Genomic DNA, 72,089 nt, shown 5'->3' on the forward strand with positions numbered 1-72,089 from the left:
CAGTGCTATTCCTTTGTGGCTTGTTGATTGATATGTGGGGTTTAACGTCCCAAAACCACCATATGATTATGAGAGACGCCGTAGTGGAGGGCTTTGAAAATTTCGACTACCTGGGGTTCCTTAACGTGCACCCAAATCTGAGCACACGGGCCTACAACATTTCCGCCTCCATCGGAAATGCAGCCGCCGCAGCCAGAATTTGTGGCTTGTTGAATCCAGGATGTCGAGAAATACAGAGAAGCAAGACTTACGCAAAGTCTAACACAACTTCGCCTAGCAAAAACGTTGTGAAGCGGTGGTGTGACGTCATGTATGACGTCATACCACCACTTGTACACTCTCGTTTCGCGTAGTGTTAGCTTTTGTAACATTTGTTCATTGACGCCGACCTACTTTCACCATGTCAACAACAAGTTTATACTATCTACTATAATCATGTCTACGTACTTCAGAGCAAACGTCACAATTTACAAGACGTTATTGATTTATATCTGATGTAACTAGTATTTTGCGTATCATGTACAATGTACTTTTATGGAAGAGAACACGGGAGCACGTGGCCTGCGTGCATCCAGCGGCTGTTGGCAGCACGTTAAAAGTGGGAGATAGAGAAACCGCAGCCTCTCTTTGCGTCATCTTGCACCGAGCAAAACAAGCAGTCATTAATGATATGGAATCAGAGGCAAGATTTCTACCCCCTTCCCCTTCACTGTGATTATCGGCAAGGTGATAATAATAATAATAATAATAATAATAATAATAATAATAATAATAATAATAATAATAATAATAATAATAATAATAATAATAATAATAATAATAATAATAATAATAATAATAATAATAATAATAATAATAATAATATCATTATTAATAATAATAATTAACGAAATATGCGAATACAAAGTAGTCGTTTCGATTTCGCACCTGACTCTAAAACTTTAGCGTAGAAACAAATTGTTTAGGCGTCAAAGCTATGATATTAAAGAAAAGGGGGATAAAACAGGCTCGCTGAAGTCCTTTTCAAAAGATTTGCTTGAGGCCTCTATGAAATCCCTGTCAGTAGGAGCGGAAGGAAAAGTTCGTTGGCACAACAATATTGATTCAATGTTGTGTGGCCTCATTTAACCTCTCGGTGAAATGACCCAAATCTAAAGCGCAAATACATGTCAACACCGATCGAAAATCTAACGCACACATTTGCACTGGGAGGGGAAATATTGAATCACATTCTCTCTTTTGCCGTGTAAGTGTGCGTACCATTCTGATTTTCTTCCAGTATCCTTCCATTGTGTTTATTTTTTCAGAATGGTCATGTTTACTTTATCCTGTAGCCAGAAAAAAAAAGGATGTCTCATTGTAGTGCTCACAGTGCACTGTCGGAATCCTTTCGCACCTTCCGTGCCAGCAAATATTCAAAAAAAAAATCTGGACCAGCGAATGCATATTAACAAACTACACTAAAATTAAACCTGTGATCTTCCTTGTACGGATTACAATTACTTGGCATAACTTAATACCACAGCGTCTCCTAGAGTCATGAGTTGGGCTACTTTACTTCAAGTCAAAGAAGTTTATTATTGCGTTGTAAATCAATGAAATAGGTGTAAACCCCGCCAAGGATTTGATCATTTGTGGTCCATGCTGATTTTCTCGGTCCGCTGGGCAGCCCTGGATCGGGGCTCCAGGTCCCAGCTAGGCAACGCTGATTCCGAGCACGTGCTGAGGGTGTCGCTGCTGGAGGCTCCATCGCTGTTATTGTGTATTATTATACCTGGACATTGCAGTTGTACATGGCTCCAAAGACGCAATGTCTGAAAATATTTCTCAAGAATCTTGCACTGAACGCTATTGAGCAGAGAAACTACTCTGTTACGCCTTTAATGTTCGCACGCATCCCCTCTTCCTTTGCCCGACTTCACCCTTCGACACTTTCTCCCTATTTTCCTTTTTTTCCTTCGACAGCATAGCAGGGTAGAACGAACTTCCCGATGCCAAGCTCTCAACTTTCTTCAGATAAATCACCGACGCTTTTACTCGCTCTAGAGAAACTAGGTTCTGCAAAATTCGTGTGATCTTTCAAGCGCTTATCTCGAAAAATAGAAAGTTCTCGCTTATGGCCATTCAAGGAAGGTATGCCAGTAAAAGTAGGAAATGATAGTTTCAATTCTGCACAAATATCGAGGCTGTCACTGGGATGCCACTGACACTGCAGCATACTTCATTTATTAGTTATTTTTTCAAAATGAAAGCGATATTACACTTTTGAGCCCCAGTGTGATTTGCTCGCTGAAAATTAAATTTGCGAAGCGTTTATATGTTGAAAACCATCTGCTTATTTCAGGTGCGTGCCCGCGAAAAAACACACGTACGCATGCACGAACGCGCGCGCGCGCACGTCCGCAAGACTGAACTCATTTATCTGCACCTCTTCCCGTTCCTTCACTCTTTTTTTTTTCTATCTTTGTTGCTCTAGTTGGTTTTGTATTTGAATTAACAGTTTACCTAACGCAACCTCTCGACATGTCATTATTTCAAATATGGCCACGAAGTAGTGTTAAAAAGCAGTTCTAATATGGCAACACTCCGAACCCACTATCTTCCACGGACGACAGTAGAGAAGCCCTGAGCACCAGAACGTGATTCTCGGAGGAAAGAATTCTATTGCTGGAAGCCTCACTCTTACGTGGGTGTGACGCTAATAAAAGCCGCTCTTGACAGAAAGGATATTAATTCACCACTATAGACCTATATTATTGGCGTACAATAACTTCATACTTTTTTTCATTTTCGCATTATCGTTTTGCGTGTCCCTGGTCGCCGCATCTATCGCGTTTCGGAGGTGTACGTTAAGCGATGACAGATATTACATATTGAATTTCTCGGTCCGCATGCACTTTGGCTAAATGGTCGGACACGTCTGTTTTAGCTTTAACTTCACGCTCACAGCAGAATCTTCATTCTTTCTCTCAGTAATGTTATGCAGATCATCTTTAGATCATCTACATTATTCGGTTTTTTGTATTATTCGAAAAGTTGATTTGCAGAACTAAAGCAGCAAATTGGAATAGTTGGAACATACTCATCACGATAAGCGCTCAAAAAAGCACAAAAACACAAGAAAGTTTACGAAACGAGCACAACGTAGAGCACTTCTCGTGCATTGTGCACTTATCGGGATGAGTTACAGAACATTAACAGTGCACACAGATAGGAAATACACAAGAGAGCGTTATTAGATTGATCTTGCACAGTCCACCGTCTTGTTTACTGTAACAATCAGTTAAAATATTATATTGTGATACGTTGTACGATTAAGAGTGCTTTGTCCTCTTCTCAAACATAATCACTACTGTTTTAATTTGTTGTTTTGTCTCGTAACATAAAATAAAGTAGCATCAAAGATTGAACGATAAAGTAACTATAGAAAGCGTTGATTTCAGAAGGTATGATAACGTAAATCTAAATTAATGTTGCTGCTCTTAGGAGTGCAGTTTTGTGATACTTGATATCGCTCCTAATAGGTGAAAAAAGAAAACGCACTTGCTTAGAATAACTGTGCGTTGGGCGAGTTTGTATTGCCAATCGATAGTCGGCGTCTCTCTGTGCCTTCTCTTCTTTTCTTTGTGCTTTTTGCGCAAAGTGCCATTCAAAATGCAGTAGTTGTTTCAGTTGCAGCAGCGTCAAAACGAAGTGTAGTTATGAGTGGTGGCGTTTCAACTTCGTATGTTACCAGAGAGAAAGAGAGAGAGAGAGAAGAAAAGAGGGGAGGCTTAATAGCTATCGTCTTCTGATGCTGAACAATTAAGAAAGATTCAATTACTGCAATACTGGGACAAATAAAACGATGCCTGTGCACTTCAATCAGGCACACATTTAAATATGGAAGTGCTAAAGCAATAGCGCCAAACTGTCCCTGTCAGCGGCACTCTAGTTCGCACAGCTGAATTCTCCGGCAGCGTCTCATTCTCCGGCAGCGCCTCCTTCTCCGGTAGCGTCTCCGTGCTTGCTCGGGAAACGCTGCACTGCGTTAACGTGGACTCCGAGCCCTGAGCGCGTCCATTCGACGCGGTTGCCCATTGGTTCAACGAACATTCAAAAACAAAAAGTGAGCCTTCGAGCGAGACCGCATAGCAACGCATCGCCAGAGAGAGGGGAACGAGCCGAGATTCGAGCCGGCACCGCAGAGCAACGCACCGCAGAGTGAGCCGAGACGCGAGTGGCGTCGGACGTATCCGATCGAGCTCCTGCACCGAGTCCAGTTTCCTCATACATGTAACCACTGCCGATTCACCTGTAACTTAGCACAATACAGTTTTTCTTAAAATTTGAACCTTGCCTTGACTATATTCATTCGGACATCGCTGACATGGCGCAGCCGACAGGATGTGAATCGACCGAGCTGCATGCGGAGGAGGAAACGACGCCACGAGAAGGAGCGACGCCACGCCGTACATCGTCTCGGGACTCCAAAACGACCATCGTCGAAAGTGTGTTCACGACCCTCGACCACAGCAGGATGGCCAATGTAACGAAAAAGCAACTCGTCGACGAGCTGAGAGCACGAGGTCTACGGTGCTCCGGACGAAAGGACGAGCTCATCGCAAGAATCATCCGCGACAACATCACTCGCCAAGGCCTAGAGCCGACGGACTCGTCAACGAAGGACCAGGCTGCCTACGACGACGAAAGGCAGGCGCACCTGGAGACGCTGTCCGCCGACAACGCGAGGCTTTGCGCTGAACTAAGCAGCCTGCGAGCCCAGCTTAACCGTGCGACCACGAGTGAACGTGAGACATTGCACGAAGCCCATCAGAACGCTTCACTGCCAAAGGAACAGGTGACGACTCCAACCCTCGGGCTGCACCATTCCGTCCCTGCTGACATAACGATGTTCTCGGGTTCGACGCGGCCACCGTCACTGAACAACGGCACCAACCAAGACGCGGCACGACCCACCGCGCCGACCGTTTCAACGCACGAGGGAGAACCTTCCATGGCCCAGATCATCGCCGCGCTCGTGAACACACAAGCCCTGCTCGCCAACACGCTGTCGAGAGGTCCACCGACGACGAGCCCGATCCAGATTCATTCCACAAGCGACACGTCATCCTCAATCCCCTTGTTCGATGGGACGCCGCAACAAAGTGCTCACGAATGGATTACGCAAGTGGAGAGAATCGCAGCGCTCGCCCACTGGACGCCATCGCTGACGTTGGTGACAGCAGCAAGCCGCTTGACGGGATCTGCCAAGGATTGGCACAGCGCCTACGGCTCACAGTATGACACCTGGGAGCAATGGAAGGAAGCGCTCATTCTCCGATTCAAACGAAAGCTGACAATGCAGGAGTTCCTCGAACTGCAGACGAAGCGACGCCTTCAGAGCCACGAGACCATCGTCGAGTACATGTACTCGAAGAACGCCATTCTGAACAAGGCGCCGTACCGTTTAGCAGAGGAAGAGCGTATTTCCCTCATTCTCAGCGGCATCGAGGACGACACATGGGCCAACCCACTCGCAGCGCAGCTGTGTGGCACAGTAACCGAACTCATTGACAGAGCGGCTTTGCTCGACGCGAGGCGTCGCACGACCGTGTGTGCCGAGAATGACAAGAAACCGTCATCGTCTACAGCGAGCCGTGGTCAGGGTTCGAACCAGCGGGTGCCAGCCAGCAGCTCTGCCAACTTGCCGAAGGCCAACCCGCGCAGCGATTTCTCGGGAGCTCCACACCCGCGGCCCATCTCTGCTCGTTCGTGCTTCAACTGCGGCGACATCGGTCACCTGTCCCATGATTGTAGAAAGCCGAAAACGCCAGCAACGATCAGAGCGGACGAGAAACGAGCGAAGAGGGACAATAGCAGCCACGAAACAGGGACTACGTCACCTAGGCAAGCGAACTGTTTTTTGCATTCGACGGGCGGCACATTACCAATAGTGTCCGGTACTGCTAACAACCGACCCGTCCGCGTGTGCATTGACAGTGGCGCCAACTTATCCATCATGAGTGCCAATGCCTTGACGGACGACATTCCCACGCACGCATGGGTACCGCGCGAGAACATTGAAGTTCTCAACCGCAGCATATGCCCAACTCTCGCTGCAACGCTTGATGTGACACTGGGCACCACGAATGTGCGACTCGAAGACGTCGTGGTAACGGAACTGCCCAGCGGCATCGACCTGATTCTGGGATCATACTGGCGACGAGTCGCGAACGTCGACGTAACGTTTCACACGGCAAACGATGTGACTATCGTTCCAGTCGAGCCCTCCGGGAAATTTTCATCGTCCGAAGTGCCACCCCCAAAACAAGGCACACCACACCGCACCGGGGAAACGCTCATTGCGACGTTCTGCCGGCAATCAGACGAGAGTGTTTCCAAAGACGAAGGGTACGTGCGCCTCAACACGAAATGTCCCGCACCCGACGAAGACTTCACGAATCTAGTCGAAGACGCCACACGGAAGATAACAAAGGATGCCACCGAAGCAGAGAGGCAACAACTTCACGCAATGCTGTTAAGGCATCACCAAGCGTTCACTTCCAAAGGCGACACTTCGGGCGTGTGTCCTCACACCGAGCACAGCATCGAACTCAGAGACAATATACCAGTGTCATCGAGGCCGTACAGGTGCTCACCGGCTGATCGCAAGTTTATCCGAGAACAGGTGAATGACTACTTCTCCAAGGACAAATGGCAGAAGGAACTACCCCGAGCAACGCTAGCAATCAACGCCACGAAGCATCATCACAGTGGCCACAGCCCATTTCGACTCATGCACGGCTACGACCCAAAACTGCCAGGAGAGCTCAACCTCGCCTCAGTCGAGGGAGACATCGACGAGTCTCATAGACTACACGACTTGGCAAGGGGACGTGCGGAGACAAGAGAGAGGCTACTGCAGAGTCAGCGCAAAACAACGGTCCGATACGACAAGAAGCGGCGAACTCCCGAGGTTCATAACGGGAGACCTCGTCCTGCTTGAGTTGAGCGCTCGAGGCACATTAGACCCTCGCTATGAAGGTCCATTCGAGATAACGGCCCTCGTCGGAGGAAACAGGGCCGAGATCCAAAGAGTACCCCACACACCGGGCATGATCAACCAAAATATCGTCAACGTGGAGCAGCTTCGTAGATACAAGGAGCCGCTCCTAGAAGTTACGGAACCATCGCCATCTAACGACACGCACGCCTGAGGACAGGCGCAATTTTCGAGAGGGCCGTGTCAGCGGCACTCTAGTTCGCACAGCTGAATTCTCCGGCAGCGTCTCATTCTCCGGCAGCGCCTCCTTCTCCGGTAGCGTCTCCGTGCTTGCTGGGGAAACGCTGCACTGCGTTAACGTGGACTCCGAGCCCTGAGCGCGTCCATTCGACGCGGTTGCCCATTGGTTCAACGAACATTCAAAAACAAAAAGTGAGCCTTCGAGCGAGACCGCATAGCAACGCATCGCCAGAGAGAGGGGAACGAGCCGAGATTCGAGCCGGGACCGCAGAGCAACGCACCGCAGAGCGAGCCGAGACGCGAGTGGCGTCGGACGTATCCGATCGAGCTCCTGCACCGAGTCCAGTTTCCTTATACATGTAACCACTGCTGATTCACCTGTAACTTAGCACAATACAGTTTTTCTTAAAATTTGAACCTTGCCTTGACTACATTCATTCGGACATCGCTGACAGTCCCCTATGGTGTCTCTCACAGATAGAGGAACAAAAAGGTAAAATACAGGAAGGTTAACCAAAGGAGATCTCTGGTTGGCTAGTTCCGCGGTTCTCAAAGCGGGTTCCGCGAATCCCAAGAGTTCCACCGGCCCCTCCACGTGGTTCCACGAACCACTAATAAATTTTCCCTGATTCCACATTTACCCACTCAACTCACTTAGATGGCAATACCGAGATGTGATTGATCTAGGGAACCTCAATTATTCAGGCCAGAGCGCCGATAAGCACATCCAATTGAGTTTTTATTTTTCTTGCGATAGCAATAATACGGTCACTCTCGGCTGGCTTTTTGCAGTCGCCATTTTGTTACGGGCAAATATGCGCTAGCCTCCTCTTTCTGCAGAGGGACCATCGCCTTTCCGACCGGGGACCGTCGGCGCCAGCACTTATCTCGCGAACGAACAAGGGGGGGAGGGGAGGCACTTGGTTGCCGCTCTATCTCGGAAGCGATAAGCGCATGCCCTGTGCCCCGCAGCAGGCGGGATCATCTCAGGGCTGTGCTCTCAACACGATAAAACGGTGCCAAGAGTGTACCTGGAGCGGCCATGTTCTATTACAACGGCGTTTTGTAGAGTTACGTGAGATCGGACATGAATGACTTGACTGCCAGCCTCACTTCGTATAACATTGCAATTAGTTCCTGTCACATTGATTGCTTCACCTTTTCGTTGAAACTGATGTTGTGCAATCATCGCTGCCTTAGTCGCGAACTGCACTTGACAGCATGCGCACGAGTATATATATATCGATACCGAGAAAGCTTCTTAATGATATGTTGGGTTTAGCATCTCAAAACCACCGTATGATTATGAGAAACGCCGTAGTGGACGACTGCGGAAATTTCGACCATCTGGGGTGCTTTAACGTGCACTCAAATCTGAGGAGATGGGCCTACAGCATTTTCGCCTCCATCGAAAAAGCAACCGCCGCAGTCGGTATTGAATCCCGTAACCTACGGGTCAGAGGCCGAGTACCTTAGCCACTAGACCACCGCTGTGGGGCCCGAGAAAGCTTCTTCAGACACAGCTAGGTATCCAGTGGCTTTGCACGTTCGGCAGGTTTTGTACCGTTTATAATAAGTTATTCTCGTTCATCTGTATCTGTGATTACATTTCGTGCGTCATTTGTGCGTGAGAAACGCGGGCACATTTCGACCTGCATGCCATTCTTCGCGTGGCTTTTCACTTTTTGCTATCACGTTCAATGCTTCGTTCTTCCGGCAAAGCTGTAAGTTTTCATTGAAACTAAATATGAAAAAATAAAAAGCTCACCGGTGGAAGGGCGGGGTTCCTTTGCACTTAATGTAGCTAAGCAGGGTTCCCTGGCACCAACATGCTTGAGAACCCCTGGGCTAACTTGTACTTCAAAAATGGAAAGTGGTTGTGAGCGAATGAAAATGAGGATCACTGCTAGCAATACAACAAAGCAACAGCACTCGTTCCTCTGGCGGGTAGTGACTGGCTATCGGTTGTTATATTACAAGGGTTGTTTTGCTACAAGTGCAATGCAACGATTGAGTCGTGTGTCAATGTTTTTGGTGTAGAAGCGAATATATGCCTTGGCTTCATATCTCTGGAGGGTTGCTCTGGGCTGAGCATTTGCGCACCACTTGCGGTCAGGCCACTAACAAGTTCATTCCAAGCCACACGGGAAAGCGCAGCGGGTGGCAAATGATGAAGCCGACAGTCCCAGCCTCCTTTTTACAAAACGAGGTTATAATCCTGCTAGTGCATACCGGTGTATCATAACGCGTTTCAGCTATCAATTGCAGTGAATTTACAGCAGATGCTACTGTCTTCTGCGTGCTCCTTTGCAATGGGCCGATCACCCACGCATGTGACGGTGGGCTTTGAAGGCCCGTTGGGAAAGATGAACGCATGAGGGGGGAAGTCATTCGTTAGACCCTAAAGATAAACACAACGATAAGTTCTTTTTTAGGGAAAGGAAAGATCGAAGGCAACTGAAGGGGAGATTGGAAGAGGGGGAGGGGTGAATACTGATAAATCGGCCCCAGAACTCCATCCACATCTCTGAAGTTACGACTGGGGAGTGAGGGAAACGAAAGGTACGTGGCAGAATGAGCTGCATTTCATTTGTGTTCGTTTTATCGCTCATCAAACATGTTCGCGGCAAATGCGGTGCTGTTGGTATTTTTGCAAGGATCATTTGATAACACGGGAGGGGGAAAACTGAGCTGCCTAGACAGACTGCATACGTAAAAAAGATGACTGGTCTTCTCTAGCGTGCTCAAGAGCGTGCAATTTTTTTTCTGTAGGATAAGCATGGGGAATTCAACATCATGGCCAAAAATGGCCAGACTAAAAACTCAAGGAAGCCATAGACTGGTTTCAAACTTTTCAGCTTTTAATTTTAGTGAGATTGCACAGAGCCACAAACTCCGAATGGCAGCGAGGCGTGCTCACGTCTCCACGTGCGACGTCTGGTGACTTCACCCAAGATCTTTTCACAAAAACTGCGTAAGTTACACTTGTGGCGCTCTTGCTTAACGACTACGCAGCATTAGGCAGGCGAATGCGAAATTTAATTATCAAGGTACCAGCAGGAGTGAAACCCAAGAATTTTGCGTGGCAATGAAGTATTCTACCACAGAGCCATGTAAGATCTCGGAATCCTTCAGAAAAAAAAAAGACTGCAGGCGTAATGTTGGTGAAACGTCAATTCTGGGAGCATTGATAAAGGCGTCACGTCGGGTTAGCTGCAAATGTAGTTAAGCGCCAACCAATGAAGTTGCTCAACGTAGCACTATCCAAGGCTAACAACCTCGCAAACATTTTTATGCTTCCTACTTCTTGTGTTGTTGATACCCGTGTTGCTATTGGCATCATTACGTGACTGCGAACAACTGATTATATAGACGTATGCGTTTTTAAACATTATTGCCAGTGCGTGTAACATTTACACATATTATAACGGCATTTCGTAACCTTTCACTCAACAATAAAATTGCACTAGTATTATTTTCCCTCCACATGCTTCGCATGCCTTGATTTCCATGGTACGTGAGATTTGATAATTTTTTTCTCCGTGACGTTGTCTATCTAAAATATAGGTCACATATAGGTGACGTGCCGCAAGATTAAAGACCACAACAGAATTAAAAGCTGAATGTTTTCGTTTTTCCGGGAGGCAGCTTTGAATGCGGATTTCCGGACTGTTACAAAACGCAATTAGCAAGGTTCCACTCGGTATAATGCAGTCCCCAATTCTTGTAACATTGAGTTTTCTCTCACCAAGTGCTCTCTAATATTTCGACGCCAACTATACATACAGAATATTTTGTTATTTTCTCAACTTCAACTCCGCGTAGTGGTGACGTATTCCAGCGGGAGCTACAGACTACACACTGCTATTATAATTCAGTCAAAAACAAGCAATGAAAATGATCGATGATAATAATAATTATATATTTTATTGTAGAGCTTAAAAGTTTGCGCCGTAAGTCCGTATGATGCATTTATATACGAAGATGTACTGAACTCTTGGGGTGTTGACAAAATAGTCTTAAAAACCAGGTAGATGGGGAACAAATGAAGGACACAGACAGGACAGCTGTCAAAAAGAAATAGTTCGGGAGAGATGGAGAATAGTCGTGAAAAAATCCTAACAAAATCATTAGTGTGGACCTGTGCTAGTACTGTTTCTCTCCGATGCGCGCAAACAGGCACGCCTTATTCACTCTGTCACCTCATACACACGCACACACGCACACATAACTCTTATCGTCCACTCTTTTCTTCGTAGTTTTCTTGGCAATTGTTCACAGATGACCACGTTCACGCGCGCGAAGTGTTCAAGGTAGCACTGATGCTCCTTCGGATTGCGCTTCGTCACCATCACACTCGGTAGGACGCTGGATGAGAATAAAAGGAATGAGTGGGCACGTCCTATCTTCACCTGTCTTGTCTTCTTCTTAGGCACCACCTCATCTCACCATCGCAACTCAGTTATGGCAGCTGTTACGACCGGCCCTGGGGAGCCAAGCAGGAAGAGTTTGGGGGAGAACCGGTTCTTGACCGACGGTGGCGGCCGCCCCCACCTCCCCATTCGGGTTCCTCCTCGCCGGGAGAGCTCCGGGGTCTGCTGTGCGTTCGTGACCATGTTTGGTAACATTTTAGGGCGCCGTGACTATATATGGACCTCGTGTTAGGTTGGGCCACTCCATGTGTTGTGAGGTGTGTTTCCCCCTCTCTCGTGGCCGAGGTGCCGGAGACACCGTATTGGCTGACGATGCGGACGGGGCGCCCAGTGTCAACGGCGCGGCGCTATAAAATGCCGAAGACGTTTTGTATCACACGCACTCTTCTCTCTTTGGGTCAGTTGACCACTTCTCCACATGTAAATAAATCTCTGTTGTTCGTTCGGGCGCTTCTTCTCGCTGAATTGTTGGACGATGGATCCTGCGACGGGGCCAGCTACCGAAAACGAGACCGGCAGGACCCGGAGTCCCAACACAGCCTACACGAAGGCAAGATGCTTTCTTTTATTACCCCATCACCACATCTTCTGGTCGTATTTTGTTTAAAAGATCTCATTTCATGAGGTATCGTGCACCCAGGCAAGCAGCCTAGATGGTTCTTGACTAGTTTGAAGAAGGAATGTGACCTTTATCTTCTGACGACGTCCTCAAAGACAAAATTGCGCTTGAGCCTGGGCGCCGCTCACAACGGCAGTTGTGTTAGATCGTCCTATGTACAGGAAAAGGTCGCAGCGCCGCCAGGGGGGTCGCACTCACTGCAGCGGGACGGTCCTGCACCTTTTCATCTCCAGGCGTAGATGCCACGTGTCGTTCTCGCCCGACGGGATAAAAGAAAGCTCGTGTCACACGTAGTCCACATCCCTGTTCTTCCTTCCGCAGTCCTCTCACGGGTTCGATAACCTGCACTCACGCACTGCTGTCGTCGTCGGCGGGTTCTCCAGGTGTGGCCATACCGCTCTCGCACGCTTTCTTTTTTAATTGTTTTGTCTCAGCACGATCGACACTTTCACGACCATGGGGAGCGTTGAACTGTCTCGCGCTCACCTACGTTGCACCATTGCTGTCACACCGGCGTCGATATCGTGTTGTGGTCGCTTGGCGCTCCTCCTAGGTGCTGAAAATAAAGCCAGAACAATAAACGCTGCTACACTCAATGATTGTCGTAAAAATAAAAGAAAAAGAAAGCCACTGCAGGTGGGCGGTTTGCAGCGCCAACGGTTTTCCTCTTGTTGATGACTCGGCAAGAAAGTAGCTGAACAAGTTTTAGTACCCTCACCAACCATGTCTTAATGAATTACTACTATAGGCTACTTGTGACATATGCCACCTTACTTAAAACGAACACACAGCGACGCCAAGAAAGTTACTATAAGTAATGATAATTTAAGTCTATCTGTTTTGCAGTAATTATCTAAGGACATATTCTAGTGATAATTTAATAATGACTACAATACAATGTGAAGAGCACAATGAACGTCGCCTGCACATTACGCGGCGTGTTTATCTGTTGGTATTTATTGGGGTTGTGTTAACGAAAAAAACGAGCCTTTAAAGCTGACTTTTTTTTTTTTTCAATCCTACCACATATACCAAAACCTGAAGTACGCGGGATGCGAAAATTCCGAGTATCAAGAAGCGTAGTACCGAAAAAGCGATAATGATAATAATAACAATCATATTAATAATAGTAGTAACAATGTCTGAGCAAGCTCAATCCTAGTTCACGACGGGATCACGAGGAACACGACAGTGGAGGCCTACGTAAAGACGGTTACTATAACGCTGTGCATACTTCTATTGTGTCACTCTTTCTCTATCACGAGAATCTATCCCTCGCCTACCCTGACGTTTGGCTGCAGGCTGTTCATGAGCGGCGTGTCCGAGCCGACGGCAGCGCAGGGGTTCTCCTTTTCGGACTGCGGCGGCACGGCGCTGAACAGCACGCCGGCCCGTTGGAAATCGATCTGCGCGTAATCGGTCGGCGGCTCCCGTATGCGCACTGGGTATTTGCTGCGTGGCAGAGACAGCTCCGCATAGCGCACCTCGTTGTCCATCTGCAATCAGTCGAAATTTCAAAGTACTAAATACTTATAGAAAAAAAAGCAAACAGAAAACGAAAAAAAAAAACTTTATTTGAGCATCAAACTGAAATTCAGGGGACCTTAAAATACGTGCTATCGAAGCTCCGCGTATGCGTGCTTGATCTACGAGTTTTCTTTATTTCATTGTTGCTCAATGCTCTCTCGCAGTTTTTGGTTCATCTACGCGGGCAACTGAGCCTACATCTACGTGTTAGCAGTGCAATATTTCGCTTTTTTTACGGGCAACAACGACAATCATGTGTTCTCATCCAGATAATAACACAATGCGGCAGCATAGAAGCACATGTGGCCTTAATAAAAGATCAGATTGTCATATCTGAAACGAGAGATCATGGACAAAGCCATCACCGGCAGAGCATTGTTTATCGGGAAACGGCGCGTGCAAAAACGCACGTGACCGCCGCGTCTTCGAGAACCGCATCAACCGGTTTGTTCCGGCGCTTTCAAGTACGGCAACGCCACCAGCCAAATATAACTCGTGACAAGGATCGTTGGAAAAGCACCACGAAGGACAAACCTTGACAGGTGATGGCCGTCTCAGTGACTGAATGTTCTCGTAGTTGTAGTCGCTGGGAGAGAAGCTGTCGTACGTTCGATGAGCCGGGAACGTCGGGATGCGCCGAACAGCCACGCGCGGGTACTCTGTCTGCTACACGCAGGAACGAAGAACATGTGTGCTAATTATGAAACAAAGGGATAAGCCTGAAAGGCAAATTTACCTGGACATATGTGTACCACATATTTGATGGTAAGGGCTAGAAATGCCTTACTACTGCTTCAAAATTGATCGTTCAGTCCCTTTTGGGTGCATGCAATGTTCACCCATTAACTGTCTCATAGACAAATTATACCACTATTTTATATCATTACGCTTTATAACTAACAAGAAACTTTCAACAGAATCCCGTGAACGTACATTGAACATCTATTTACAGCTATACTAAGAAAGTCCAAAACGTTCAAATGCATCCTCGTAAGATATGTGCACTCGGAATGCCAGAGAAACTACCCGGCATGCCGGCAGTAACAACACTTCAGTCTTATCTTAACAAGCCATTCAAAGAAAACTTTTTGTCACATATACTTCTTTGGGGTGAACTAAACCTAACGCTAAACTAGTGAGAAGATGTGCAAAATTATCGCCTACCTTGCGAATCACTGGTCTTTTGAATTACAGACGGATCTTTGGTGTCAATATCCATAAGGGCTAAGTCATCCACTGCTTTCCTTTGATGGTTTTGGTTCCTAAAAAAGAAAAAGCAAATATAATTTCAAACGTGGGGTCCCTTCTATTTTTTACACAAGCCGTGTAAAGCATAAGAAACGGCGAATGTCGCCTTTTTGGCTGGTGCTCTGTCTATTCTCGGTGGAGGCAGAGTAAAGCCGTGTCGCAGACCATGCAAGAATGTCCGAACTCTAGTGCTGCCATAGAGTTTCAAAAAATATACACTAGAAGGAACGCTGGCGCTAGTGTCTATAGGAGCTTTAACGCATAGCGTTTCAGCGAGCGTTGAAATTATGGGTAGGACATGGGTTTGCCTAGTCTTCGTACTTTACGCTCGTGCTGTCTTCGCTTGGCTTGAAGCTGCTTTGCCATGATACAACAATCAGCAAATGTTCGGCAGCTACGCTTCACCGCCTTAATTCTTTAGGCTTACCTCTTCTAATTGTGTTAAGAAGAGAAAAACTTTTTTTCTTTAGAAATAAAACAAATTTTAGCGAAAGTTGATCAAGACGTCTTGAGGGACTAGCTGGTTGAATACTTTACAGGAAAGACTTGCGCTAATAAAGAAAAAGAATTATCACATTTTTTTCTGTTCAGTTGTAAAAAAAAAAAACATTCTACCGAACCTAAACGCAATAAACGAGAGGTTGATTAAAAAGAACCTAGGAGTTTGAGCCACTTACTTTTCTGAACTCTCCTCAGTAGCACCTGCAAGAAGCAACGAAGAAGGGAAAAAGTACGGAGTAAAAGCGAAAGTATTAGTGAAAAATCTATCCCATTAACTTGGGGATTGGAGGTACACTTTTTTTTTCTCGAAACTACGTTGGTAGGTTTGTGACGAAACTCTAAAATTTCTTGCATTTTGGTCCCGTACATGAAGTCGGAAATATTTGTTGCATATAAGAAACTAGCACAGAAAAGTTAACCACAATTGTTGAAGAAAACTAAAAAACAGTGCTGAACCATGAAATATTCAGCAAAGCGAAGATTTACTATGCAGGTAAACTAGTGTGTTAAAAATTACGATAATCGTCATTTAGTAATCATTTAAATTATCACTTTGAGTTCCCAAAAATCTACAAAAATATGCAAGTCTCTCGGTTAACTAAACTCCATAGGTCTGTCTGGACAAATCATTGCATATTTCTTCAATTACTAACACTTGGTCGCTTTTGTTACCGCTATACTGATCAGATCTTGAATTTAGAACAATGATGTTCTAAACACCGCTTGTAGTGGCATGAGCGAAATCATTGACATAATTAAATGATGTATACAGAACTGACCTGCGTAAAACCTTACTTCTGTGAACAATTTAACTTCTATTTGATACATATTTTGCCCACTGTTTGTTTTAACGTTTTTACTGGCCGCTAGTTCCCACTTGCATTCGGTTTCTAACATCCGTGAAGATCGGCCTGGCTTACGCTCTTTGTGAAAACAGGCCAGACTCGATTTGCTAAGGCGGCTGAATTAAAAAAATTCATTGTTTATAGATAACTTTTTTTCTAAATTAGACAGCTTCTGAAATAGCTAATAACATAATCCTCGTATGAAAAGCAGAGACATTAGTGAAGACTGACCAAGAGAGAAATAATTAAAAGAAAGAGACAGGGAGGTTAACCTAGACGAACTGGTTTGCTACCCTGTACGGGGGTGGGGAAAAGGGTCGGAAAGAGGATAGATATAGAGAGATAAAAAATAAATTAGAAAAAAACACATGCGCACACATTCAGGGAGTTCCAATTACAGTCGTTTGCACAGGCCGGTTGAACGCAAGAAGCGCAGGAGCGCCTTCACAGCCTTCTTCTGTGACATAAAGTCCTGTCTGACCAAAATGTCAATGACAAGCCATACATGACTACAATCAGTGCCGTCATAGTCATGGTCCTTTTTTTCCCATTAAGTGCGATAATTTAGCGCTCGTAGCCCGAATAAAACACTAGGGACCAATCCCGGTACTCACGCTTCTCGCTGTCGTCTCCGCGGAGTCGCATTACGACCACGATAACGATGGCCACCAGCACAAGAGCTCCCACGATGCCGATCAGGACACCAAGCACTGGACTCACTGATGTGATGTCCGTGTTAGCTGCACAAGCGCCATGTTGTAATAGTCATGGCGATCATTTCGTAAACAGTCTCGACTATATGCTTAAGGACAATATCCTTACGGACAAACAGGTTCATTAGTCTCTTCGACAAACTAAATAAACGACAATATATTTATGTAAAAAGTAGTATGCGTCGTTGCTCTATGTTTTCATTTCTAATCAACCAGGCGAAAAATAAACGGCTGTCGGTCGGGCAAACAAAGAACACAGCAGTGCCTTGTAGAGAGATTTAGATCCATGGCTGTTTAGAAGTTTCTGGGTTTACGTGTAGGCGAATCTAAGCTACCTCTACTGATCTGTTTGTCCCTCCCGTTATATATACATCACACGGTAAAAAGGTAGCTAGCGCATCAATATTCTGAGTGCGGAAAAAAATAGTAATAACTGGCCGATCCCACTTCGTTTTTATTCAAAAAACTCTTTCTCTGCTGTCATTCACCAGGTCTCATGGATCGTACGCAACTACTTTATCAGCATCGCCCGTTCACTATTTCCAGGATTGGCTCCAAATAATTGGCCCGCCAACGCTGCTGCCAGCGTACACGAGCTAGTGCAATAGCAAACTTATAAAAAATTTCGGAAGCAGTGTAACACATTTTAATTAAGTAAACTATCATATACCACTGAAAGACATTGAAATTTGGTTCTTTCATTTTTCGTTGCTGCTGTATATGGTCTCCTAGCATGAGAATATGCTTCAGAAAGCAAGTCACCAGATCTTAGCACAATTGAAGTGCTGTTGGCTACGGCATTCTTTCCAACCACTCGTTTCGTGGCGTGGCTGGTGATGAACTCTACATACTGGTCACAATGCAGATACACTTAGGGGAACGAAAAATCAAAATGGGCGGAGCAGAACACACTCTCGTTCTCTTTTCCTTCTTCCAGTTTGTTTATCGTAACACGTAAGAGTAGCATTGATGAGACAACGCTCTTGCCACTTTACCTGTCCTCCTCTCGGGTGAGGGCAGCGTGTTGGTGGATATGGAGATGCTGTTGCTGCGGCCCTTGGAGTTGGAACCGTAGAGTACTAGTATGAAGGCGGTGCCGGGCGGCAGGTCCCGCACCACGAAAGACGCGCCTTCCGAGGAACTGAGGTTGTGCTGCAGGAGCTCCAGGGCCGAGTTGTACACCTCCAGGTGAAAGGTCTGCCGCAGTCCCCCATGGTCACCGGGATCGCACTCGACCGCCAGCGAGACTGAGGTTTGGTTGCTCACACGACAGTTTCGCACAGCCTCGGGTGGCCCTGTCCAACGAGACACTGGCCGCGCTCAGTTATCCACGCTTGTCGTTGGGTTGCATGCGCCGCAAGCAAACGCTTGATATCCTCTAACTCAGGTTTCTGAAACGCACTGCACATAGGTCACACGCACTTTGGGGAGCTTATGCAAGCAGCTAGGTCTACATGTATTTATCTTCACACCATATTTGTAACAAAAAAAAAATAGAGGACGCTGAAGCTTCCCCTTCAGGAGTTGAACGCAATAGCACAATCCTGTTCTCAGTGCGTACATCATGCACTCAGTGCATGAAACCTTTTTCGAATTCGCTATGCACCCACTACGTGGCCCTAAGGTAATAGGCGTAGTAGCTTGTGTGTTTTTTCTAGTGGGTGACGGGCTTGAAATCATGAAGCGATTATCATAATCACATGATATGACTCCCGCTGGCAATGTACGCATATACCACGCATTATTACTGCAATATTTCATGTTGCATTGTGAATCATACATGCATACGGGACGCGTGTGCTTGTAAAGCATGATAGCTACTTTCACTGCATTTTTTTATTATTTGGTAATACTGTCAACCCTCATAGAGGGTCATAACCTAGAGGACATACATATAGAATGTACAATGTTCATAAAGTTTGTTATTACCTTGACAACTTACAATGAAAATTGGTATTTTCTTAATTAACAACTGAACGCTCATATATCAACTCAAGAACAATTCAAAACACACAGTCACTTTTATAATATTTTCTATGAACATGACGTCGCTTACATCTATTGGCACTGAAAAAAATTAAAATAAATTAAATTAAAAAAAATCACAAGCAGAGTAAGTTCTTTTAACTGTATTCACAAGCATACGCGAGACCGTGCGGTAGAACATCCGCTGCACACGCAAACGATCCGGGATCGATCCCCATTCGGACCCAAACGACCCTGATTCGATGCCTACTCTGACCCAGTATTTTATAATTTATTTATTTGAATCGTTCTCAATTTTTCGGTCAAGCATAGGATTATGATTTTTAGCTTACAACCAACGCCGCCGACACCAACACCAGAATTTCTACAAAACAAGCTATGTAACGCTATCACGTTAACAGTGTTTTACACGTGGGTGCACAAAGACTTGAGTGACGTATTTTTGTCAGAGAAATGACGTCAAAAAGCACGCTATCACATCACAGACAAAAGTAAGTCAAGTCTACAGGAGTCGAATTCCTGACCTGTAGGTCTGCAAATACAGATACCGAGCAAACCACCCAGTGTGCCATTGTTTTTTTTTATTTATTCATTGCCTCCACCCACACACAATAGACATCTACGAGAACATAGAAGTCACTACAACAAATTTTGCCTGTCTTACTAGAAAAACACCTATTTTACCATTCAGTGAGCCCTGTCAATTGATCCACCCTCGAAAACTACTCAGGTACAAAACTCGCTTGCCTAATGAAATTGAATGCCCGCCCCAGTGGTCTAGTGGTCACGGCGCTCGACTGCTGACCCGAAGGTCGCGGGATCGAATCCCGGCTGCGGCCACTGCATTTTCGATGGAGGCGAAAATCTCTGAGGTTTGTTTACTTAGGTATATTAGCACATTAAGGAACCCTATGGGGTGAAATTTTCCGGATCCCTTTCCTACGGGGTCTCTCATATACATAGTGTGTTTTTGGTACGGGGAATCCCAGAAATTATTTCTAAAACTTGAATTTTGACATGCTCTCTCATAAGTACATTCTTGTGGGCCACGGATATGGATCACAATCGTATCCTGCTTCACAGGCCCACTATAAGCACCGGATGCAAGTTAAAATTACTTTGTCGATTAACAACCTATCCTCAATTTTTCTATTGGGAAAAAATGTGATGGTATATGGATCCAGCAGAATTTTTTTTTGTATTTCTCTGCAGCGCATAGGCGTTTCTAAGTAGAATGCCTCGGTTGTTCAAAACACTAATGCACCTATAAAACTACTTATATCGCCTATAGAAATACGAAAAGCCATAGCTAACCTTAATCACAGTAAATCACCAGTGTTTGACGACTTCAGGGCTATGGTTTACAAGACATTTATATGTGCATTGTCTTAACTAGATCAAGCATACTTTCAAACAGGCTACTTAACAATCAACCACACTATACTATCAGTCAGGCGAGAGAGAAATGCTCATAACACACCCAACCACTATACACAGCCTTAATTGATTACAAAAAGGCATTTGATTCAGTAGAGATATCAGCAATAATGCTGACACTGCGGAATCATGGCGTCCACGAAACATATATAAACATCCCGGAAGAAATATACAAAGAATCCACTGCCATCATAGTGCTACATAAAGAAAGCGACATAATACCAAAAAGAAGGGCTTCAGACAAGGTGATACGATCTCCCCAATGCTATTTACCGGTGCTTACAGGAGGTTTTCAGAGGCCTAGAACGGGAAGAGTTAAGGATAAGAGGTAATGGAGAGTATTTTTTAACCTGTGCTTCGCCGATGTCATTACATTGCTGAGTAACTCGGTGAGTGAACTGCATTTCGTGATTACTGAACTAGACAAAGGGAGCAGAAAGGTTGGTCCTAAATTTATTTGCAGAAAACGAAAGTAAAGTACAACAACTTCGAAAGAGAACAGCGTTTCGAAACAGGTAGCAGTGCACTTGAACTTCTAAAAGAGTGAGTATACGTGGTACAGGTGGTAGCCGCGGAGCCGAACCACGAAATAGAAGTAACTAGAAGAATAAGAATGGGGTGGAGCACATTTGGCAATATTCTGCAATCATTACTGGTCGAATACCACTATTCCTGAAAAGGAAGGTATATAATAACTGCATCTTGCCGGAATTTATCTACGGAGCAAAAACCTGGAGGCTTACAAAAAGGGTTTAGCTTTAATTGAGTATGACGCAGCGAGTGATGGAAAGGACAATGATAGGGGTAACCTTAAGAGACAAGAAGTAAGCAGAATGGATTAAGGAACAAACCGGGGTTAATGATATCAAGAAGAAGAAGTGGACATAGGTCAAACACGTAGCGCGTAGGCCTAATAACTATTGATCATTGAAGGTAGCTGTCTGGATTCCCAGAGAAGGCAAGCGGGTAAGGGGGAGACAGAAAGTTAGGTAGGCAGATGAGATTAAAAAGTTTCCGAGTACACAGTGGCAGCAGCAAGCACAGGATATACATGACTGGTGGAACATGGGAGGTGCCTTTGTCCTGCAGCGGACGTAATCAGGCTATTTATGATGACTTCTTAACTGTTAGCAGATGTCCTCAACAAGTTATGTGAACCGGATAGTTTGCCGCAGTTTTCTAGTGAGGCCCACTTGGTCATAGTCACATGCTGCACAGACATGCCTTTTTATTTTATACTTTCCTTTCACAATACCATTTGTCAGGGGGCCGGTGCCACCCTCTAGGAGCGAAATAAAAATATACGCTTTAATTTTGTGTTTCCAAGTTGTGTAACACAGGGATCAAGCACGTTTTTTTTATGACCCACCGCAGTTTTGCGACACTGCCTAATGCTAAGGTTAAAGCTTGGGCGAGTTGGTTCAAATACATGATTAAAAACACAGCGCAAACAACGGCAGGAAGAAAGGAAGAGACAGGACAGAGCGCTGCCTGTCTCTTCCTTTCTTCCTGCCGTTGTTTGCGCTGTGTTTTTAATCACTGCCTAATGGTTCTCGCATAATTCTCTCTCATATCTTGAATAATAGCGGTTAGCTTGGGTACATGTGACAGGTTTGAAGTGCTTATTTTGTGAGCCGTTCCATGTGATTGCTATTGTTGATGCTTAAACACGGAACCAAAACGAACTCTCAGCATGGGGGTCGCTATTTCACTTATTGAGTAATAATTTTTCTCGAATACTGATTTCAAACTCACTTCACAAATTCCACCTCTGCACACTTTTTAGGGGCGAAGCTCCTTAAGGCGTGGGTCTGTTCATCCTCTGATGTATGTAGTAGTAGTTTTAGGTAGCCACCAGTGACACGTACCACCTCTAGTGCCACAGGGGATGCGAGATGGGAGATGGCGGTACTTGGAGTGTTCCTTAGATGGACGCATGAACAGACGCATGGACGGACGGACAGACAGACTAACAGATGGACGGATGGACGAACGGATGGACAGAAGGATGGACGCACAAACGGATGGACAGATGGGTGGACGGGCTCATGGACGGACGTATGGACGCGTGGATGGACGCATGGAGGGTCTGACGGACGCATAGACGGACGGACAGACTAACAGATGGACGGATGGATGCGCCGACGTCCGTCCGCATGGACGAACGGATAGACAGAAGGATGGACGCACAAACGGATGGACAGATGGGTGGACGGGCTCACGGACGGACGTATGGACGCGTGGATGGACGCACGGAGGGTCTGACGGATGGTTCGCCCCACTCATCATCATTCATTCCGTGGATATGTTTAGTTTTGAAAGAAATGACTTCTTTCAAACGGCAACGTCAGCTGACATTTTATTCAAGCTCCTTCCACTTCTGCGCTTCAAATTCCTTCGCTTTAGTGGTCATAGCAGCCCTATATTTTGGAACTACGACCCACTGGCTGAGGTTAGCTAGAGATTGCTGCTACGAACAAGATGTGCCTTCAGAGCCTTACTATATTTCTTTAAATGGACACTAAAGGCAAATAATATCTTACACCCGAGTCAAACATCGATATTTAGTTAGAAATGTCTAAATCAGCAATATTATTGATAGCGGTGCTGAACCAGTTAAGAAATTTAGGTAAATGTACGACACCACATGTGCCATGAGTGGAATATTATGAAATATTCCGCATGACGTCGAAGTGTTTGACTTTAAATAATCACTGATGAGCAGTCGTAATGAAACCAGCTGCTATCTCTGCTACAATGCTACATATCCGTTTTCGCTCTATTTATTGAGGAAAAAAATCATAGCATATCCATGGAGTGAATCGTGATGAGTAAGGCGAAGCGTCTGTCAGCCCGTCTGTGCTTCCGTCCGTCCGCGCGACCATCGTTGCGTCGATCTATGCGTCCTTCCGTCTGTCCGTGCGTCCGTTCCCGAGTCCGTTCATCCGTCTGTCCGTCCGTTCGTGCATTAATCCATTCGTACTTCCGAGCATCCATTCATTTGTCCATCCGTCTGCTAGTCTGTCTGTGCGTTCGTCCGTGCGCAAATATAGTGAACACTCCAAGCACCGCCATCTCCCATCTCGCATCCCCTGTGACACATATCCGCTCAAGAGCGGGTATGTGCCACCGGTGGGTATGTACATACATACATACATACATACATACATACATACATACATACATACATACATACATACATACATATGTACATACATACATACACACACATACATAAACACATACGCACATACATACATATGTACATACATACATACATACATACATACATACATACATACATACATACATACATACATACATACATACATACATACATACATACATACATACATACATACATACATACATACAGACGGAGAAGCGACAGACACATGCCATAAGGAGCTTTGCCCCTAAAAAATCGTTTTTCGTTACTATGGGGACTGGTGCGAGTTGCCCGAATTTTCTGTTTCTGCCCTGTTCTGCTAAATATTTGGTGACGCCTAGTGGGGCAAAGTTGAACTAAACAAGCAGAACATTTTTCAAAGACGTTGTTGCGGCAGTAGCTGCCATTAATATCAATGTGCTGCTGCTAGTGCAGGCGGCCACACTGTAAAGACGGGCAACGTTGGGCGAAGCAAGCGCTACGTGAACAGGTACGTTTTCTGGCAAGTGATATGAAGTGCGCTAACGCCATGCAGACCACTGAAACGTGATCTTACTTCAAAATAAGAATTTTCTTGGCACGGAAATATCGCGACGCGCTTTCTGTACAGCCACTCAAGCAATCAACGCTGACACAAAATTTTCGCCTTACTGACCCTTTGAAGCGAACACTTTTACCTAAACGCACACTAAATGCAAAAAAGTACGTAAGAGTGAGATCTCAATGTATGACAACGCCTAAAACGGCAATATTATCAACAACAGCGTCTTATTTACCACCAAATTAAGCTACATGTGTCACACGAGGTACGCCACAAGTGGGACATTCACGAAATTATCCCGATAACGTCAGAGTGTCCGCCTAGTAGACAAAGTATCACCAGTTAGTAAGCTAGCTGCATTTAAAGAAAAAATAAACTTTTCGTGCATCAAGAAACGTGATAAAATGCTGCTGGTCTGTTTCTGTTTGATTTACACGAATAATATCCACCTGACGTTATCATACGGGAATGGCACGAGCAGTTCAAAAACTCAGTTTTAGCTGGTTAGACTTGATCAGTGGTGCCATCTAGCGGAGAACACTTCAACTAGGCCTGAATAATTATGACCTTCATGATTGCAGGAAATTGATCATTGGCCTTTGCTGCTACCTTCGCGATGTTGCTACTGGTGTCGGTGGCCGCGTAGTAAAGACAACGTTGGGCACGGTAATAGTGATGTCTGAAAGGTTGCTTTCAGGCGTGGGTAATTTGAAGCGCACTAACGCGATGCGGACCATTAGAGCGTCATTTTATTTCAAAATAAGCACTTGCTTGGATGGAAAATAGCGCTACAAGGTTCCCTGACCACTATTACAACTTTTAACGTCGACTGAATATTTGTCTTTAGTGCCCCTTTGATATGAGCACCAGATTTGTCATTAAAACAAAAAAAAATGCTCTCGACATACTTTCTCAATAAAAGTCACTGTAAACACAGTCCGTAAATTCGGTACGCTGCCACGTGGTCAATTTTTTTCCGGCACTTACAAAGAATTTAGCTTTCTCTTTGAAAAAATCAACACAATTTTTTACGATCACATTTGCGATGGTCACCAAAATGACCGCGATGTTTTGCATTGAATGACCTAACAGCAAAACTTAAATTTTCGGTAAGTGGGATATTGTCGTGGGGAGCTCTTGCGGAGGGCATGCGCCATACGAATTGAACAAGTCCCTCTACAAAGTACACGTGCGAGCTTTGAGCAAAAACTCCACTCCGCGGAGAAAAGCACGTGAAGCACGTGAGAGATCAAATGGAAAGATAAAAAAGCAAAAATAAATAGAGAAAGGACAGCAAAAAACAAAAAAAAAGTTCTGAAGGAAATAAATACATAAAAATATAGAAAGAGAGCGAAAGTCACAGAGAGAGCAAGAAAGGAACATACACGAAAAAAAAAAGATCGAAAAAAAACAGAGAGCAAGGTAGGAAGAGAAAGAAAGAGAGAGATAGAAACGAAAACAGAACAAAGAAACGGTGAATAGAAAAAGAATAAATAATAAAGGCGAATAGACTTATGATGAGCAAGAAATACGGAGAAAAAATTAGGGAGAAGAAGAAGTAAATAGAAACAAATACAAAAAGGAATAGAAGAAATAGATTGGAATCAAAACAAAGAAAAAGTCACAGCTTTGCCGCAAAGGTGAAGCAATGGACACAATATAGCAACAAATGGGAAGGTCTCGCGCAGAATGGCAAGCAGATCGAAATGTGCCCCGCGTTTTTCACGCACAAAGGACGCACGAAACGTACTCACAGGTACAGATGCCCACGAATAAGCGTCGCAGTTGTTACTTCATTGTATCTGAAAAGCCCACTCTCTTCGCAAACAGAGACTGTGCAATGATTGCAGTGACCTTCGTGTGCCCGGTAACTACAACAGAATAGTTCCAGGTAAAGACCGAGGCCAGCCAAGACGAACAATCCTCCCTACCGCAAGATAAGGGCGTGCGAGGGAGCGTCGTCCCCCTCTTCTCGGCGGTGCAAAGTACGCGTGGGAAATGAGAGCACGCGCCGCCGCGTGATGTGGCGATATGCTGAAATGCTGAAAACAATAATTTCTCCCGAGATGCCCGTAAGCAGTGGTTAGTGGTAGATATAAATAGCTTGCCGTTTCAACGTTGAAGGAGGTACCCCTCGGTGGCTCAGTGGTTAACCCCTCGCAATTACTACGCAGAGGTTCCGCGTTCAACGGCGGAGTCTCTTTCTCTGTTATGTTTCTTTCTCGCGTTTACTTATATATGTATATATATATATATATATATATATATATATATATATATATATATATATATATATATATATATATATATATATATATATATATATATATATATATATATATATATATATATATATACATATACCTATACGGTAAATGATGGCGACGCCAGCGCAGGCGGCGAAATCCAGCGGAAAGTGTCCATATAATTGCTACCGTGATCAGATAAAAGTGATAGAAAAAAGGATACTGAGAAACGATAATAGCCCCCTAGCTACCTTTAGGCTTAGCGGCTCTAGCGCGAAGGAGCCACCATTTTAAAAGATAAGCTTTTAGGGGCGGAGCTCCTTATAGCGGCACCTGTTCGTCCCTCGTAGCCATTGTAGTATGTAACAAGTATAACATTTTTTACCTCCAAGGCGTCGCCGGTGAAAGATTTCTTCTGTGCGTTGTTGAACAATAAAAACTAGTGCTCAATGTACATGCCAATGGCTGCTAATGGGGAATGAGAGACAGAAGCATTCGGCTTTTAGTTAACGCGCACGCTTCAATCTCCATTAGCAGCCTTTTGCATTTACATTGAGCACTATCTGACAGGAAAGGGTTGCTACGTTATACTCGCTAGGTGTAACCTCCTTAGTTTTAGAAAGATTTAGCGAGCGTTGAGCCGCAGTGCCATGAATAATATGAACTAGTATATATCTTGAACTCGAGGTGGTTACAGGTGGCAAGAAGATACGAAGCGCAAGCCATAAGAAAGTGTGCGTGTGCCACCTCTCGTTTAGTCCTTGGAATGTCCGCTGAATGGCGGTGCTTCTAAATGGGGAATATATGAAAAGATGCGAGATGGCGGTACTTGGAATGTTGAATAGGTGGACGAACGGACACACAGACAGATGCATGAATGGACGCATGAACAGACGCAGGGGCGGATGCATGGACGAACGCAGGGATGGACGCACGAACAGACGCACGCACGAACGGGTGGATGGAAGCATGAACGGTCACACAGACGGAAGCATGGACGGACGGAAGCAAGAACGAACGGACGGACGAATGTTTCGCCCCACTCTACATCATTCACTCCGTGGATATGCTGCCATTTTTTTTTTGTGGCATGCCGTAATTTCTACGACCTGTCCGGCAATAGCGAGGAATGTTGGACCTTGGGCCTATCGTTATTGCATGACGAAAGAGAGAAATAGTGTCTAAAAGACGGGGACAAGTAATGTGTGTCATTTATTTCTTGTCCCTGTCCTATAACCACTCTTTTTATTATTTCGGTAAGTCTGTCCTGCATCGCTTATCCTGTCAGGACTCATGTATATGCCACAGAAATTTGAGAAATATTATTACTCACCACTTAACCAAAGAAAAAAATTAAGAAGGCAGAAGTTGGCCCCACGAACGGGTATGTGCCGCATAAGTATGTGCAGCCTGTCAGAAAGCTATCCCCAAAAACTGGTACGTGGCACAGATAATGACTAAATTCTACTTCTCACAACTGGTACCCAAAACAAAAAAACAATGGTTAGTCCAGAAATAGTGAATGGAAAAGACAAAGACAACTGCGAGATTCCAAAGTGATGGAAGTCTGCCGATTAAAACATGCCCTTACACCTATGCGAGGTGTGAACACCCGTTTCTGTGGTTTGGAGTGTGGACGTGTGTGTTGGGTTTGCAACCTTGTGTGGTTTAACACAAATCTCTATAGCTATATTAAACGCAGAAACAAATCACTTAAACAAAGTCCTAGCAATGACCTAGGTGCAACCTAGCAACATTCCTCATTTCTAGTTAAAGCCTGCGAACAACCTAAAAGCAACCGCATTAGTCTTCGAAAACGTTCTTTTTCCCTGTGTCCTTGCGCCATGTGCGGATTAGTGTAAGCCTCGGGATATTTTTTGGTGGAAACTGGGCATGCTAAGACTGATTTCAATATTTAGACCGGTTACTAAATATACATTTTGAGACAGCATTTGTATATTTCACTTCGTCGTCGAACTACCAGCAGCGAGTTAAGTGAGGTTTTTTGTAAGAACTCCTTCAGATGTATGAAATGACTTGTCTCTATAGTTGCACCGAAAACCTACCGAGACGACCAAAGAAAGCGGGCACTTGAGAATTTCGAAATTGTGTTTAGGCAGTGCAAACAGACCACACAACATTTTTTTTTCACCTGATGTGCTTGGCAATCTTAGAGGCCGAAAACTATCTGCAGCAGCATACGACGCCTAACTTTCTGGCGCTGTTTCATCCAAAGGTACAGCGACCGACAAGACAGTTGAAAAGCTCTTTTTCTGGCTTAGGGAGCCGAGTTGAGCACGAAAATACGGAGAAATTTAAGCTGCTTTAGCCCCCGAGGCAAGCAGCACACGGATGCAATCGCTTTGGCATTCGAAGGTAAGCAACCGACAAGCGGGCCAGGACATTCGCTTTTTGGGGAGTGCACATAAAACTGCAGATCCAATTTTCGATGGAACAGGACTAGAGGCAGACACACCATGAAAGACACTCCTCAAAACTCAGCTCGTGGGGCTCTCTCACCACGTATAAAGAAACGATGAAAAATATCCTGGTGAAGAACGTCGGGAGAAGATTTAACGCAGATGTATTAGGAAGTGAAGTGAGGCTGTGATGAGAGAAAAATGCGATCTCTCAAGCTCTTTTTTCAGAAAGTCTATAGGCATCTCCCAATAACCGGCTGCATTTTGTTCTAGAGGCATACAAAGGCTGCAAATAGTAAGAATAACTATTGCAACACAATTTTTTGACGTTTTACGTCTCAAAAGCACGCGAGACGCGGAAGAAAAAGACTCTAGAAATTTCGCCCCCCTGAGGTTCTTTAAAGTGCACCTACATCTAAACAGACTGAACCACTTTGCCTTCATCGAAATCCTGCCGGGATTCTCTCCAGCGACCTTTGTGTCAGCGGTCCGGCACCGTAAACAGTGAGCCTCAGTGGCAGATTCAGTAGGAATGAACCTTGCGTAAATTGATACTAGTGTTTTCATTCACAGCAATCACTGTTATTCGACTTCCACAATGTCACAATATGCACACTTAGTTCGTTACTTGTTGCAATAACTCCCCTTCTTTTTTCCCTCTGAGAATAGAATAGCTAAACCTCTGTCTACACTCAAAAGCTAGAAGAGTTCTTGGGCCCTTTTTCGTGAATTCTGAATTGGGGGCGCCCCGTAAGAGGACACGTGACTTTTTAGGAGACCATCATGCTCTCGCCGGAGAGTCATGATTGCTGAAACAGAGTTAACTTGTCCCTTTGAAACGCAAATGCCCTTTTTCGTGAATTCTGAATTGGGGGCGCCCCGTAAGAGGAAACGTGAATTTTTAGGAGACCATCGTACTCTCGCCGGAGAGTCATGATTGCTGAAACAGAGTTAACTTGTCCCTTTGAAAAGCGCCATAAGCGTGAAAATAAGGGCTCCCCATAGAGATTAAAACATACTTCTTGTTTTTTGCTGTTGTACTTATCTTAGTGAGATCATGCACGTAGACCACTTCAGGATGCCGATGAGATGAGCGACTCACCTGCCGGTATAATGTGGAACGCGCAGGGCTCCCTCTGCATCCCGATGGTGTTGGTGGCCCAGCAGTAGAGTAGGCCATAGCTGTGCTTCCAGCGAGGGCGATATGAGGCCACGCTCGTTGTGCCGTTCACGGTGAACATCTTCACATCGAAAACCTCGACCGAGTTGTTGAGCGACCACTTGAAACTCAGCTCGGACGGGTCTGCCTCCACCTCGCACGAGATCTCGGCCTCTTCGTCACGCGCCACGCCGTACACGAGGTTCTGGCGCTTCTTGCAGACCAGCGCGTCTGCGAAAACACAGACAAGATTTTTTATTGCTCAGTGCACTGAATGGCGGGATAGGCTTTCCTATTCGTACATATTGTACAGCGCAAATCGGCGACCGATTCGTTATCTTCTACTTTGAAACTCTTCTCCCCCCTTCCCCTCCCAATTGCTGTCCTCAGTGAAAAGTGACGTAATGGTTGTCCTGAATCGGTTTAGGTCCCTGCCTTTCACAAACTCCTCGTTTTGCTTAACGCTTCCACCATAATTCTTTAAGTCAGAGGAAGGGTGGCAGAGGTCGTCAACTCTGTCCTTTGCCTCTATGCAATCGAAACCATCCCGTCATTGTACAAATTGACCGAGTGTTGCACATGCATGTGTTTAGCAATGATGGCAGCCGAAATCTCATGTTGTTGCTTTACAAGAACTTTTTCTGATTCTTCTAATCGAGGGGGGAGGGGGTGCACTACCATCAAACATGCCTCCGCCTTTGAATTGATATTTCTGAGAACGCCAATGCTTCCTCGCATAGTCAAGCCACATTGCTCTTGCAAATAGCCAGAAACATTATTTTCATGCAACTTTAGACTCACAGTGGACCCGGAGCAGGACGCGGTCGCTCTCCCCTTCTCCTTCGACGTTTGCGGCGACGCACTGGTAGTGGCCGCGGCTCCCACGCCGCACCTTCTGCAGCACGAGCGACTGGTTGCTGATGATGATGCCCTGCTTGACGTTGCTGTAGAGCGGCTTCCCTTCGAACTTCCAGCCCACCTCGCTGACCGCCGGGTTCGCCTGGATGTTTCACTCCAGGTACACGTCCAAGCCTTCGCGGATCGCCTTGTGCTTCGTGTTAGCGCCAAGTGAAAGGCTCAGTCGCGGAACATCTGCAACCACAGTGCGCAATGAAACGCACTCATCCGATTACACAGAAGCAGTGAAAACGTAAGAAGGAAGCCTAGGAAAAGGAGAGTTATGAATGTCGTTCAGTTTAGAATAATTGATATGCCACCCTGCAGCGAAAAAACAAATAGTAACAAAGAAACAAAGAAGAAGCGATGAAGAACAAACTTACGAAGTCACAGTCCAGGAGTATCGTGCGCTACACACCATCCCCGTTGTTCTACAAATGCTCGTGCAAGACTGTTGTTCTTAAAAATTAAGAAAGAGAGGTTCAACCACTAGAAAATGAGAGAGGCACTGAGAAAAGACAAAGTTGGTCTACTGTGCAAAAAATGTACTTCAGGGAAACTTCTTAAGAGAGTTTCTGTTTGCCAAACACATCGTAGTACGCGAAACTCGAATAAGAAAAAGAAGCGAAGGAGAAGAATTAAAAAAAGGTGCTTCCTTCCCTTTGGTTTCTTTTCATTTTAGAGTTTCGCATGACAGCGAAGTGTTTAGCAAACAATATCTCACCGAAAATGTAATTACGAGATCATGAGACACACAAGCGAATAAAATAGTTTCAGTATTTTATTAATTTATTTTTTAGTTTGAGGAGCGAAGTTGGTACGTGACCGCCTAGTTCTATGACTCACTCAGCAGGTAAGAATGAATCAATGGACGGACGGACGGACGGACGGACGGACGGACGGACAGACAGACAGACAGACAGACAGACAGACAGACAGACAGACAGACAGACAGACAGACAGACAGACGGACGGACAGACAGACAGACAGACAGACAGACAGACAGACAGACAGACAGACAGACAGACAGACAGACAGACAGACAGACAGACAGACAGATGAATGGACGGGCGGTTGGGATGAACGGATGGACGGACGTACGCTTCAACCCACTCATCATTATTCACTCTGTGGATATGCTGCAATTTTTTATTGTGTGCAACATGTGTCTTTTGTTTGAACGCTATATTCAGTTGGCAATGCATTGTGTCTCTTGATTACGTTCTTCGCCACGTCTTCGGGATTGTTCTTAACATTTAACGGTCAGGTCAGTGTGCATAAATTACTGTTACGCTATTGGTCGCGTTTCGAAGCGGCGGTGCATGAAATGTAAAACGTCTACGATGACATGTACAAGGTGGACTACTTTAAACACTATTTGAACTCGAAAGTAGATAACGCTGTTTCTATTTAAGTAAAGGGAAAGGGCTTGCCGATTAGTGACGCGGTCTTTCTTATCCTTTATGTTAAACGCATTTACTTTCTACAGAGTACCTGACTGATAGTACCTATACATATATGCATGTCTAGCGTCATAGAAAAGGCATAATGACAACGTCAATAACGATACAAAAACGATAATTTTGTGACCATATCATAAGAAAAGAAAGAAAAAATAAAGGGGAAAGAAGAATAAAAACAATAGAAAGAACGAAAAAATGGAAGGAATGACGAAAGAAAGAAGAAAAGAGAGAAAGGAAAAAAGAAAGAAAGAAAGAAAGAAAGAAGGAAGGAAAGAAAGAAGGACAGCAGCGCCGCTTTCATTAAACAACGTGCAGCGTGGGTTTGCCTACTTACGAAACGGCACCATTTAATTTGCACACTGTTTTAAATGGGATACGTATCAAACGCATTACAAACGTATTTTGGAAAGAATTGCAACACCTGCGTAGCGCGCATACCTACTACGCTTTGCAAATGTGCTGCCAAAGCTTGCTGGTCGAAGCCTACGAGAGTATCGAAGGCATAAGAGGTCATCGTGAATCGTGGTTCATTTTGCGGGGCGTGAAGCAGGCCACGTATATGACGGCTGATTCGACGCCGGAAATGCGTTGAAAATGCACTCCATGTCGTGTCTACTTCAGCCACAACGAGCTGCTTTCTCACATACTTTCCCGACTCACCCTCGCCGCTTGCACGCCGGTTGATTGCACCTCTACACAGCGTGTGCGGGCTAGACATTCAAAATAACAAAATTAAGGCTATGCGCAACGGCTTATGTGGATCGCCGCTCCCTCATTTGTGAGCGCATTTTCGTTGATTGCCACTACAAGCACCCAGACCACTCGGTGAGCCTGCCACCATGGATATGCCGAAAACTGCACTCAGCACGTGAGTGGTGAAACAAAACGCAGGCGGCTGAAATGGGCTAACTGGTACACGCCATAAATAGTCAGCGTATACAAATGTAGCTCGTACAAGACAACTGGGAAGCTGACAAAGCACTGTCAATTCTACGCCATTACGAGTGGTCTTTAACGCAAGTGTATACGATGTCTAACATCGCATAATACTTACTTTGTGCAAGAAATAATAATAATAATAATAATAATAATAATAATAATAATAATAATAATAATAATAATAATAATGAAACAATATTATAATAAAATGGGCACTTCCCATGTATTGTACAATCGACGTGATGTTAAGCAGCCAGCAAGGAGCTTATTGTGCTGTACTTAACGGTCATGTCATCCTTCACATGTTCGAACAGTTACGTTCGTCATACAGTCGAGTTCCGCCATGCCGATTTTGGTGTATACGAAGCTAGCGAAATGGCTGTGAGTGCAACATGAGCTTGGCATGTAAATCGAGTCGTACGTAACACGAAAGTCACGATTTTCTTGTTTTGACCTGTCATCTATCTTCTTCTTAGAGTCACGTTACGCAATTCTAGGTCTAGTCTATATCAAGTTAGCGAAATGGCCGCCAGCGCACTATCAACATGCCATGCAAGCCATGTGAAACATGACATGTGATGATTTTTCGTTGCCAATTACCCTGTGTCATTTTTGTTTGTCATACAGTCACGTTGCGATTAACATGGTGCATATCAAATCAGGGAACGGGACATGGCTGCACCATGATTGTTCCATGTCAATCACGTAGTACATGACAGGCACGCCGTGAATTTCATGTTGCCTCTTGCTATCTGTGTTCTTCATACAGTAACGTCACACAATACAACTGTGGATGCATATAGAGCTAGCGCTTCCTGTTGCGATAGTGCGTGGTCCGTTACTGCAATCTCTACGAGATACAGCTTCGAATGAATTCATGTTAAAGTTAGCGCATGTGTGCATTCTCCATGTCCTGTCCTCGTCAATTCAGTGTGGCGTATTAACTTTATGAACATGTTACACCTACAAGGCCTCTTTAGTTGCTGACCTACGATAATAAGCCACCTTTTTTTGTTTATGGTTATGGTCACTTTTGGCATTTCGGTATTTTTTACCACGTCTTTTCACATAAAACAAAGTACTTGTTTTTAACGTAATGCAGGATGAGTTCTCTTTCTCCGATAATTTACCGATATCAACCGCCAATTTCCACGCTTAATGCACGGCATATTATCCTAGCTTTATGCCAAAATTGCCGAAGTAACAGCAGAATAGAAATTGCCACTTAGTAACTGCGTTTCTCAGAAACAAGGTGTATGGTACGGGTTTCTGTTAAATAAAGGTGAATTAACTTCTTTGCCTCCCATTTCTCCTTTTGTTTTCGTCGTATGTTTGGGGATGGGGGGATAAAAAGGGCTGGTCACTTCGTTACGCTTTGACATGCTTGTGATCAATTAGGTTGTGTTCTCCCAATCTATGCACCCATCTCTGTCGTGATAGTGCAACTAAAACTTCATTTTCTCAGAAGCCCGGAACTATATTCACTAGTACCATGAATATGAAATCATGTGATGAAGACGAGAATTCACTTGAATATTCATACAATTCTTATACGATCACTCTTACTTATAAATTATTCTTTTTTGGCCAATACCCCAGAGTGGTTGTGAGTCATTCATAGAGGCTACCATCGTCATCAACATTAAATGTGGGGAAATCTGCGTGAAAGAACGAGAGTCAGGGAGTCAGTACACACGACGCACGCTTCAAATAATTATCTGAACGGCCTGCCGATTCCCGTTTGTTAATGAAATCACTATAGCCCTACCCTTGCCTACGCTGAACAGGCATTTCTCGCTTCGCAAATTGTGCACACAGGCCTAAATCAGTCATCTTAAAGTAACAAACGTTAAAACTAAAACCTCGCTTGCATGCCATGTATACGCACGCTGATTTCGCAAATTAGCATAACTTCAGGTACAAAGCAGAAGTACCTTCGGACGAGTTTGTATTTTATCTCTTTCTCCACAGCTGAATGCCTCTATTTTTAAGCATTATGGAAGAACTTGTAGTGGAATAAACTCGTTCACAAAAACACTGACTGAAAACAGTGATAACCGAAGCAAGTTTAACACACCTTTTTCTGTGGGGGTGTACGAAATAAACAACAAGATCTAACAAATTATACATTGCCGCAGCACCCAGTAGCAAAGAGCTTCCCGATAAACGCCTCACTGCACAAGAACTTGTAATGAACTGCGAGCGTAACACAATGCATAACAAGGAACTTGTCATTTCACGCAGTACGTGAGGTCGCTCGGCCCGAGCCCAGCGCGAAGCTTGCATCAAGCAGAGCTCCAGTCATTCATTAGTTAGGAATTTCGTGCGAGTTTTCTACTAATGGTTCTGCGGCACCCATGGCGCAGAGGCCCGCGCAGGCCGAGTAACGCACATTGCCTCTTTTTCATAAGATTTTAGCGGGCTCGAAAGAAAAGAAAGAAAACAATGTCGTCGCGAAACGATACATTTTAGGAATGACGTTGCCGCCACGTGCAAAATGCGGAGGCAACACTCGAGTTTCCAAAGAATGTCTTATTGAACAAAGAACTGAAAACAAAGAACACTTTAAAAGTAAGAACTCCATTCACGCTATAATTAAAGTAAAGGCGAGTGGGGTGGGAAAATAGGAGAGAGATGAATAAACCTGCAATAATTAAATGAGAGAACAGAGAAACCCAATTTGTAACTTGTAATTGCCTCTAAAGGCGATGGAGGAAGGAAACAAGGACAGTGAGGTGGTGACAGTAATATAAAGACAGATGTACAGACACGAGTCAAATTCTAGAGACCACACCGCACCTTTGGCTTTACGGCAAAGTTAGAAAACACGTATTGCGCACGCGCAACCTATTCTACTTAACAGTGTGAACATGCTCATATACCACCCACATTCTTACACCTCTCTCTTGTCATGCCAAATAAAACAAAAATAATTTACAAAGAAGGTTTCCTAACCGAGCTTATAACGAAGGCCGCAGCGAATATTTCGAAAATAGAGGTAGAACAGCACAATAATTCATAGTGAAAAGATAGTAGAAACGTAGAGAGTTTCAAGGTGCTTTTGTTGCCCTATCCTAAAGCTCCTGCTGCTACAACCACTCTCTACGCCAATGTTGCATGCTGAACTTGTGAAGCACCATGTCACGATCAACTAAAGCAGCATCGCAGATTGCAAATGTATATCTTTGTTATGTGTTCTTAGTACATACCCAGTTTATCTTCAATTCGTCTTACATTTACAGATATAAAAATTCTTGAACAGGGGTGTAGCTGGAGCCATTGTTTAGACTAGCAGGCTGGTGTTTGTCAAGGAAGCAAGGTTATAATAATAATCGCCAGGGTTTAACGTCGCAAATCTATATGATGTGCTCATTAGGGACGTCTACAGCATAAGGCTCCAGAACTACATGTCTCCCGTGGTGCTTTAGCGTATTATTAGCTCATTAGCTCGCTTTAATTAAACGTTATTATTTATTTTATCCCTAATTAGCAAGGTCTCAAAAATATGAAGAGTTTGAAGAAAGCACGTGCCGGCTGGGCCGAGCACTAGACGATAGAGATCGATTGTGGTGACTTTTTTTGTTGTTGACTTCCCACTCTTTTGTGACAAACGTCTAAACAAACATGTGAGACACACTCACACTGGATGTTGAGCGTCCAGCCGTCCTCGAGGCCAGCGCTGGAGAGCAGCGGGTTATCTGCGCGACATGCCAGGTACTTTCCGTGGTCGTCGGTGTTGGGCGCGAACGAAACGGTGCTCGTCGTAACGTTGTCACCCACCGACACATTGTCCCGAGCAAAGGAGAGCTTCTTTTTCCCCAGCCACCAGGTGAGCTTCGGCGCTGGCCGGCCACCCGTCGACTGGCACGACAGCTCCACCTTGCGGTGTGCCGACAGAGGTCGCTTCAATGTCGTGATCCGCACATCCAGCGGTCGAACTGCACGAAAATGCCGAGACGTCATCAAACCAATTGTTGGGCCTGACCCACGAAAAAAACCACGAGAGCATTTGATGAGGCTGGCGAAATGACCCCACTGGTCACTGTGAGAAGAAATGTTATTTTGATAGTGCAAGAAAACATGGTCACAAGAACAGCCGCTGTGGACGAGAGAAGCGCTAACGTTCAACAATGCCACTATTTCTTTTTTTAAGTAAGAACTTGCTTTGCCTTCTTCGCTTTTTTTGCGTCCATGTTTGGTTGCGTTACCCAGATAACATTTAAACCAGCTTTAGCTCCTCCTCTCATAACGACAAAGCAATGACGCAAAATTAATGCGGAGTCAAAAAAAGTGGTCTGGCGAACAAGTGGACTGAAGAGTCCACTTCTTCGCTTTACGCTATGGACACAACAGGTGCTACGTATAATTCTGTTAACTTCTTTTAATTTTTAGCAGGACGATTCACGCGGATACGACATGAGAGAAAGGGAAGAGCTTTGAGCTGCAAGCTCTCGTTTATCCTTGTTTTCTAGTCAAAGCTTTCTCCTATTTCTTGTCGCACTATATTTCATCTATCATCAGGCTGCTAAACAAAGACGCGTCATTACACTTACGTCTTTCGTCAATCATTTCGGATACCATTATTAATCCCGTTTTAGTCAACGTAGGCCGTAAGTATACGAAATAGGTCAGACACATTAAAAGGAAGCTAATGCGATCTTTTTACCTCATTCATCGCATGGACCAAATACGGACTTTACGCTCAAAGACGCTCTTGTCTCGAGATTAGAAATTCCACAGCACCACTAAAGCATACATATACGCTTCATTTCACGCCCCGCCGCGGTGTTCTGGTGGCTAAGGTACTCGGCTGCTGACCCGCAGGTCGCGGGATCGAATCTCGGCTGCGGCGGCTGCACTTCCGATGCAGGCGGAAATGTTGTAGGGCCGTATGCTCAAATTTGGGTGCACGTTAAGGAACCCCAGGAGCTCAAAATTTCAGGAGCCCTCCACTACGGCGTCTCTCATAATCATATGGTTGTTCGGGGATGTTAAACCCACAAACCAGTCAATCAATCGACGCTTAATTTCACTCCTTCCTCTTGTTTGGCTGTGTGTTGTGGCCCTGATGTCAATTTGGAAGTGCCGACGAACGCTTCCTATTTGTGTATCTACATACATGTTCCGATGAGTGGTGGGTGTTGGCGATTCTTCAAAAAAAAAACTGTCACATACTTTCATTTGGCCTTAATTGGTGATGGATTTGAAAAGCTGTGTGGCAATAAAACCGAGCATGGGGTAATGTATATATGAATTTGCAAGCACAGTCTTAGCGTGCGTGACACAATAGCCTAAGCTTGAAAAGAGCTTGAATATACGAACGGTCAATGTTTTTGGATGAGCCAGGGGAAAAAAAGCATTCACTATTTATCCCCATTTTTTATTCTTATTGTACAGTCCTTGACGAATTCAACTATATAGCTTTCTACATCGAGAAGCAATCTCCATATGAAAGACCCTTTATACACTGTCGATTCAACTTGAAAAAAAATTCACATTGCCGAAACATGTAACTGAGCTTGCCTTCCAGCTTTTTTCTTTATTTTATTTGATAGAAGGCATGCTTGATGGATGGGCCGTCGGTTTCTCCCATCTCCGCCCGTTTCTGATGGCGTTTAGGGATGCCGTGTGCAATACCGTAGTGTGTGCGTGCGCGGCCGCAAGCACGGCTTTGTTCACAGAAGTGTTTCCGGCAACACCCAAATAGACTCAAGGTAGTGGCAATAAGGGACAATGGACCGTTGTTGTCCATTCGACGCGTTAGCAGCATTACAAGCTTGGTGCTCAATGAGCGTACGGTTACAGCATTCGCTCCACGCGTTCACGCGTCCCTGAACATACGTATACGGGGCTGCGTCGAAACACGAAGAAAATGGTGGGCCCTTTATCTAACCTTCGAACAAAAGAGACGCATTATGCGCCTGACAAAACTAAGCTGATACGTAAATGACTGTTGGTTCCGGCATATTGTCTTCGCACCAGCTTTTTTATCCCGCAGTCTGATAGAAATGTTCGTATGCATCAAGAAAAAATAATATGTATACTCACACTGAATGCGTATTAGCATCACAGAAGAATACTGGAGGAAAAATAAATGAATACCCAGTAGGGACAGTGTTTACGGCCAGGGCAACTTTTGTTATGACCGAGACACACAATGAGTTGACTTAATGAAAATTGGTATTGGTCTCTCCGTAAGCGGCTTGCACAACAACAACAACAACACAATTATATTAATAATAATACATTATTATTATTATTATTATTATTATTATTATTATTATTATTATTATTATTATTATTATTATTATTATTATTATTATTATTATTATTATTATTATTATTATTATTATTATTATTATTATTATTAATTGTATTATAATAATAGACCATTTCACCTATAACGTTTTTTCCTGTTTATTCTTGCACACATTCGTCCCTATAATTTTTATGCATGTACCAGCTCACTTTCACCACTGTGTTCGCCAATATTCTATGACAGGTATAACCATCTTTAATAATCGCGGTCACCTCAGGATGACTTTCTTGCTAAATTTTGCACTGGTGCAGTAGATTTGTTTTAAACAATTCAGAACATCTCATCAGTCATACAGCTTTCACCTAATAATTACATTAAAACCCTGAATTCTTAGCCAAACACCTGAAGTGCATATGACCCATTCATGGGGAACAAAAATGTCGACAGCGACGAGGCGTCCTGTGTGCTAAAGCAAATTTTTACAGGATAATTTGTGACGAGATTAAAACCAGGGTCACTTTCGGTGCCGTAGTTGTCTGCCGCCGCAACTTCCACTATCCTGATGCATTGGGATTTGAACCCGGGCCTTCTGCGTAGCAGCTTATTATTCGATCCAAGACCCAAGGCCAATAAAGACAACCATATGCCGGCTTCATGTCGGGGAACAAGTCGTGCAAACATGTGCGATAAAGCATTTGAATAAAATAATAACGAGGTGTCACACAATTAGAATTGGGTTACAAGTAGATTTTTGAATGCTACGAACCATTCTTGCCAGGATTTGCTATTTTGCGGCAACTTGGCTACTTTTTTAGGCTGGAGATGACATCAGAGTCGTCTCAGCTACTTAGCTCATTTTTGGTTACATTCTAATCTCCTTGGTCTGAGCAAAACTGTCAATATCTGGTGGCGCAGCAACCGCTGGTATTTGACTATACGTTGCCAAAACATGGTAGTCAAAGCGTGTTTTCATATCTGAAAAGTGGATTTCGCCCACTAATCACGTTGACAGCTGAATTTTGATGAAAATGATGGTACACTGTCCTAAGCAGGCGGTAAGGCTGAATTGATGGTCATAACATGATACAAAACTACACCTTTATAATGTAACGCTCGCTCCTGTTAGGAAGACCTCACGAGAGGACAAAAAAATTGCTTTTGCATGCCTGGTTAAGACGAAATGAGAATTGGCGCTAGGGCCTTCAGTTTGCAGATCACCCGTTGCTGAACGCGACTCTCAATTTCGATAGAATGGCAACTGCAGAGTAATTGAAAGTGCTACTTGCACAAGGAAGGGGGGGGGGGGGTCTACAATTATCAGCATGAGATATCTGGTATCTGACACTATAAGTGAGCACTGAAAAACAGTAACACAAGCGCCATTAGCAATAGTGCACAAAATAACTATGCTAAGGTCAACAATTTTTGCTTGAATCTCAGGAATTACGATATTTACTGTTCGTGCAGCACATTTTCATTTTCACCGCAAGACTTTCGTATTTATTCATTTAAATAAAAATGTAAAGTAGTTTTCAGATATGCATAGGCTTATTTTGGGCTACTTTTAATGCCCTTGTTTTAAGCTGACTACATTTTTGCTGCTTGTTCTAAATTCCTGGCTACTTTATTCAATCTGGCTACCTTACCTCTAACCCATTACACGAAGCGCAGCTATAACTTTTCATCGCCATCATCCGCAGTGTCAATACTTACGAGCGTGTGGTGAGTATCACGCTTTTCCGAACGGAGAGGAATTGTAGACCGTTTTATGCTTCACAAACATTATGAAGATTTATAGCGCGATGGCTGCTGAGAAATTGGTCACTCCTGGTATTTCTAGAGCCCCTACGCAGGATATATAAATGACGCTATTCTAGCTTTCACTATGAGTGTGCTGCAAGTTAGCGCCCACCTCGCGTTTTCTTTCCTTTTTTTTTTACATCCGAAAACATCGTCACACGCGGTAGGCTGCGTCAGAACCCGCTATGTCGAAAAGAAAGGGTCACTAATGAATCAGTGAACAGTTTGTGAAACCAAAAGGTCCCTCACGATTCATGTTGATGGTGACGGATGAGGAGCGTGGCAGGGTCAGGTTCGTGTTGGACGCCTGGCAGGTGTACGTGGTGAGGAGGTCCAACCGCTGCAGCTTCTTAATGACCAGCTCGTTGCGAACCACATCGAGAGGCGAGAGGGCGTACTTGTCGTCCACTAGCTCGGAGCCTCGCCACCACGTCACTGCTGGTGCGGGACGCCCTGCAAGTATACACATCCGAATAGTTTGAACACTGCGATGCGCTCCAGTTGTTGCAACCGAAAAAATAGATAACCAGAAGCCCTGATAAGTCTTATTAGGCTATTTCAGCCAGGGGCGTAGTTAGGGGGTGGCACACCGGGCACGTGCCTCCACCCCCCCCCCCCCCGAAAAACATTTATGGCTACGCGCCTGTTTTCAGCTAACTTGCACCTTTTATTACAAAAGCACACATGCTCCAGGCGTGTATAGCGTAGGCCCAGTATCGTACGGAGCAGTAAGCAGCCGGTCAATGAGTCAAGAACTTTATTGCGAAGGGCCCTGAGGGGTTAAAGCAACCAGGGTGTCTACGAGCAACATCCTATAGCAGCCGCTACTGAAGTGCAGCGCCGTGTCCGTGACTCAGTGCTGCAAAATCGACACATTCGACCTGCGGTCGAATGTGTTGGCATTTTAATATGACTCGTTACTTATTCTAACATTACAGTAGAATCCAGAATGCACATTACCATTTACGTGACGCCTGACTGACATGTGATTGTAAAGTGTATTTATGAATACCACTGCAATATAATTGCGACTAGACTAGGCTAACAAACCGTGTATGTATTCCTTTGCGTGTACTCGTTGACGTACATCAAATGAAATGGAACAATTGCATTGTGAGCAAGTGATTGTTTTAATGTATACCTTACAGGTCTATCAGAACAGTATATTACAGTCCAGGCATTGCGCGGCATGGCATTCGAAGCCTCGCCGAGTGTTTGCCCTATGCCACAGCTACGCAGACATGCCGAAAATTGTAATTTATTTGCATTAATCGTAAAAGGCAGAGTGAAAGCTCTAGCGGTTCTTTTATCGAGCCACCTACTAAATCGTTTGATGCGCTGCGTCAAAAAAAAATGAAATAAGGGATTTGATTGACTGATATGTGGGGTTTAACGTCCCAAAACCACTATATGATTATGAGAGACGCCGTAGTGGAGGGCTCCGGAAATTTAGACCACCTGGGGCTCTTTAACGTGTGAAATAAAGGATTTAAGGAACTTTATTTATCGGGAATCATGTACACGATGCTCAACAAATTAAATGAAGGTTTTATTGTCGGCTATTTAAATAAAAAAGTAAACCTACTGGTGTAGCAATTATTTTAACACAAAGATATTCTATGCCGGGGCCCACCAAAACTTGAATGACGTATTTCTGTCACATAAGTGACAGAAATACACTAGATGGAAAAATGTGACAATACAAAGACAAAAAGTTCTGTCGTTGAAAGTCGAACCCGTCACCTATGGGATTTCAGCAACAGATGCCGGGCACTCTACCACTGCACCATGATCACATACTTTGAACCCAGAAAACGTAGGCCTTCTACATCTACAACAGTTCTGTCAGCGTTCTTGGTAGAGTTCAGTAACGCATCATGACTATTGCATCAGCGATTAGTTCCTTTGACGCGTCTTTCTAAGCGTACATATATTTCGGCGCGTTGTCATTAGAAGTATGTGCAATTTTGTCAAAGCCAAGCACACCCCCAGGTGGATATCTTACCACAAGCGTCGGTGTCACTTACAACATTCATTTATAGACAAAAAAAGCTCTGCAATGCATAAAAAGCAACGCACCTGCTTAGTCTGGCCGTACGCATAGAGTTTCCTAATTATACACTACAGAGAAATCTGGCACTAGTGTCAGTAGGAGCTGAAACACACGGTGATTCTGCGAGCATGAGAATGATGGATAGTATACGAATTTGTCTAATTGTCATACTTCTGGTTCGTGTGGCTTGGAAATGCTTTCTCACGAAACAAAATTCAGCAAATGTTCAAGCGGTTGTGCTTCACCGCTTTATACCTTTAGGCTCACTATTTCAAATCAGGTCACGAAGTTCAAAATGGCTCGTTGTATTTTTTCGAAACGAAACCGAAACACAGCAGTAAACGAAGCCACAAGTGCGATTCGCCACCCGCAAGTACGAAGACTAGGCAAATCTGTGTACTACCCACCATCATTCCGAGGGTCACTGAACGATCGCAGCGCCAGAGTCCCCTCTAGTTAATTTTAGGAAACTCTATGGCTGCACGAAATGCGCGTTCGCCGCTTACACTCGCCCCACCAAAACAATTGTTGCCCGCCAACAGACAAGACATAACATGCATTGCGTTTCCCTCTGATCGGGCCGTGGCGCCTAATAACTCCAAGATTTCACGAGTAAGTGACCATAGCCCTAGTTCGGTACCAATCAATCACATTCTCCTTGCTGTCTCATAGCTTTTCATGTTTCGCACTGACCGATGGCCACAAGGGGTTTTTTAATCATTATTGATGAATGTTAGTGACCGAGATGGAAATGTATGGCTAAGAGTTAACGTGGATGCATCTACGTTAAGCCGTGTTACAGCTGTCAAACACTACTAGACAACGCGCTAACTCTCCTATATCAATGTACAGTAAACGTTAAAGTACGTCTGTAAGAACACGTTTTACTTTCGTGTTTTACTGATTTCTATGACGCAGGGATCAAACATAAATTTTTCGTTCCAGTTTTCTTTCTTCTTTGCTTCTTTGAAGCGATAGTCATTGCGCCAGTGACAGGTTGTGAACGCGCGAGACACTCCACGGAGCCGCTGGGCCGCGTCGGCTCCTCCAATCCGAAGGCGTGGCTTTCCTATATGGCGTGGAGCCGTCAGTGGGCAAGATGGCAGACCTATGGCGATCTCCGCTAACGAAATGTAGCATATAAAGTTACTCTAAGTCTAATCAGGCGGAAAAAAATGCCAGCATATCCATGGAGTGAATGATGGAGAGTGGGGCGAAGCATCCGTACGTCCATTCGTTCCTGCTTCCGTCCGTTCATGCGTGCGTCTTTGTGACCACCCGTAGGACCATCCGCCCGTCAGTGCGTGCGTCTGTTCTGTGCGTCCGTCCCTGCGTTCGTCCATGCGTCCACCCGTCCTTGCAGCCATCCGTGCGTCCGTCCATGCATCTCTCTTTGTGTCCATTCGTCCATCTATTCCACACTCCAAGTACCACCATCTCGCATTTTTTCATCATATATTGCTCATATAGAAGCACCGCGATCCAGCGGACATTCCAAGGACTCAACGAGAGGAGGCACACGTACACTTTCTTACGGCTTGCGCTTCGTGTCAACTTCCCCCCTTTAACCACCTCGAGTTTATGGTATATACTAGTTTACTGTATCCATGGCACTGTAACCCAACGCTCAATAAGCCTTTCTAAAACCTAGGAGGTTACGCCCAGCGAGTATAACGTAGCAACCCTTTCTTGTCAGATAGTGCTCAATGTACATGCCAATGGCTGCTAATGGGAAATGAGAGACAGGAGAATTCGGCTTTTAGTTAATGCGCACGCTGCGAATTTTTTATTGTTCAACAACGCTCAGAAGAAATATCCCACCGGCACCACCTTGTAGGTCAAAATATAAGACTGGTTACACACTACTACTACTACGACTGCGAGGAACGAACGGGTGCCGCTATAAGGAGCTTCGCCCCTAAAAGTCTTTTTAGCTCCTTAAAGCGCGCCTTAAGGCGCGGGTTGGTCGGGTTGGTTAAGAAGGCGCGGGTTGGTCGTCACCTGTATACGTATGCATGTATATAGTAATCACCACACAGCATATCCTGGAAGCTTCGGAGGATTTTATCGGCAAACCAAGAACCGTCCGCTGGCCGCGTCCGTCCGTCGTCTGTATGTCTGTTTGACACAGAGACGGACGCATGGACGCGCGGACGGGCGAATGAATGAATGGAGGCACGGACGGACGCAAGCAAGAACGAATAGACGGACGGAAAGGCGAATGGACTGATGGACACTTTGCCTCACACATCATCATTCACTCTGTGAATAGGCTGTGATTTTTTTAACCACTCGGGCTATTGCCCATAGCAACACTAGGTAGTTCCATAAATCGAACAGACACGAACAAGCCGCCTTTTATTACGTCTCTGAAACCACGAAAGGTTGTTTAATAAATGCGAACGCATTTCTTAGTAGGTATATGTCAGGCATCCGGTGTTGTATGCAGTGGTGTCCGTGCGCCGGAAGGTGTTATCTCTCCGCTCTCATTCCTTCTACCATAGAAAGAGCTACGGGCACGCCTGCTTGTCCTTGCCCACAGCAACTGCAGCATGTGGTGCGATAGAGTGTAGCACAGGGTAGTTGCAGTGCTTCGCCGCTCCTCTTGCCGCTCGCTCTCTCTCCTCTGTGCACCCCACTCTACCTTCCACTCACGTTTCCCTCTCACCCGTTCTCTGGATGGGCGATCCTCAAGAGCATCTGTATATGTGTGCTCGAGAAGCCGCCGTGCTATGCCAACTTCGAGCTGAGAACGCTGGTGCCCCACTTTCCCATCCGCTCGCTCCTTCCTCGACCGTTCGCTTGCTGGGCGCCTCCCACGGCGATGGCGAAAATCGGTGAAGGCGAATGTCTGACGGCAAAGGTACCCTCTCTCGGCGCAAGAAACGCATTCGTATTTTCTCACGATTCCCTTTGGGGAAATGGGGACGTTTGAGGGGCGAAGCTCCTTAAGCGGTGGCTCATACGTCAGCGATGTATGTAGTACTGTAGTAGTAGTAGTAGTAGTAGTAGTAGTAGTAGTAGTAGTAGTAGTAGTAGTAGTAGTAGGCAGCCACCTCCACGGCCAGACTAGAGAAGCGGCACGCACGCACTCTTTTGAATTGAGGAGGAACGCCGCGCACGTTAATCGTGAATAAAAATATAGTTGTTTCTGATGAAATAACCTACAAAGACGAGAATCGGTGACTTATTACCCAATATATTAAGTATCGGTATCGAGTAATAATATCGACAATCAGTGACTTGAAATTTGCCTTTATTTAACGCTTACTGAAAAAAAAACTAGTAACAGAAGGACGCACTTTCAGCACTATCTAACCCAAAAAAAAAAAAAAAAAACGCCAGGCCTGCGCGGAAGGCGCAGCACAGTAACAGCGAAAGCTAGAAGAGCGGCCTTTCAGAGCCTTTTCGAAACACTCATTGGGTAAATACTGCAAGCACACTTACTTGATACCCACCTGATCAATATTCTTAAATGCATTTGGGTAGTAGGCCGGCATTCGCTATGCCATTCTTCGTCATTCTTCTGGGAAGCGTGGTATCTTCTAGTCTGGCTGCGCCACCTGTCGTTTAGTCCTTGGAATGTCTGCTGGATGGCAGAGCACTTCTATACGATAAATATATGATGAAAAGATGCGACATAGCGGTACTTTGAGTGTTCACTAGATGGACGGACGGATGGACAGGCGCACGGACGGGCGGACGCAAAGACTGATGCATGGATCGATGGACGCACTGACGAACGCAGGCATGGACGCATGGATCGATGCACGGATGGACGGACGTTCGGGCGGACAGAAGGACGGAAGTAAAACCGAACGGGTGGACGGTCGCACAGACGTATGCATGAACGAACGGACGGAAGCATGGACAGACTGACGGATGCCCCACTCATCACCATGCGCTCCGTGGATATGCTGCAATTTCTTTTACTGCAGCTAGTTTGATTACCAGTGCTTCGTGGTAGCCGGAGACTCTCACGTCATCGGGATCATTTCGCAAATATCCCACTCGTGGTGCACATCGTGCAGTACATTTAGCTAAAGCTCTCAATAAGTAGGGAACTGCGGCTGATACAGCTTTTAGACGTGGTCATGCATTGAGTTCTCACGCTGACATAAATTATTTGCTTTTAGTGCCTTTTTAGATGCACTCAAGGTCCGCGGATGTACCTATATTTTCTTCTAATGGAAATATGGCCGCTATGACTGGAGGTCCAACCCCACTCTTCATTTTTGCAAGCACAGCAAAGTTTGAAAATGCCTGGTCATAACGGTCGGGTATATTTACGGGACTAAATGCAGCCACGTTTCAAGATTTAGGCTAAAGTTTTTATGAGCACCAGGTAAGTAAACGTAGTGCGGAGCTCCTTACTGACAAATTTATTGTGGTTTTAGTAATGAAAACGCCATAAATTATTTTTAATATGTTCAGACGGTAGCTGCGCTGAGACATGCAGTAATAATTACAAGTCATCAATCTTTCCTCCCAGATACTGATATTCTGAGTAAAATAATAATGCAGGGAAAAATTAATAGAAGCGAAAAGGTGTTGGCGACGCTCTTTTCCCTGCATTTCCCGCACGTTCTAGCAGACATCATTATTCATGGTACTTATGTCTACGGACTATCACTCTACAACAAAGTAGCAGATGATTACATGTTGAAGTGCGTAACCACTCAATTTCATTAACTCGGAGATATACCCAACATTGTGGCCTCATTATATATTTCACGATATTCAGCGTCACTGTACTTACGTTCCACGCCTTAATTTGACTTTATTACCAGGTTTTTAGAAGCCACGGTGCCATTATGGCTTTTAAAATTGTAATTGCGGGAAGAATGGTTCTTCCTTGTTTCATGTCATAAAACTATAAAGTCTGTTTTTGAAGCCAGTGAAGTTTTGCTGCCAGATAAAGTGACCATTGTCATCGCCTTCGACGAAGTACTTGCTTACGCGAAAAAAATTGCTCTTTTTTGGGATGTGCAGAAGTGGCCACAATTGCAGTGCGAGCGTTCGCCGAAACCCCTTCGAAGCCATGATGGTTCACCATTACGTAGAGTTTGCAGTCCACAACAAAGCTGTCAACGAGGGAAAATATTGCCACGTTCCGTTTCCCAAGTTTTTGTTATCGTTCCGAAACACCACACGATTCTCGGCGCAAACCGCGCCTGCAGGTTTCGAGAAGGTTCTGGACTGTAGTAGATCATTTCGATAAGATCACGCCTACTGTGCGAACGGTACAGATTGTTCTGGAACCTACGCCACCGCCAGCGATAACGCTAGAACATTCGACGGCAAGGGTATAAATGCCGACGCGCTTCGCCGCTTGTCTGTTGTTGATCGAAGGCCGACGCTGCGTTCGCCGCTATCAGTCCGAGACTGCTATCTGTGCAAGACTGCTGCTGTAATTAGACTTTCCCTTTACCGGGCACAGGTTCGCCCAAATAAACAGTTAAATCCCAACACGAAGTTTCCTGTCTTCGGCCACGTCACGACCCCGTGACAATATCTCTAAGTTTCCCCCTCGCACCCCCAGCGATCCCGTAACATGTGAGCCGGCACTTATTTCATCTTGTGAACAGGCTTTTCGTAAAGCACTAATTTGCACCAGGAGTGGAAAGTATGTAGCGGCATCACCGCCTTTTGCGACAATGATTCGTCGTGGTACAGGAAGTGAATGGACTGTATGGGGTCCTATGATTAGCCATTAGGCGAAGTGTGTGGCGCTGATGTACTTAGTGAAATACATATTGCTTAGAAAGGGCGTGCCGCAGCGGCTTTGAATGATACCACCAGGTAAAGGGTGTTACGCTGAGATTGTGCGAGCAGGGTTATACAGCTTAGACTCATTGAACAGTAAACGTGATCAGGCAAAAAAAAAAAAAACGTAGAGCATGCGCAGAGGCCGAGTTGTGCTGGTTAGAAGTGCGACAGCAGTGACTCCAGGGGGCCGAGTCAGAATTAAAGATGAGCGGTTGTATCTGTGGAGAGAACAATGTCCAGAAACCACTGGCAATGGAAATGGGCGCTCTTTTTAATGAATAACGAAAGTGTTCATGAGTTTATCTGAGTGAGTGAGGGCCTGCTGTAGAATTTCTGGTGTGCAGATATGGTTCTGGCGACTTTACGATTCAAAATTTAGTGTAAGCTGTGAAAGGACAGAAACCATTAAAGGTCAGAGGCGCAACAAAGTAATGAAGGCAGGTGGATTGCAAGGAACCCTGGAGTAATTAAAAATAATGAGCTTAAAGAAAAAAGATTTGCTGGCGAAGGTTGCTGAAAAAGTTACTATGGGGCGAGTTGGTGCCAACGGCGAGACATTGTTACTTAAATTAATCAAGTTGTTTGCGCAATTCCTGTATGCACCATGTCTTCGTATGGCGGTATTCTTTGAAGCTGTTCTGTATGGCTGGAGTTTCTTAAATTCTAGTCGCACAGTGAAGTGACTTGTGTGAACGTTTGCACATCCTCTAAGGCATAAATGGCACAAATACATGCAATACAGGTGACTGAGTCATTTCGCGGTCGTTGCGTTTAAGTCCTCGACGCACACCAGTCAGCTGTGAGAAAAAAATCGCTTCTTATGAAGACAACAATTCTTTCACAGTAAACCTGAACTGCAGTCATAAAAACTGGCAAGACGATGAGAAAAATGAAATATTGGGGGAGATTATCAATTGTAAACACCAGCTGGCAAAAGCGCACGGATTCAAAGATCAGTACATGGGAAAGAAGGGAGAGTATTCGGAACTACGCCAAGGTTGGCAGCACTAGCAGTCGTACTCAAGTTACCTGACGGCAAAAGCTCAATGGGAACAAGATGTAACCGGGCCAAGAAAAGAAAAGGTTTTATGGCGACTACACGTTTTTCTATTTTCGTTCCGTATTCACGAACGTGGCTTTCACAGACCAGGATAACACTGCAAGAATGGTCTACCACTTCTGCTTCACTTACATAGGCCGATTACCGAAGACCACAGCCACAGCCACACTCGAGATGCCATTCTTCTTGCTTCTTCGAGCTCTCCCTGGGTGATGAAGGAGCCAAAACCGCACACTAGTAGACTGTTAGCACCATGCTTTACATGAAACTCACGTTCGGCACCGACAGTAGACTCTTCCATGCGGCTTGGATCTCGCGCTTTGCGAGACTCATCTTCCCGCTTGTTTCAGAGCATGTGGGCTTCTTGCCACACTGGCCACGAGACAGGAATTAGAAGAGCCGCCTTTCTATCTGATTGCGTGGTCGGTGCAGCTCCGCGCACAATGACGGTGCTACGGTGGTGCGCACTTCGCGAGGAGCGGTGAGTGTGGTCGGTTTTTCACGAGCCACAGAAACACAGCAGTGCAATGATGTAAGTAGAGAAAGCAGGCAGTACGCCCAACTGCACACCCCCTTCGTCTCAACCCTTGTGTTTGCTTTCGAAAAGGCTACTGCGATTCAATAAGTAAGCGGACACAAAAGCAACAGACAACGGACATACATGGACGGCGTAATCTGCAGACGCTATTTTCGTGATGCTATACAACCAACGCCGCACTACAGAAAACTGCCTGACAGTGAGGTTTCAAACAAGGGTTGCGAATGACTGAAAGCGCGAGCTTTGCGGATAAAGTTTTACAGCGGTCGCTGTTAGGTTTGTATCGACGTTTCCTACAATCGACACATTCATGTTACCAAATGTACAGCTGTATGTAAGACACCATTAGGAAATAGAGACTGCAAGCTTATTCAGTAGCCGTACGAAAATGCTGCTAAGGAACGAACGAGTAAACGCAACATAACTCAGGCATACGACACTGTGCTCGTTTTTCCAGCGTATGCAATGGCTAAGCAACTTTCAAACATAAGAGTCAGTGCTGACTTCGCAATTTGACTCTCTCTATAGAGAGCACCGTAGGAAGAATTGCGTCTCACTTTTACCAGCTGGTGTCACCCTTAGCAACAGACTGCTGTGGCATCAACGCTAATATCTGTAAGTAATTCAGTTAGATATCAAATCTATACAATGACGTTAAGATATAAAGCGCGTACAAAGCACAAACCGAATGAAAAAAAACAAGTCATGAAGTTCAACAACCGGGCCAAAATATCACCAAGCCATAACCAGCTGCGTTATAACAATATTTAGTCACAAAGTAAATTTAGCAGGGCCAAAAAAATGCTACCTAATCTTGTAGTGTTTCTAGTAATACTATCTCTCACACATTACGTCATTCTGCTTGTTTATGTGCTAAGTCAGTCGCGAGATGGAGTTTCGCTCATCTTTAACTCTACATTTATTTAAGATCTATTCATGAGCGATGGCAGACGCATAAAAACAATCTTTCTAAAAAAACTTTATAAAATATCTCGCTTCTCTTGTCTTAATGTCTTACTATGATTTTATCATACACACATAACACACGTAAACTTGCCCCATTCTACTTTTAAAAAATTGATAAGAAGCTCTGTATGTCAATTATCACTGAGAGAGTATACGCGAATATTTAAGTTTAGTGACCAGCTCTTGCCAGTCACACAGCTGCACATAACTGTAAAGCCTAGCACAATGGCTTCACCGAATAGAGTATATATGTTCAGAAGTATATACATACAAAACGTGATGCAGCTACAGTTCAAGCAGAAGCTCAATCTTTGCGACAAAAGAAACACAGTTTGTCAAAAGCGTATATACGGAATCTGAAAAAAAGCTGAATATCAGAGGCGAAAACGTTTCGTTCATAAGGGATTGTGGTCACTGTCCCGCGCCCTTTATAATTCACAGCGGCACCAAGTATTCTAGGCAGTTAGTTCTACATACGATAAATGCTAATGTGATGAAGTTTAAACAGAGTGAAAGGTTAATGTTTGAATGCTTTTATGAAAGCACGGGGCTTTTACTTCTGTTGCGAACATTGCATTCATGATTACCAATGCTAATAGGACGCCTGATTATTTGAGCCGAAAACTTAATGTACCAGGCAGGTTACTTGTAGATGTATACTGTAATGCAGCTCAATTTCGTGTGTAAATGGCATCGTTACTTGTTTTGAACTTATTCAACATATTGTCTATTGCCTATTATTGTTTACCTATATTTGCAAAACAACCATAAAGAGTACGAAAGACTACGGACACAATATTTGTTTTATAACTGTCGGCATTGTCTACAAATACAGTCACGTCTAAGTTAGTTCCATAGATCATATCTTCACCGTGCCTTTACTTAATGTACTGACTTTGTGACCTCATTACGCCTTGTGTCACCCAGATCATCATCATTAGGGTGAAATTTATATGATTTGAAAAAATTATGCCCACCCTCCTGCCACGTAGTAGTCAGCGCTGAAATTCTTGTATTTTTTTTTTTGATAAGCGTAGCAATGACCAGTGTGCAAAGCTCACTGAACTTTTCCGATGTTCGATGTAAATGTGTTTTCCTTTAATGTGAAGTACACCAGCCAGATTCCGATTTGTTCTTTAAAGGAGCTTCCAATTGAGATGCGCGTATCTGTTGGGCTGGTGCTCAGTGCGCACAACATACGCTAGTTTGCATAATGACTTCTTTACACCTGCAACACAAACTGACTACATTCGAACTTTTCAGTAGCTTTAGTGAATCACACTAAAAAAAAACACGAATACGTCTGGTAATTTGGTTTTGCTTTTATTATAATTGTCTGTTAACTCCGAATAAACTGACGATTTTAAAAGTTAGCACAGATTGTTTGGCGTAGTTAGTAAGTGTACAACACTGATATTGCAGAATATGCGAATTCATAACTTCTTTCTTATGGTGCGCCAATAAACATGACAAAACCTTGAACCACTTTGCGGAAAGCTTTCTATGTAATGTCTCTCAAAGGAAAGCGAACGATGAACGATATCACATCTATCTATAAATTTTACTAACGTGTCAGCTCAACATAGTAGCTTGAAAGCGAAAGAAAAAAAAGGGGGGGGGACTTAGGTGCACCAGGAGACAGCATATTTGTGGGGCTATTTCGCTGGTCATTTCCTGTATAATCACTCTGCTCATTGCCTTTTTATTCTGCGAAGGCCGCACCAATGAGGCATCGCGGTGCGACCGTAATAGAAAGGGCAAACGAAGCAAGAGTACAAAAGTAAATAAACTAAAGTAAAAGTGGGCCTTGAGCTTACCGCCATCGGCGTCACAGATGAGGACTAGATGGGCGCCTTCGTCGTAAGGGCCGATCACTCCGTGCAAAGGCTTGCCCGACTCGTCCCGTATAATGGCATCCTTGGGGGGAACTGCACCATGGAAAAGCAATCGGAATAGGAAAGTAAATGATAGTTGCATCATCAAAAAAACATGGTTTGTTAAGCGCACCGAGAGCACTGTAATCAGATCAGAAAGCAGCATGTAACACCATCGCGGTATAAACGAATGTTTCCAGCAAGACTGAACACCCATGGCAAACGAAGTACACGTTAGCGTAGGAATGTGAGCATTCGCCAAAGTCAATCCTTCTCATCAGAAAACGTTGCCTAGAGTCACGTTACAGGGTACAGCATTTTTTTGTAGATATATAATCAACCGAGGTAGGCTCAGCATGATTATATAGAGACTAAGCACACAGATGAAGGTACCTTAACACTTGCTGAAGAAAAGGCACAGGTGGTGTAGTGATAAGAAGCACTGCGAAGTATGCCCCGCAAAATTGGTTGCTAGGTTGTCTTTGCGGACGGTATAGTGTCATTCATGTCCTCTGGTTTTCTGAGTGCGTGTTTTAGCACTCGAAATTTCCGCCAAATATGCGCCATCTCGACGAGTTTTAAGTTTTGTTAAGCCTTTGCTGAATTTTAATATGCGCACGCTATACTTTCCTGGTGGCATTTATTCGGATAGCGATAGTTGTGTCCAGTAAATGCTTGTAAATACTCCGTCTCTCGTTTCACGAGTTTTCACAAGATCTTTCCAGCCGCATCAGTATTGAAGCACCACTGGTGGCTGAAATTTCCGGAGCCTTCCCCGACGGCGTTTCCCATTATCATATGGGAATTTCGACAAGCTAAATGCCAATAATTATAATAGATACGTCAGGGGCATATCTAGGTGTTTTTTTTTCAAAAACGGGGCAGAGGGAAGGCTAGACAACATTTTATGGATGCTCGTTTGTAGGTGTGCGTGTGTACATATACACATGTCAGTTTGAAATTTCAACTTCGGTAACACCTCCCCTCCTCCCCTTTTCCTATTCTCTACTTCGCCAACGTGCTACTAAAGAAACTCCAGTGTGGTTATTATCTGGCAACATAGTGAATTTTTTGTATTGTCTCACATAAGCATTGAGATACATAACAGGCTCAACAAGTCCACGTGTAGTACAAGAAAACACGCCCGCAAAAAGCACGCCGGTGAGAGCAGGTCAGACGCGGAAGCAAGGCTAGTCCTGGTGTTCAAGAACAAGAATACGCCGGCGTTCGGGGAAAAGAGGGTTTCTGTCACTCCGCAATTTATTCTAGCGGTCGATAAATTCTCTAAAGGCGCCGAGCTCTGATGGCCGTCGACAGCCACTTAGCCTGTCACAGCCAACGCAAGCTTCACCACGCCTTTTTTCTTTTAAAGGGGAACCGATGGGCCGCATCGGCTCAGTTCGTTATGCAGCGAAGCGACGCGTGGAAAACGTTACAGTCGAGGACTTCCCCTGAGGCGGTGCAAAAAAAAAAGAAGAATGTAACGAGGTACCAAGCGGGTTGTTCACGCCACTCGGGGAAGACGAAGACGACTAAAAGGCAACAGAGTTTGCACTACTTCTACACCCCTCCTACTCCCCCTCCTGCGGCTTCTTTTTCACACCCACAAGCACTAGTCATGGCGTTTCAGCCATTACGGCGCCGTCTTGACGGGAAGTTCGCGTCAGGAGAAAAAAAATCTGCTTTAGATGGAGAGTATTTAGAGTGCTAGAACGACTACGACCCAGAGAAGAATGAGAAGCGCGGTGCCTGTGTTTTGAATTCAACTGCGCGATGACTTTTCGAAAAAAGAGCGTGCTGGCGTGATATTGAGCCGAACATGCGTTGACGCCAAATGAAGCGCAGTAGAAAGAATGGCGGCTGCGAAGGCAGGAAAGACTTTCGGAAACAAGCGGGATGAGAAATTTGGCTGCAGTGTAGAGCATGGTATATTTAATGCTTGTACGAAAAGTGCGCCACAAAGAAACTAATTTTTTTTATTTGACATGATGAAGCCAGCGTAGAATACCACGATGAGGTGGCCTTCTCATTTTTTTCGCGTCACTACACCGTATAACAAAAGTAAAGCACAAAGTCCGAATATTCATCCTTCACTACAACAGACAACCATACTTGTCGAATGTTCCCTTCTTGAACTGTACAGAAGTTCACGAGAATTTTCTTTTCCTACAGAGCTCAACACGCTAGTCCAGAACGTTCAGCAAGTCCAGAAGATGGCCCCGCCGCGGTGGTCTAGTGGCTAAGGTACTCGGCTGCTGACCCGCAGGTCGCGGGTTCGATTCCCGGCTGCGGCGGCAGCATTTCCGATGAAGGCGGAAATGTCGTAGGCCCGTGTACTCAGATTTGGGTGCACGTTAAAGAACCCCAGGTGGTCAAAATTTCCGGAGCCCTCCACTACGGCGTCTCTCATAATCAAATGGTGGTTTTAGGACGTTAAACCCCACATATCAATCAAATCAATGGGATGAGCATGTGTTTTGAAAAAGCTTTCAAAGGCTACTATTCTATCTTTCGCAGTGAATGTACTGCGCCTTCCGCGCAAGCCTGGCGGTTTTTTTAGAGACGAATCTCCTTAAGGCCTCACCCGATAATCCTCTGTAGTAACCACCTCTCTCGGGTATGTGCCACAGACGAGTTTAGTTCTTGAAATGTCCGCTAGAAAGCGGTACTTGTATATAATCAATATATGATGAAAAGATGCAGGATGATGGTGTTTGGAGTGTTGACTAGACGGACGGACATACGAACAGACAGGCGGACAAATCGATCCACAGTTGGACGGACGGATGGAAGCACGAAAGGACGAACAGACGCTTTGCTCCACTCGTCATCATTCAGTCCTTGAATATGCTATCATTTTTTTTTTGCCATGGCATTCAGAAGCCAAAATCACAATTGACCAGATATATCAGTCCGGTCCTCATTTCAGATGAAGGAGTGAACACCCCCCTTCGAAAAAAAATTTCTGCCTGCGCCCGTGCTGCGTAGCAGTGCTACGCAAAATCATACAGCATGCGTATAATTGTATCGGTACACGCCCACGCGTAATCATGCGGACCTACTACGAAGTAAATTTTACTAGCGTAAGGCTTGCCACTAAATAAATCTGCCACGCACTGCTGTTCTGCTGGCGCGACATCTTTCTCGGGATTCTAGCATTCTCCAAGACTTCACACCACACCATCGTTAATCGGGCGAACAACCTCTACAGCGTGAGCTAAAAGGCTAGAGAGTTTCTACTTGTTTGTCAGAGTTCAATGTAATGAATGAGACATCATTGCCAGTTGTAGCCGCACATGCCTTCTTTGGCTCAGTCCACAGCCGACCAACCAAACGCTAGTGGTCCAACTAGAAGCGAGAGGCAAACAGCTGGTACACGTTCCATTAAGTTGCAAGAAAGCAAGGAGATGGCTCCTGTGTGTTGCCTCACTGGATGCATAGAAGCGCAACCCCACAAATTTATCTGTCCAGTGCAGTTGTCTGACGAAATGCCGCTTGACTGCTGTTTCGAGTCCGATAGCCTCGTGTCAAAAAGTCATTCGGCGAGCCAAAAAAACGTTGCACTGGTAATTGCAAACGGTACGGTAGACACTAGATAGAGTGCCGAAATGTGTTCCGCAATGATCAAATATAGAAATATCTGGATGCTCGCAAAATGCTGGCAGTGGCAGATTAAAAAGGGGTTCACTGCGTGTATCGCTATTTCAACCCAGCAGATACTCACTCTATAGTTGAGCCAAAAGTCACTGAATTTTCTTTGTTTTTTTTAACGCGGAAATGTTGAAGGCCGGGGTCCCGAATGCTCCACAAAACAGATATGACGTTGTAAGTTATATACTAACAGATTGCAGAAGAAAAAAAAAACGCACCGTCACCGGGCGTCATTCCTACGACCTCTCACTCCACAACGCGGGGCGCGAGACCACTAAAACACGAAATATACATTGTCCAGCTCGGCACCGACGGGCTACTTTATATACACCATATATCGTTGGCGTTCCTCAAATTTCATCAACTTCACCGCGTTTTTGTCATCAGTAGCGAGATGGCGCTAAAGCGTGCGTGCTTTCTGCTTGGGGTGCGCGCTGCAAATGTCGAGCCGCTTACCGTTCGCCGCATAACATTATAATGTGCTGATCTAGAAGTCATTCTTTCAACCTTGTGGCGAAACAATGCAGAATAAAGGCTCAAATGTCTCTGCGAAGACATGTTTAATTTTCGATTGCATCAATTCTATATTAGAGGTATGAACAACGTGCACTTTTGTTTTGTTTTTCCGGGTTCTCAGCTTAGGAGACCTTCAGGCGTCCACCGTAGTCTGTAGCGCTTACAGCTCTCGGTTGCTGAACCGAAGGTCATGGGTTCGATACCTGCCAGGGCGGTCGCATTTCGGGGGAGAAAGTGCTAGAGGACGGTATACTCTGCGATGTCGCCGCAGATTAAACAAGGTGGTTGTAATTTCCAGAGCCCTCCACTATGGTGCTTGCTACAATTATATCGTGGTGTTGGAAGGTGGAATCCCAAATTTAATGTTTTTATTTTATATAAGCCTGTATGGTAAATAGGCTACTATGACCTGCGATAAGTCATTATAATATACATCTTAAATTTCTAAAAAGCGACTGATGATTATGATGCTGCCAAAGGCAAATTCTGAGTATGGCTATTAAGGTGTATTGATTTTGCGATAAGTATGGCAAATCGGGAAACTGCGGAAAGAAGCACGTGGGTGTGTTTCACAACAGCCGCCACAGGCAGGTCTGAGTTCATGCAGCGCATTATTTCCATAGTTGTTATATCTGGACGCCGCCGCCGCACAACTTAGTGATGTCGTCACCGGTTACCACCCGAGGGCACGCACTACTGTGGTGCCGTGGGTGGCAGCAGCTGTACCTGTCCTCTCGCACTGTGGTTTCTTTTTTGCTGCGCTCTCCTCACTTTCACCGTTTTTGATTTCCTGCTGCATTCTGAATTCACTTTCCATCGTGCCAGTTCATTCTGCAGCTCATGACGACGACGACGCCACACAGCGCAAGAACGTGTGCCTTAGAGCTGTGGTCGTAAACTTGTTTATTTTGGGCGAAATTGTGCCCACAAAACTCGAAGCAAATTTTAAGAGCCCGCAACAGCGTTTTATGGACTAAGTGTTCCTCCAAACAGCCACGTCCATCTTATACCAAGCCTACCAAGCCAACGAGGCCAACATACTTTCTCGGGACCGTGAACGACAGGCATGTCTTGCAAGTACCACAGGAAGCACGAGCAGGCACGAGAAATTGCAAACAATACCCCAGTGAATGGCTCTACTCCGCGTTCATTCTCTTTCATCCAAATTCGCTCCGCTGGTTACTCTGACAACTGCAACGCCACTCAACGCCGAAACTAGGGCATAGGAGCTGTGCTCTAAAATAAGCTCGTTAGGGGCAGAAAATATGTATGAGTATCTTGTTTGCGTTATACCTTTCTTAATATGCGCGATAAGTTCCCTACGTATTGCTGCCATAAAAGAGAAGAGGCCGCGTGCCACAAATATTATGCCAGTCATAGCATGTCGTTTGACGACATGCAGAGCGCAGCGTGATTTTGACTCCATCTTTATGAAGCAAGAAATACTGAGAATACACTTGAGCTTCACCTTTAAGAGTAGAACGCGAAAGCACGTTTGGGCCCCATACGCATCTGCCCCTTCTCTATTGCTAGCCTGTTTTCTGTCCAAGGTAGATCCCTCAACCATACTGCAAGGAATCGAACGTTTGTTCACTTGGCACTGCTACTATCTTATAATGCCTACTGCCGAAACAGTTGCGAAGTACTAACGGCGCCACAATTCTGCTTTTTGCGAATGAGCAACACACCAACTACGCGTCCATACGGCAACACGCCAACGTACGCAGCTGCTCACTCTGTTGAAGTTATTGCAGTTGATGACGATGACTGTAAAATATGTGCGAGAGTTTTGTAATGGGTAGGCCTTCAAAACACCTGCTGGTTGCGTAATTCACGTTTTTTTGATGACGGAGGCCTCCCTGAGCTTCTGCCGAGTGGCATGAAATTGTTTATTGTGCCGTTAAGAAAACGTGTATTCTAAAAAATGTAGATCAAAGGAAAAACATTGCCTAATGTCCCTGTAAAGCAAGCACTTCTGCAGGCGCGACCTTTGAGTGGGTAAACAGCCTTCGCAAGAGGACTTCACAACAGATGAAGCGAGAAATCACAGTTGACAATGAACGTAAAAGCGACTGATTCGGGATAATTCATACCGACAGTTTTACAGATCCGTATTGCTGCATCGAAACATGGCGTATCAAGTGTGGACACCTGAAAAAGAATTAGGGTGCCCCTGTAGAGCGTGCATCTCTGCAAGAATACCCGTTCAAAGGGAAAGCAACCTTTAAAAAGAAGTCTAAAAATTGCGGAGCGAGAGACCTCGCTTGATATTGAGAGCGACAGGGAAGGAACTTGACGCAGTAATTATATGCGAAGCAGCTCTTTGACTAGCCTGTGTAACGCTGTCCCTGCGTCCATACCGCACCCCTCACCGCCAGTGTTGGAGTGGTGCCAAGTAGCTCACTCCCTCCTAGCAGTACGCGGTGACGTCTCTCTCTCTCGCCTGTCGCGCACTCGCCACGTGTCGACTCTCTCGCTTCACCCTCTTCACCACTCACAACGCTCGAGCCCACTCCTCACTTCGGCATCATCTCACCCGCGCCACCTCTCTCCATCCGCCGGCGAGAAGAAGTCGCAAGCCGGCGGGTGCGCCTGCTACACGCGCCTCGAGAATCTCGCGGCGCCGACACCGTGGACAGTGCGCCGCTGCATACCACGCGATCGCGCTGACCGGCGGAACTCCATCGCGGCATGCTTTCCGCTAGTGCGCGGGTACCTTTCCCGGCTCTCGCTGACGTTGCGAGGGTTGATGGACGATTGATATGTGGGGTTCAACGTCCCAAAACCAAAATATGTTTATGCAGGATTTTGAAGTGGAGGGTTTTGGAAATTTCGACCACCTGGGGTTTTTAACGTGAACCCAAATCTGAGCACACTGGCCTACAAGATTTTTTGCCTCAATCGAAAATGAAGCCGCCAAAGCCGGGATTCAATCCCGCGATCCACGGGTCAGCAGCCGAGTACCTCAGCGACTAGACCACCGTGGCAGGGCGGCGTCGCGAGGGTTGGTGAAGCCGATCGCGTTCGCGAATGTCAACGTCAATACCGACGAGGCGCAAGCCAGGGAATCCGAACTCAAGCGTACGCAGTAGAAGAACAGCGACACCGACGAGGTGCGAGTCTAGAACACCGATCGCGATCAAGAATAACGGCGCGTGTGTAACACGACGAGACGCGAGCCAAGGAAGCTGAGTGTAAGCGTCTTCCACGCACCCCTCCTGCCATGTCTTTGCGTTTCCAAGAAACGTTTACTCGCTAAACGTCTCACTGGGTTTCGCTTCAAACTGTTGTTCCAGCACCACCATCGACACCCGTTTTAATCGGGTAAACACCGTGTGCACCACTGCTGTTTTGCTTCTCATCAGGGTTCCCTTCAGAAAGATGGTCTATAGTTTATCAATAGGACTGCTAATCTTCATTGTTGGAATAAGACCTAGATTTATAATCGGGTCAACACCATTTGCACCACCGCTGTTTTGCTTCTCATCAGCGTTCTCTTCAGAAAGATGGTCTATAGTTTATCAATAGGACTGCTAATCTGCATTGTTGGAATAAGACCTAGATATATCATACTATAACCACTCACTCAGAAAACGAAATCACAGGAGGAGGGAAGTAAGTTTATTTACAGAAAGGCAGAGAGGTCGACCTGAGTGAACCAAATGAGTCACCTCTGCAGAGTATATACACCTTTGAAAAGGTGTTTCGGGTGGTTAAGAAACTTTTACAGGAGAAGTACACGACTGAAACAAGACTTCAGTCAATATTGAGCATGATAAAGAAAGAATTGATTAAACTTATGGTAAACTTAGTACGTATCTATTGTTGCAGCAAGAAATAAATTTATCAATTGATGACTCCTCACTCATGAAGGAGGATCACAGGTCAGGAAGAGAGGACATCTGGTATACTAATACATACCAGCCTCGGCCTAAATTGACGTTGTCTTACAATTTGTTGTAGCTTAAGCGGCAAAATGAATTTTATACAATAAATTTACAATTTCTTACAATTTATTGTAATTTGCACTGCGAAATCTAAGCATAAACGCATGCGATGTCACCATTTGACAAACTTTTGTTCTTGTTGTAGCGAACCTGCTTAACCTGGTTGCATTCAGCTATTGGCATAGTTTACCGCGCCTTGGATGAAATATTCAGACATAACGACCTACCATGGTAGTATAGTAGTAATGTAGCTGGAATGTTGATACTGGACTGTTGCTAGGACAAACACGGCCGTGGGAGCCGTATTTCGGGTGGGAAGCGAAATGTTGTACGCCCATGCAATTAGCTTTAGGTGGACGTGAAATAACCCTCTATTGCCGAAATTTCTCGAGCCCTACCTTACGGTGTCCCTCATAATCCTCATCAGGGTAGGATTATCATTATGATCAGTTTTGGGAGGTAAAACACCACAATCTATTGTCACAGCGAGAAATAAATACGGTGATGAAAACTTTTAGGGCACACGACTTAAGCTTACGTAGACGGTTCAACAGATTAGGTTTAATGATACCGTTCGTACTTTTCGTCTATAAGCGCCAATGTTACGTTGAAGCATCTTGAATAAACAATACCTTTACAAGACTCAGAAATTTATCACACTCTTGTGTCGCAAAACCTTCATCAAAGCATGCACGGCCTGACTGTAAAGCACGTAACTTTCTATCTTGGTCGACCAGGTGTAACGAGAACAGTCACGCACTCTTAGGTTCTGCAGCAGAACACTGACAATTCTACACGCCGCTGTCATAACGCAAGGCTCCAAAAATATAATAAAGAAGAAAAATGCGAGGCACCGCTGGGAAAACAAAGGCGCGAGCGAAGGCAACATGTTCGACTGCGAAATCACAGTCAAGACAGCGCGCATGAGAGTGCAGCAACGAGATAAGCTGCGCGAGAGGCTTGTGGCTCGTAGTGAGGTCGAAACAACTGTCAAAAACAGAGAAGTGCACGTACACGTCCTTTTCACCACTAGTGACAACAACGGACAATAACGGCAAAAGGATAGTGGCCATTCCTGCGTTACCGCCGAGAATGCAGCTAAAACACAGCGGCGGAGAATCGCGAGACAGACTCGAAAACACTGAACTCTGCGGTGGTAATTATTTGACCATCTTCTTTTTTCTTCCAGGCACGTTTCTAAACGTGGTGCACTTCTAGGAAAAAAGCGCTAATGCTGCATAGTTCATTGAATTTGAAGAGTGGAGTACATTTGCATACCATTTTGCCGAATTGGCAGACCACTACTTATCCTCACAATTTACATGCCGGTTGGAAGGGGTGGCTCACCAGCCAGGCTGGTCCAGTCATTATGGTGCTCGATTGCTGACCCGAAGGCCACGGAATCGAACCTCTGCCGCAACAGCCGCATTTGTATGGACGCGTTATGCTAGAGGCCCGTGTACTTCGAAATGAATGCCCCAGCCTTCACTGTTATAGAATAAAAAATAAAGTAAACCATAAACAACACCTTATGCAAAGAAATGCTTCTACGATAACTATGCCTTCCGTTAACAATACCTCCGAATGCATTTGATTCAACTTGAATAGCACAGTCAAGACTTTAAAGAAATATAGAAAGTATTGAAAATAATATATCCTATCAGTGCTACGAATTTCTATGTGCTCAACTACTCGCTACGGGCGAAAGAATTCACACTCTAACGTTTTCCTATATATTCTTGAATATTTTGCTTTAGTAGGCAATGCATTCGTATGCTTGTACGTCATATACATTAGTGATACCCATGATCGTGACACTTGCATGGGATGATGACGTTACCCTTGTGTGCGTTTAACCTTGTGTACTTTTCTTGCACTGCCATTGCATTACTTAGCTGGTACAATGTTTGTACTTGTTCTACTTGAGCGGTAAATCTTATGCAACGTTGATAGTGTTATATAAATAAATAAAATACCATGATTTAGATTAACGCTGAAGCACCCCAGGCAATAACAACTTTCAGAAGCCTCCACAACGGCGTACTTTATAATTATATCTTGATTTTGGTACGTAAAACACCAACAATTGATTATTAAATAAAAACTTTCATGGCTGATCTCAGCATACATGATACCGATTCGCGCATCTTCGTCTGTAGGCAAGTGTTTTTTTGTTTTTAACAGCTAAAGCTTTTATGAGATGCAAACACGAGTCACGCGCGGCGCTGTAGTTGTCCGCCGCTGCCACCTACGCCGCTGTGCCAGAAGAAATAAGACGAAAAGACTCAGTAAATAAAAACACCAAAAAACACAATGGAATTCAAACCCGAGTCTACAGCGGACCAGACTAGCATTCTACCACATAGCCACGCGGGTGCTAGAAAATTGTTTCTAAACTGGCCTTGACGGGCTTGATGTCAGGATATGAATGGCGTTAATATTAGCAATCAAGTATTTTAGAACATCAAAGAAACAACCAAGCATCACACAATGTGAATTGTGTAACGAGTTGATCGTTCAATGCACTAACCCATTAAAAACTTGTTCTTGATCACTTATTAACTGTGGCACATACCCTCTTCAGAGATATATCTTCATCATCATCAGGCACTGCTCTAAAATTGCAAGGAATTCCTAGCAAGTGTGTAGTGAATACCACACTTCTCCGGAAAATGGCGAAGGATAACATAGTGAATGCTGGCCTACTACACAAAAATTATGATTATTATGGCCAGGGCTATCGCTGAGGACATCGCACGATGCTCCGCGGACGACGGCTGTTGGAGGCCTAGCCCGGGCCAGTGATTCCTCATTGGATCATAATAAAGTTTATTACTTACCTATTGCTTAGGGAGCACCCAGCAAGTGCGCTTGTAGCAGTTACCTAAAGAATGTTTAGAAAAGGCTCTGAAAAATCAGTTTTGTAGTTTTCGCTGTGAAAGTACGGGCACTCTGGGGGGAAGCATGCCGCGCTGCCTTGGCGTCCCGCCCGTCGGTGCCTCCACTCGGCAGCCAGCGGCACGTTGTTCACATTGGCGGCGCCACGAGAGAAGCGAGACAAGAGTGGACATGTCGAGGCATGCGCACCCACCTGCTAGCTGCCGGCTTGTCTTCTCCGCGACAGACAGATTAAGGGAACGGCATTGGGGAAGAAGCGACGCCGATGTGAGGAGAAATTGAGGAAACGCAGGCACTCATTGGCGGTGTGCTTGCGCAGAAGCCGATGGCAGCGGCAAAAATAGTCCAGCGAGCTATTCCGTCGGCGGCAGAAATTACACGACACTTCAGGGGACGTGTAAAGCGGCGCGCGGCTGAGTGCTTCGCCGCCAGTGTGTTCGTACCCTGACTGTGCAGCACGTTCCGCGCAGGCCTGGTACTTTTTTTTAAATATCTTTCCAGCATTTCTAGCAAGCGCATACAATCTTGACCCCAGTTATCATCTATCTCTGTGGTCAGCACACAGACTAGAGGTTCATTAGCAATCGAGTTCTGGTGACGATCGTGCAACCGGTAAGGATAGGTCAGACGCTGTTATTGTTCATTCTACCAGACCCGTAGCACCCGGACAATGGGGGCTGCTGCCTCAGAGATAAAAATTCGGCTTTAAATAGAGGTACTAGTGTGGCTTGTAACTACCCGTAGAGTCTTATGTTAAATATTGACGACTTATAAAAGCCCTCTTTAATATATACTCTGATAAGAGGACATAAAATAAACCTTCTACAAAGCTGCGCTGTTTCGGGGAGGGCAGCAACGCACGTGGTGCCTAGCAGAATTAATTCTCCTGGTAGTGCTCTGAGAGCCTGGCTTCACCACTACGCATCATCTATCGCATGGAGGATGCCGCTTTTACAGCGGAAGCCGTTATGAGATCACAAACCAGTCACGCGTGGAGCAGTAGTTTTCGGCCGCTACCACTTCCTACGCCGGTGTCCGTAAACAAAATCGCATGAAATAACAAAGAAACTTAGGAGATAAAACAAAAAAACGCCAGGGCTGCGTGTAAGGCGCAGCACACTTACAACGAAAGCTAGAAGAGCGCCCTTTCAGAGCCTTTTAAAACACTCATTGGGTAACTACTGCAAGCACACTTGCTTTATACCCACTAGGGCATCAAAAATAAATTTTGGGGGGTAGTAGGCCAGCATTCGCTATGCTATTTTTGGTTATTCTTCTAAGAAGCGTGCTATCCGCTAAATACTAGCAAAGAATTTGTGCCAATCGTTCATGCAATGGCTGACAATTATGAGTAATTATGACTGAAGTGGGTATGCGCCACAGTTAATAGGGGAACAAGTACAAGCTTTTCTAATGGGTTGGGACAGTAGACGGCCCACTCGTTACGTATTCGCATTGTGTGGTGCCTGTTGTTCCTTTGATGTTCTAAAAGACTTCATTGCTCATATTAACGCGATTCCTTTCCCAATATCAAGCCTGCCTAATGCAAGATTGCGAACGAGTCCCAAGTACCAGTGGGTCTGGGCGGCAAATACTCGGAGGACACGCAGTCGACACGGCTTCGAATTTCACAAAGTCTTTAATGTTTTTATATGAGTTTTTTTTCTATTTTGTGCGATAGTGGTTACGAACGCCAGCGGCGGCGAATAACTATGGTTCCACGCGTGACACGCGTTGAAATCGCGTAAAAGCTTTCACTGTAAAACTGAGAAGGTATTGCATAACATGGAGTGCGCGTCTTTTATCGCTTAGCCGGATGGTGTCTCATATACACATACTAAGAAGCAATAGTTGATGGAGGCCCTGCCACGGTGGTCTAGTGGCTAAGGTACTCGGCTGCTGACCCGCAGGTCGCGGGATCAAATCCCGGATGTGGCGGCTACATTTCAGATGGAGGCGGAAATGTTGTAGGCCCGTGTGGCTGAGATTTGGGTGCAGGTTAAAGAACCCCGGGTGGTCAAAATTACCGGAGTCCTCCACTACGGCGGCTTTCATAATCAAATGGTGGTTTTGGCACGTTGAACCCCACAAATCAATCAATAGTTGATGGAGCTTTGCTTTTCTCAATCACGATAATATTATAGGGCAAAGCAATATTGAAGGACTGTGAACATTTGAAAAACCTTGAGCTCCTCAGTGTGTGCCTAAATTTGAGTACACGGGCATCTAACAGTTTCGCCCCTATAAAAAGAATGACGCGAATTAACAGTGCCATTAGAAAGGGCCACTCTATATCACTGTTTCTAATTAGCATGGTAAATTTGTCTCAGTGTTAGTTATAAACGTAAACACTAGTTGCATGTCCTCACAGACCCAGAAAGACCACACCAAGCCCAGCCTAATCGCACCACGGCTTTACGTGGCACAGCTATTGCCGATGAGAAGGTATACTTATCAGCGACTACCAACGTTTACTAATTACTGCGATTGTGTACGAGGCAGTGCATTCGGCGACAGTTATAGGATGCCGGGCAAGCTGTGCTTGCAGGTTCGTCGCGATACGGAGCTTATAATGTAGAAACAGTGGTAAGCTGTCGCCAAACCGGCTCGTTAGAGGATTCAGCCACGCTGCGATACAGGCGTTCTGCATTTAGAAAGTGCTGGCATTAGGATCCCCCCATACTTTAATTATTTCTATTTGCCCTCAACACAGTGTCAAGTGGCGATAGCGATGTTTGCTCTGAAGACCTCGTCGCGCTAAGGCAGGCTCATTTGATCTAAGGCTCAGCATGACAAAATGAATGAGAACTGGGACAGTTAAGTTGAAACGTAGCTTTACAGAGCGGATTCAACACGCGTATGTTCTCCACTACTATGACATCTGCCAACTATCATAGCAAGAAAAAAATAGCTTTACGCAAAGGCTCTGTTTTCACGCGTGAGTAGAAGCGGTTGCGAGTTTCCGAGTGCACCAGCCTGCCTCTTTACACAAGTAACCAGTTCCTGCAGATGTGTCGGCATTTGTATCATCTTCGCCAGATGCCTTGAGCCTAGCGATAGAGACAACGTATCAGGCTAACAATGGCCAAGAAAACAAACAGCCACGTATAGAGATGTAGATAAGTACTAGTGCAGCACCCCTGTTTGGCGAAACCAACAACCAAAGGCCGCCGCCGAAAATGAGCCGGACTGAGTGCGCGATACGTTATTCGTACGGCCGAAGAGAGCCATCGCCGTCATACATTATTCACACGGGCGCTGCTCTTACTGTCGGCGCAGCTTGCCGCGATCGCAAAGAAAGGCTTTTTGGGGTTGTCTGTGCTTTCGATAGGCTGCAGGTGGAACAACACAGTGGATGGCCACACTTTCGGCCATGTTTACGTAAAGCTGCCTGCGGTGCGAATAGGTGTGTACAGAGCCATTTATTCGTTAGATACATGCGCTGACTAGAAAACCAAGAAAAAAAAGCAAAAGTAAAATGTGGCTTTGTGAGCACAGGGGATCATGGCTGCGTGGATTTTTTTTTCGGAGAAAATACACATGTAAAAGTATTCTCAGACGACAAATCGATAATGTAATGACGTGCAGAACATTCACTGCCCTAAGGCGTTCTTGTACAGGTATGTAAAAGAATGTTAACGAGAGTATTACGTCATATAATAATCAGCTCATAACCAGTGCACCAGAGTGAGCAATATAGGGAAGCACCCATGATAGCTCGTTTTTCCATTTAGGTGTTCTTTGACGAGTCTTTGGCGACTGCATTAGACTACTGACTACAATAAACCGAGCTTCAGTCACGCAGATATTATAGGCGTTTCTCCTAGAGATGATTAAAAAATTTGAAGCTTTTACAGAATTCCCGAGTTTAGACATGCTATGTGATTATCGCGGCTGCCTTTTCCTGATAGTATTTAAATAGTTTTACGTGCAATGTTGAACGAGATTACTCAGTCAACCACTTGTTTTATTTTTGCGTTAATAGCTGAAGTAAGTCTAATAGTGAAATACTTCCCAATAGCAAAACAAATGACAGGACTCAGTACCTATATTTTAGTGTATGTTAGTATGGTTATCTCTACACTGCACTTCTTTCAGAAACATGTTCCTCATGAGCACATATAAAGGCGTGTCTAATACACAATCTTGTGCGACTACAATGGGCACGAAGTTTATTTTCTATTCGTAGATTTCTTGCAACACCCTAGAAGCCACGAAAGTGAAGGAAGCGCTTTTCAATACATATCAGTGCTATGGTCTTGCGGTGGTGGCGTAAGGAATCTTGTCATTTTTAATGCACTTGGCATATAACTTTTCTCTTTCTCACAAAAATGTACAACATGCAGAAAGTAATGTTTGTCCCAGTATACAACTGACTTATGCATCTTTCTGATTTTTAAGTTCTCCTTTATACTGATACTTTAACGTAATAGTAGACAACAAAATTGGAATAGGAATAAATGAAAATAAAAAGAAAACATCGTGAGGACCCGATCAACATGAACTATGGCACTGATCACGATCATTTCATGTCAACAAGCGCCTACTTAGTGGTTATTTGAAAGCATAGGTCGGCAAAACTAATCAAGCTCACTTAGACTCACTGATGAAATGTGTTGCGCTTAGAATCCATTCGGACTCAAACACACCAAAATGTTTCTGAGCCGGACTGATTCAGACTCACACTCAAAATTTCTTCAACCGGACTCACTCGTGTTTAAGCTCACCAAAACATTAGTCTCCTGAACTCGCTCAGACTAAGACTCACAGCTTTATCTGAATCTGAGTCCGACTGATTCAAATCATGGGTCCACTAGTCTGAAATCAGCTTTTTCTACGGTGGTGTAAATGCTCTATAACACCAATATCTGACGCAATTAGAGCTCCTATAGGTGGTTTTTGAAATAGTACCTTCGAATACGAGTTATGAGTGCTCGTAAAGCAGTACGTGTATTTTTTAGATATGACGACATAAAATATATTTATCAAGAAATTTCTTAAGAGAGTTGGCAGAGAGAGAAGGGTCAGAACTCTCCGCAACGTAATTCGCGCCTCTGATGAAAAAATATTTAAATTGTGCATGAAAGACACAGCCTTGAAATAGATGCGAGTAGACGTGAGTATAAAAATGACTCTAGAAGGTTGACAGTATTGTTCAAAATGCGTGGTTATAACTATAGGTCGACAGAAAAAAATGAACACCATTGAGACTCACTAAAAAAATAAATCTTGCCGTTTTGACTCACTCATCAAAATATAACTCAAGTGGACTCACTCAGACTGAGACTCACGGCGTAATCTGTGTCTGAATGAGTCCGAGTGAGTGGACTCATGGGTAAGTTTTCTCGCCTATGTTTGAAAGGAAGGGCACAAAAGCAATAACATATTTAAAAACAAATAAAAAGAATCTACTTGAAGGAAATTATTCTTCATATTTTGCGAGACGCGACCACTATGGAAACACAAACAATACCATTCGGTTTTGAAAAATGAGAGCAACTGCACCACCTGAAGCAATATTACAGAAAGAGAAATATATAATCTGTTTATTTGCAGTGACATGCTCTATAACGAAAACGCTAACGTCAGCCAGTTTTCAACCGCATTCAGCCTTCATAAATATTGCAATCATAAGAGCAAAGATTGAGAGTCAGCTACGAATCAGGTGTCTGTAGAACAACTTGGAAGTATAAACTACAAATACAAACCCTCCTTCCCCCCCCCCCCCCCCCACCCACACACATGCGCACATTCTTGTGCACTTTGTGCATCGTTCTGCACCTCGAAGACTAATGCAGAGTGCAGCGCCGGAGGCATACGTTGCGCTCTTGTATGGCTCAAGCAGTTGCTGAATGACAAAAAAAAAACAGGAAAACTTGCTGCAAGAAAGATTCTATCGTTCTTTCTGGTGCGCCTGAAACGAGGCGTGTAACGGGCACATTGCAACGCATGAAGTCATTAAGCATTGGTGGCCTCGCATAGTGAAAAGGTGATCGACATCAGAAACGCGTGAAGCCGGAGACGCATTCTGTGTGGCCAAAAGCAAAATAAAAAAAACAGAACATTTTAGACAAAAGCGCCACTTTTTCGTAGATGTGTACGCGAAAACGCAATGTGGCACTCCACAAGGAGAACCTCCAAGGAGAGAGCTGTGCTCTTGTCATTATTCTTCAGCGATTGCGTAGGTGAGAGTAAGAAATGAAACACCCCTAGAGCAATCGGAAAACTCGGACAACTACATTGGCGCCTGTTCGTTATTACTTCACGGCGATTACGCGCGTGCAGGAATGCAGATTTGGCTAAATGTACGACAAACTGGAAGAGACGCTAGGTAATTGACTACATACCGTATGCGACTATAACAGAAACTTACAAAACTGTATATATGTGTATATAGGTCATAGGCTCAATTTCTTTACCATCATCAGCCTGAATGCGCCCACTGCAAGACAAAGGCCTCTCCCATGTTCTGCAGGTTAATTCCGTCCTGTGCTTGCTGCTTCCACATTATGCTGCTTCCACATAGCCGCGAACTTCCTAACCTCATCGGCCCACCTAACTTTCTGTCTCCCCATCACCCGCGTGCCTTCTCTGGGAATCCCTTAATGACCTGCGGTTATCCTGTCTACACGCTACGTGCCCGGCTCAAGTCCTTAGCGAAAAAAAAAGCAGGCTGTTCACACGCGAAGAAGCAACGAAGAAGCAAGCAGTTGTTCGCGCTTGCCCTGTGTATACTTGTACGTTCATTCCTTGTGTCTTTCTTTCTGTCTGAACATCATGCTTTCAATGCCGAGCTGTGGCAGTTGTTAGCCCGCACACGTCCTGTGTATGCTAATTTCGTGAGTACTTTCTGCTTGAGGTGCGCGATCCAAGCTTCGAGCTGGTTTTCGTTCTGCGCGTGACTTTGTAATTTGTTGCAATAGCATTCCTTCCATCGCCCTAGGGGCGAAACAGTGCACAATAAACACTCAATTACGTCTGTGAAAACACATTTTACTTTTGTGCTGTACCGATTTGTAACCAGAGAAATCAGCCCCGTTTTCGCACCCCCAATGCCTGCTTAATGTTCTGACTACAAGCCTCGCTGTTGAAAGTAAATTATTGAAAGCAAAATATATGCATGAGAGACAGGTGATCTAAGGCCTCTTCACATCAGAGCTATTATGTCGCAGTGTTTATATACACCACATTGTGACACAGTTGCCATAGTCTTGTTAACAAAAGCTGAAGTCTGGAGAGTCTTGCAGGAACACGACGTTCGTTGCTGTAACATATTCCTACATGGCGACACAAGCAAGAGACGACACCAAACTGCGGTTTTGTTGCAAATCGGCAGTGCAAGTAACGCGTTAAATAGAAAAATAAAGTTTGTGAACATATTGATCATGG

General features: G+C 44.9%; 1 pseudogene; it reads right to left on the reverse strand.

The window, feature by feature from the left end:
- Positions 1 to 11,133: 11,133 nt before the first annotated feature.
- Positions 11,134 to 53,811, reverse strand: LOC142814182 (protein turtle homolog B-like; annotated as a pseudogene).
- Between the last annotated feature and the right edge of the window lie 18,278 nt (positions 53,812 to 72,089).

The sequence above is a fragment of the Rhipicephalus microplus genome, chromosome 4 (genome assembly GCF_043290135.1).
Source record: "Rhipicephalus microplus isolate Deutch F79 chromosome 4, USDA_Rmic, whole genome shotgun sequence".
In the NCBI taxonomy this organism is placed as follows: domain Eukaryota; kingdom Metazoa; phylum Arthropoda; class Arachnida; order Ixodida; family Ixodidae; genus Rhipicephalus; species Rhipicephalus microplus.